The following is a 72089-nucleotide window of genomic DNA, read 5'->3' as shown; positions in this document are numbered from 1 at the left end:
GTCTTAATCGACCAACACCCTTTGTGGGTTCTAGGTTAGCGTGCAGTTGGGCACCGTAACCTGTTTTCTAGTTCATCCCGCATCGCCAGTTCTACTTACCAAAAATGGCCCACTTGGAGCTATCGATTCCTTGGCATGACTCAACAAAGCAGTCATGCCGTCCTACCTATTTAAAGTTTGAGAATAGGTCGAGGGCGTTGCGCCTCCAATGCCTCTAATCATTGGCTTTACCCGATAGAACCCGTGGGCTCTAGCTATCTTGAGGGAAACTTCGGAGGGAATTAGCTACTTGGCGGTTCGATTAGTATTTCGCCCCTATACCCAAGTCAGATGAACGATTTGCACGTCAGTATCGCTGCAGGCCTCCACCAGAGTTTCCTCTGGCTTCGCCCCGCTCAAGCATAGTTCACCATCTTTCGGGTCCTGATAGGTATGCTCTCACTCGAACCCTTCTTAGAAGATCAAGGTCGGTCGGCAGTGCAACCCTCAGGGGGATCCCACCAATCAGCTTCCTTGCGCCTTATGGGTTTACTAGCCCTTTGACTCCCACACATGTCAGACTCCTTGGTCTGTGTTTCAAGACGGGTCGAATGGGGTGTCCACAGGCCGATGCCTGACCGGTGCAAAACTGCAAGTGCACAGTATCGTAGTTTTATAGTAAAGTAATAAGAAGAGTATCGTCCTCAGGGATTGGTACCTTACTCTTGCCAAATACCAAAATTATGCTAATCTCAATTCTATCTAGAGGAATCGCTAAGGTTTTTGTAGTAGCAAATAAAACTAGATCAACTCAAGAGAAATAAGCAAAGAAAGTAAAACTGATGTTTGAAGATCAAATTCAATAGGGAAGAAAACTTCTAGGAAATCGATTTCACCATAATTCTTCACTATACTTTTCTCATCCAGCTAATTTAACTTAAACCTCTTTTGTCTATTAGCAAATCTCTAATTCATCCAAAAGCCTCTTTCGATAGTCAATTGGAAGTGATTCTAGTTTATCAATTCACACAAGAGTATGCAAATTAAATAATCAAGAACGCAATAAGACCAATGATTTAATTACTACACAGGTTCATACAAGTCTTTCGATCTCTATACTTACCTATGCTGAAATATCCAAGATCTACCCTATGATTCCCTCTTTCGATAGCAAATCACAAGATTAATAATCATCTAATCAATGGCCAGTTAATTAGAAGCATTAAACTCAGAATAAATCAGATAAACAAAGAGAGAATTGCATTAAATTAGCATGGACGAACAAGCATAGTTCGGAATTAGGTTACATCGTTTTCCTAGAAAGAAGAAAATTTAGCTCATACTAGAATTGGAATTCAACATAAACGAATTCACCATAATTGTTCTGAGAAGATGGGAAGAAGAAAATAAACACTGAAAAATCCTTCTTGCAGCCTCAACTGGTCGTCAAAAGCTCAAGAGAACGATTCAACGCCTTTCTCCCGTCCGTGCTCGTGTATGAATCCAACGTACGTGCAATAAATTGGAATTCCGTCTCCAAAACAAATGATTTGAATCCCTCTAGCTATGTTTTTCTCTCCCAAAGAGTGTTCTCCAGTCAAAAACCGCGGCTCTAGAGTGAAGAATGGCCTTTTATATGGTCCCACGGCGGAAAACCTAAAATCTGTCAAAATACGATGTTCGCTCGAGCGGGGTGTCGAGAGCGCGTCGAGCGTTCGACTCTGCCTGATTTCGCTCGAGCGTCCTATCGAGCGCACATCGAGCGTTCGACTCTGCCTGATTTCGCTCGAGCGGCCAATGTCTCTGCTCGAGCGATCTTCGTTTTTCAGCAACCTGCTCGAGCTCCCTGTCGAGCGGCAGTCGAGCGTTAGAATCTGCCTGAATTCGCTCGAGCGGCCAAGAGCCTCCGCTCGAGCGAACTTGTAAAATCTGCAATATGAAATTTTGCAAGCCATCAAATACCCCCAAACTTACAACTTTGTTTGTCCTCAAACAAAAAAGAAAAACAAATGATAGTTTAGGCAATATCAACTCGACCCCAAAGAGAAGTATCATCATTCACCAAACTTTTATGAATTTAGATTTCATCTCTAGTATCTTACTCTTTTAACATCAAAGATAGCAAGAAAATCAATCAAAAATTTTGCAATTTGTCAAGCAAGAGTTAGGCGTTTATTTCAACCTAAAGCTAAGACCTTGAGTGGGTGTGTGATATAGTCAATTTAACCTCAAACCACCTGCAAACTCAGATAAAAGTAGAACAACCAAAATCAGAAGAATTCTCTTAAAACTTAACCCCATAAGTCCAATTTTCAGAAATCCTCTCCACTAATGTAGTCAACACCAAAATCAAAGATCAAAAGGTCTTTATTAAGGTTGTAATGATAGGCCACAGGGTGAGGGTTAAGAAAGAACTGGATATGGGAAATTAAATCAAACTGGGAAAATACTTAGTGAAAAGAACATTAAAAGAGAAACTCACATGATTCAAATCATAGCTCTTTCTTGGCAATATGCTCATACTTGTGGCATTAAAATTGCTGTAATCACTGATGTAATACCAACACTTCCCTTAACAAAATTTGAGGTAATTCACATTCCGCTTGGCGACTTCTTTTTCTTTTCTTTTCTTTTTCTTTTTCCTCTTCTTCTCTCTTTTTTTTTTTTTTTTCAATCACTTCCTTTCTTCTTCTTCTTTTTCTTTGATCAAATAGAGCAAACATAATACGTTTCATCATGAAACCAATTTTCTCTTTTAAATGTAACTCTCCACCAAAGTATTTTCTCAAACTATCAACGGTAGATTCATTGTTTTTCAGGCTTAGAGCGGGCATGGTTTATGTAGTTTAAAGAATCAATAAAGGCTCATGAAGGCTCAAGGGGGTTGACTATGGAAACACACCATGTAATGATGGCATGACATTTAGGACGGCTGGGAAAGCTTTTTGGTTATGCCAAAGAAATGCCTAGATCATTTCTCTAATATTTGGTCTCGACTAGGATTTCGCCTCAAGGACCCATCAACGGATTCTAGAGCAAAGCAAAATCGAACCTCCCTCTTTCAATTAATTCAACTTCTTCTCTTCATAAGCAAAATGGAATAAGAGAAAAAAGACTATGTGCTCAATTGTGTTCAAGGTCAAAGATTTAAACCAAAGTACCCACAAAACTTCACTTGACATAAAAGAAATTTTTGAAAATTTTTCTCAAAACCATCTTCAATCACAAATTTCAGAGTCATAGAGAATTCAATCTTACTCCAATGCATGCTTGGTAAAAGAATCAAACAACCCATCAACAACCCAAAACTTAGAAAACAAGAGGATCAAATAATTATAGGAGTTTACACCCCCAAACTTAAACTAAACAATGTCCTCATTGTGATGCAGAAGTAAAAAGGATTGAAGAAATAAAGGAACTTCCCTGGTTTCATGGTGAACCTTCCGAGGTTTTAAAATTTTCCAGCTCTTTATTCTTGCTAAATAAACCTGCATCAAAAACCAATTTATTAAAACTTAAATAAATAAAGATAATAAAATAAATGAAAGAAAGAAAGATAGATCTATGGGTTGCCTCCCATAAGCGCTTGTTTTAAAGTCTACAGCCAGACTTTTCAATCTTCATCAATCGGGATCTCCAAAAGGAATAAGAGTATAGTTCCTCTCCACTTCATTGCTAAGTGATGTATCCTGCTGCAAGGCTCGTTCTAGGTGATTGGCTGGTGCATCTTCTTTAAAGGGCTTTTCCACACCTTGCTTAATGACATCAACCCGGAAGCAAGTGCTTGGCTCTTCTGGAATTCTCATGGCTTGGTAAATTTTGAACAAAACCTCTTCCTTGTTCACTCTCAATGTTAACTCACCCTTTTGAACATCAATCAAAGCTCGTCCCGTGGCCAAGAATGGTCGGCCAAGAATTAGTGGGACTTCTTCATCTTCTTCCATGTCTAACACCACAAAATCAGCAGGGAAGATAAATTTATCCACTTTTACCAATACGTCTTCTATGATTCCACGTGGATACTTGATGGACCGATCCGCTAGTTGCAAAGAAATTGTTGTAGGCTTCATCTCTTCAAGTCCTAATTTCCTGCAAACAGAAAGTGGCATAAGATTAATGCTAGCACCAAGATCACATAAAACTTTATCAAAAAATGAATTTCCAATAGTGCAAGGCAAAGTGAAACTCCCCGGATCTTTCAATTTTTGAGGCAATTTCTTTTGAAGAATAGCACTGCATTCTTCAGAAAGCTTCACTGTTTCAAACTCTTCCAATCTTCTCTTCTTGGAAATGATGTCCTTCAGGAATTTGACATAATTTGGCATTTGTTCCAAGGCATCTGCAAAAGGAATATTAATGTGAATTTTCTTAAAAATATCCAAAAACTTAGAAAATTGCTTATCTAGTTTTTGCTTTTGAAAACGCTGAGGGTAAGGAAGTGGAGGAGCAAGAATAGGAGGATTGTCAGGAAATGAAATTGTAGGAGGCAAGTCGGTCTCCTCTAGTGTATCATTGACAATCTCCTCTTCTTCTACTTTATTCTTGCTTTGGCCAATGTTCACAGCTGTAGGGGTGGACTTGCTCTCCTTCAATGGTGACCTCTCTATTTCTTTTCCACTCCTAAGTGTGATGGCCTTGCATTGTTCCTTTGGATTCACTTCAGTGTTGCTGGGAAAAGCTCCTCTTTGTTGGGCATTGATGGTAGTGGCTAGTTGTCCAATTTGCACTTCAATATTCTTTATAGCAGCTCCCATATTGCTACAATGAGTCTCAATGTTGTCCAACCGTGAACCAGTCTTTTTAAACCTTGCATTGGTCTCCTGAACAAAGGAAACCATGGCATCCTCAAGTGACATCTTCCTCTCGCTTGGTTGGTTATCAAATCCGGGAGGATGTTGAGGTTGCAACACATTCTTGGTATTTCCATATGACAAATTCTCATGATTTCTAAGCCCTGGATGATAGTAATTTGGCATAGGATTACCACGATAGTTGTAGTTCCGATTGTTGACATATTGAACTTGTTCTTGACTCGCCTCATTGCTTGGAACTATCATACTTGTAGATGCTACATATTCTGTACTTTGTGGTATCCTTTGTGTTGTCAAGGCTGAAATCTGATGAGATAGGGTAGCTACTTGAGCGGAAAGCGCTGCTATCGGCTCCAAGTCATGAATTCCAGCAACCTTCTTAGCCAAAGTCCTCTCAGTTGGCCATTGATAGTTGTTTGAGGCCATTTCTTCCAAAAGTGCAGTAGCACCTTCAGCTGTCTTCGACATCAAAGTTCCACCAGAAGCAGCATCAACTATAGTTCGAGTTTGCCCATTTAACCCATTGTAGAACATCTGAACTTGCAACCAATCTGGCAATCCATGTTGTGGGCAACGTCGAACCAAGTCCTTATACCTTTCCCATGCTTCATAGAGTGACTCAAAATCATTTTGCTTGAACTGGCCAATCTCACTCCTGAGTTGGGCTGTTTTGGCAGGAGGAAAAAATTTAGCAAGAAACCTCTCAGCCATGTCCTGCCAACTAACAATGCTTCCCGGTTGTAGAGATTGTAGCCAACCTCTAGCCTTGTCCCTCAAAGAGAAGGGAAACAATCTCAGTCTAATGGTGTCTTCAGTAACACCATTGATCTTCACAGTATCACAAATCTCCAAGAACATAGCCAGGTGAATATTGGGATCATCAAGTGGTGATCCACTGAATTGAGCCTGCTGCACCATGCTAATCAAAGCTGGTTTGAGCTCAAAGTTGTTGGCATTGATTGGCTGGCGCATTATGCTCGAGTAATTTCCATTCACAACTGGCCGTACATAGTCCTTCAAGGTGCATGGTAGTACCTCACGATCTTCTTCAGCCATAGCTAGTATCTTATTTCTTCTTAGTGATCTAAGAGTTCTCTCAATCTCCGGATCAACAGGAATAATGTCACGAGATCTAGTACGGCGCATCCAATGTCAAAAACACACCTGTAGAACAAATTAAAACAAAATTCTAAATTAAAACCAAGATTACTTTGTATCCATATTGACGAAAAGAATAAGAATAAACCAATCCCCGGCAACGGCGCCAAAAACTTGACCGGTGTAAAACTGCAAGTGCACAGTATCGTAGTTTTATAGTAAAGTAATAAGAAGAGTATCGTCCTCAGGGATTGGTACCTTACTCTTGCCAAATACCAAAATTATGCTAATCTCAATTCTATCTAGAGGAATCGCTAAGGTTTTTGTAGTAGCAAATAAAACTAGATCAACTCAAGAGAAATAAGCAAAGAAAGTAAAACTGATGTTTGAAGATCAAATTCAATAGGGAAGAAAACTTCTAGGAAATCGATTTCACCATAATTCTTCACTATACTTTTCTCATCCAGCTAATTTAACTTAAACCTCTTTTGTCTATTAGCAAATCTCTAATTCATCCAAAAGCCTCTTTCGATAGTCAATTGGAAGTGATTCTAGTTTATCAATTCACACAAGAGTATGCAAATTAAATAATCAAGAACGCAATAAGACCAATGATTTAATTACTACACAGGTTCATACAAGTCTTTCGATCTCTATACTTACCTATGCTGAAATATCCAAGATCTACCCTATGATTCCCTCTTTCGATAGCAAATCACAAGATTAATAATCATCTAATCAATGGCCAGTTAATTAGAAGCATTAAACTCAGAATAAATCAGATAAACAAAGAGAGAATTGCATTAAATTAGCATGGACGAACAAGCATAGTTCGGAATTAGGTTACATCGTTTTCCTAGAAAGAAGAAAATTTAGCTCATACTAGAATTGGAATTCAACATAAACGAATTCACCATAATTGCTCTGAGAAGATGGGAAGAAGAAAATAAACACTGAAAAATCCTTCTTGCAGCCTCAACTGGTCGTCAAAAGCTCAAGAGAACGATTCAACGCCTTTCTCCCGTCCGTGCTCGTGTATGAATCCAACGTACGTGCAATAAATTGGAATTCCGTCTCCAAAACAAATGATTTGAATCCCTCTAGCTATGTTTTTCTCTCCCAAAGAGTGTTCTCCAGTCAAAAACCGCGGCTCTAGAGTGAAGAATGGCCTTTTATATGGTCCCACGGCGGAAAACCTAAAATCTGTCAAAATACGATGTTCGCTCGAGCGGGGTGTCGAGCGCGCGTCGAGCGTTCGACTCTGCCTGATTTCGCTCGAGCGTCCTATCGAGCGCACATCGAGCGTTCGACTCTGCCTGATTTCGCTCGAGCGGCCAATGTCTCCGCTCGAGCGATCTTCATTTTTCAGCAACCTGCTCGAGCTCCCTGTCGAGCGGCAGTCGAGCGTTTGAATCTGCCTGAATTCGCTCGAGTGGCCAAGAGCCTCCGCTCGAGCGAACTTGTAAAATCTGCAATATGAAATTTTGCAAGCCATCAATGCCAGGAGCACATAGATGCCGAAGCACGCCTTGCGGCCCATGCTGCCCACCACGATCGTGGCAACGATGTCTCCACGGGCATGACTACAACTTGGGCTTGGGCCACCGCCGCAATTCGCATCGGTCCACAACCAGAGTCGATCGGCAAGCCGGCATACATCGTTCCACATCCGACCGGGGCTCATCACCGGCCCCCATCCGCTTCCCTCCCGACAATTTCAAGTACTCTTTGACTCTTTTTTCAAAGTCCTTTTCATCTTTACCTTGTGGTACTTGTTTGCTATCGGTCTCTTGCCCATATTTAGCCTTGGACGGAATTTACTGCCCAATTGGGGCTGCATTCAATTGGTAGGAGCAACAGGTGGTGTGTACAAAGGGCAGGGACGTAGTCAACGCGAGCTGATGACTCGTGGTTCATAGGAATTCCTAGTTGAAGACCAACAATTGCAATGATCTATCCTTATCAAGATGAAATTTCAAAATTTGCCCAGACCTGTCGGCGAAGGTTATAAACTCGTTGAATACATTAGTGTAGCGCGCGTGCGGCCTAGAACATCTAAGGGCATCATAGACCTGTTATTGCCTCAAACTTCCTTGGCCTAAGCAGCCATAGTCCCTCTAAGAAGCTGGCCACGGAAAGTCACCTCATCATAGCTAGTTAGCAGGCTGAGGTCTCGTTCGTTAACATAATTAACCAGACAAATCGCTCCACTAACTAAGAACGACCATGCACCACCACCGATAGAATCAAGAAAGAGCTCTCGGTCTATCAATCTTTACTATGTCTGGACCTGGTAAGTTTCCCTGTGTTGAGTCAAATTAAAACCGCAGGCTCCACTCCTGGTGGTGTCCTTCCATCAATTCTTTTAAGTTTCAGCCTTGCGACCATACTCCCCCCAGAACCCAAAGACTTTGATTTCTCATAAGGTGCCGACGGAGTCCTTAAAGCAACATTCGTCGATCCCTGGTCAGCGTCGTTTATGGTTGAGACTGGAATGGTATCTGATCGTGTTCGAGCCCCCAGCTTTCTTTCTTGATTAATGAAAACATCATTGACAAATGCTTTCACAGTTGTTCATCTTTCATAAATTCAAGAATTTCACCTTTGACTATGAAATACAAATGCCCCTGACTGTTCCTGTTAATCTTTACTTCGATATCGAAGGCCAACACAATAGGACCGAAATCCTATGATGTTATCCCATGCTAATGTAGGGCCAAAACGATTAATCATTATTACTCTCAAGCTGCGGTAATGGTTCCAACAAACCAGTAGGGCTTTGATTCTCTACTTTATGTTGTTGGCACACAAGACAAGTTTTCACAAAGAGTTCCACTTCATCTCTCATCTGGGGCCAATAATACGAGACTTCCAACAAGGCTTGAGTGCGACGTTGGCCAGGATGTCCAGCCCATAAGGAATCATGGCATTCCTTAATAAGGTTCCTTCGTAGCTTTCCCCACTTCGAAACATATAATCGTTGTTTGGTGGTGTAGAGTAATCCATCCTTTATCCAAAATCTCTTGGTCTTTCCCTCCTTGACCAAATTCATCAAGTTCTTGGCTAGAGGGTCGTGCTTCAAGCCTTCACGAATCATCTCTAGTGTTTCTCCTTGTATGCTAGTGATGTGGGCAAGCTCGCCCTTCCTACTAAGGGCGTCAGCAACAATTTTGGCATTGTCAGGCTTGTATTCCAAGACATAGTCAAATTCCACCAAGTCTTGCCATCTAGCTTGCTTTGGGCTCAATTTCTTTTGACTTTGAAAGTAATTAGTGGCAATGTTGTCTATCTTAACCACAAAGTGGGAGTAGAGCAAAAAGTGTCGTCAAGCCCTAAGGCAATGAATGATGGTTGTTATATCTTTCTCTTGCACAGTGTATCGCCTTTCAGTCTCATTGAGTTTGCAACTCTCATATGTAATGTGGTGTCCTTCTTGCATGAGAACTCCCCTAATGGCAAAATTCGATACATCTGAGTGCACCTCAAAAGTCTTGGTGCAATCTGGTAGGGTCAAAACCGGTTCCTCCATGATGGTTGTATTCAAGTCATCAAAGGCTTCCTGACACCTTGATGTCCACTCTCATGTCCTATTTTTCTTGAGCAAGTTGGTGAGCGGGGGTGCTATTGTAGAGTATCTCTTTAGAAATCTTCTATAGTAGTTGACAAGTTCAAGGAAGGATCGAAGCTTGGTAACCTTGGTGGGAGGATCCCACTTCTTGATGGCCTTAACTTTCCCCTCCTTCATGCTGAGTTTTCCTCCTTAGATTTTGTGGCCAAGGAAATGGATTTCAGTTAGTGCAAATGAGCACTTCTCCTTCTTGACATAGAGTTGGTTTTCCCTTAAGACATGGAAAACAACCCTTAGATATTCCACATGTTCCTCAAGGGTAGAACTATAGATGATGATATGATCTAAATAGACCACTACAAATTGATCAAGGTAGGGGTGGAAGATCTTGTTCATGAGTGTGCAGAAGGTGGTTGGAGCATTTGTGAGGCCAAAGGGCATCACTAAGAACTCATATGCCCCATATCGAGTTACATAAGTCGTCTTTGGTTCATCTCCTTCCGCAATCCTCACTTGATAATATCCTGATCTTAGATCAAGCATAGAGAAGTACTTTGCATGGCTCAGTTGATCAAACAAGTTTGCAATAAAAGGAATTAGGTACTTGTTTTTTATGGTCACCTTATTTAGAGCCTGATAGTTGATGCACAGCCGGAAAGACCCATCATGCTTCTTTTGGAATAACACGGATACCCCATATGGTGCCTTGGAGGGTTGGATGAATCTGGCATTAAGTAGCTCCTTAAGTTGCCTCCTTAGTTCTTCAAGCTCTGGAGGTGACATGTGATAAGGCACCTTGGCGGGTGGTTTGGTGCCGGGTTCCAACTCAATCTGACGATCCACCTCTCTCCTAGGTGGTAGTTGCTTGGGTAACTTTAGTGGCATGACATCCTCATAGTCCTTGAGGACCTCTTGGATCTCCTTAGGTGGAGGGGAGGAAATCTTCACTTCACCTTCCTCCATAGAAGCTAAGTAAGACACCTCACCCTTCTTCTAACCTTTCTTGAATTGCATGGCTGATAGAAGTTGGGTGATGTTTGGTTTAGACACGATGAGTATCATGCATGGACCATCTTCTAAGATGCACACTGAGTTATAGTGGGGAAGAGACACTACATTGAACTGTCTCAAGAAATTCATTCCCAACACGATATTGAAATCATCTATTGGGGCGACAAAGAAGTCCACATTTCCCTTCCAAGTGGTGAGTTGTAGCTCCACCCCATGAGCTACACCGTCAAGGGGTTTGGCCTTGGAATTCACGGTCTTCAACCATCCTTGACCCTTCTTGAGAGGAATCCCTAGTCGTACGGCGTCTTCCTTCTTGATGAAGTTGTGAGAAGCTCGTGATCCATTTCTCATTTGCCAGGTACTTGAAATGCTTCTATTTCTTAATCATTGTTTGATGAGATTACATGGGAAAAAAAGTGGTATGTTGCTGCTTGCCATTGTTGGTGACAGAATGATGTTGTGTTTTGAGCAAGAACGTGAAAATCCAACATTGATAGAATGGGATCGCCTTGCACATAAAGAGTATATTAGACATTCGATGGAGGAAGATGTTGAAGATGCCTCCAATGGGAGTGCAGAAGTTTGGGATGAATCACTTGAGGCTCCTTTCTGAGTTAAGTTTGGAAGCCTACTCTAGTTTCTATGATTATAGTTCCTATTCTTTTTTTCTTCGTCCGCCATTTTCTTCTCTAATATATATCTTTTGATGTGCCCTATGCCTAGTTGGTTATTAGATGGGCTGTCAAGATGTCGAGATACGGAACACTGGGTTACACATCCATTGTAATAAATGCATGCATTCAACCTAGCATGTTACTAAGCAATATGAGTTTCACAGCAGATAGATACGTCTTTAGCCTTTTCTTGTACCAGAAAATTTAAGCACCATAACGTCAAGAGTGTCAAATGGATTGAATAGGTCCATTGTGAGGATTTCCTTTCATTATAAAGGCACCAATGTGTAGTATACACCTGGCTAGAATTAAGTCTAAATTACAACAATCAAAATCTATCTAAGTATGGAAACTAGGACCCTGTACAGATTCGAAATATATACAATTGTCTAAAGATAAATAAGGAAACAAAGAGCGTATCATGCTAACATCTCCCCTCAAATTGATGTGGGTCAGTCAAGAAGCATCAATTTGCCGACAAGAAACTGATAACTTTGTCGTGTCATGGCCTTTGTAAACACATCGGTGATCTGGAGGTCAGTAGAAACATGAGGAAATGTAATGATACGAGTGTCCAATATTTCTCGAATGAACTGACAATCCATCTCAATATGTTTGGTACGTTCATGAAAAATAGGATTGGCAGCAATCTTAATGGCACTTGTGTTGTCAACATGTAGAGGCGTAGGTGCGGACTAAACACAACCAATTTCAGCAAGGAGACCATGAAGCCAAAGAGTCTCAAAACAAGTAGTGGACATTGCACGGTATTCAGATTTAGTGGAAGATTTGGAGACACGATCCTGTTTCTTACTCTTCCAAGATATCAAGGAGTCACCAAGAAACATGCACTAACCCGTAATAGATCGGCACGTATCAGGACATCCTGCCCAATCAGCATATGCTAACACAATTACAATCATGCAATCAACCAAAACATGGCAATAATTAAAACACAAACATAAATAACCTCTTGAACTTCGAGCTGGTCAGGAGTCATCCTAGGTATTTTCTATCCTATCATCTTCTTCTTTTTTTCCTCAATAAATAAAAAGTCTACAGAATCTCTCGACTTGGGCTCTGATACCAATTGTAACACCCCATTCCCGTAGGATAGAGATGTTACTAATGTACATAACATAATGCCTGATAAAGAGATTCAAATCCTGAAATACTGCATTTATTGAAAACATGAATTAAATTGAACATAACTATTTATTTGAAAAACATAAAATTGAAAATGTAAAATAAAAGCATAAACTAACCCTAAGCATGATTTTTTATCCAAAAACATAAAAGAACTAAGTCTTTGCACTAGGTCTACTCCTGGTCCTCCAGCTTTACATCCTTACAACCATCATCTGTGACAGTTGAACATAAAGGAGAACAAAGAAAGAAAGAAACAAACAAAAATGTGTCAAATACTCAGTAAATAGTACATCATACCATAAAACATAACTTAACAAGACTTAATTTTTGAAAGACTCTTCAAACAATATATATCATTCCCAGATTCTCCTAGCATGTCTATTCATCATCAACATGAGTGGAAACATACATAATCATGACAAACATATAACATGAATGCATAAAATTACAAAGCTTGTCATATCTTGTTATTTTGTGGATAAAATACTTGTTTAACTTGTCTTTCACTTATTATATGGTAAACCACGCTTGAGTCTGTGGCACCTCATAGCTTGTCATAACATAGAGTGAAACACGCTTGAGTCTATATTTCACTTAACATAAGATGAACCACGCTTGAGTCCGTGGCACCGCATAACATAACTTGTGGTGAACATGTTTAGATCCGTGTCACCCCTAACATAACTTGTGATGAACACGCTTAAGTTCGTGTCATCCTTAACATATCTTGTGATGAACACGCTTAGGTTCGTCCCATCCTTAACATAACTTGTGATGAACACGCTTAAGTCCATGTCATCCTTAACATAACTTGAAGTGAAACACGCTTATATACGTGTTTCACTTAACATATGGTGAACCACGCTTAGGTCCGTGGCACAGTCTTAACATAGCTTGTGGTGAACATGCTTAGGTCCGTGTCACCCTTAAACATCTTATCCTTCTTAATGCATGATAACTTATTTAGTATCATGAACTTTTCTAGCATGGCATATACTTGTAAATGGCATAGTATAACATGGCATATTCTTGTACATGACATAATAGGATTTAAACATAAGCATTCCGTGACATACATGATTTTAGTTCTATATGAACTTTACATAACATACTTGATCTAAATACTTCATGGCATACATAACATATATGATTTAATCCCTACATGAACATGGCCTACATGATCTAGGTACTATATGAACATGGCATACATAATCTGGCTATTTTATTACATGGCATATTTGACTTAAGTTACTACATGAACATTTCATGGCTTCCATGTGATTTTAGAATCATTCATTCTATCAAACAACAAATTCATTCATACAAGCATAATGTCATAATTCATCAAAAATCATGAAAGCAATCTAACCTTGACTTAACTCGTAGTGTAGCATAGACAAACATCATATTTTCATACATCATTAGAAAATTACAGTACACATGCAATTATATGATCATACTAATTACCTCTTAGCGCTGCTTCCACAATCTCACGTCGTAGCTCGTAACCTATACAAGGCATTAATCATTACTAATTTTTCTAAAAGAACGTGTCGTAGCATTCTAAATACTTAAAATAATACCAAAGGTATAATTTAATAAATATTCACTTATACAAAGATTTCATAAAATAATAATATTTAAACTCATATCATATTACTTAATACTCTGTGTAAATGTATATCTTAATAATTTTTATAAAAATCTAGTTAAAGGTTAATTGGAAAATTAACTAAAATAATAAGCTAAAACAATATAAAAGAATACTTTAAAATATGCTTAAAAGCCCTTAAATATTTTCTATAAAAAAAAGGTCTATGACTAATATATTTATTTAAGTAGATAAAGCCCATGTAAAAGTGAAGTTTCTTCTAAAAATATAACCAGCCCAATAAAATCACTAAAACAATTGCTGAAATATAATAAAGTAAAGCCCAATTTAAAACACAAGTCCATCTCAATGATACATGTCTAACTAACCTCAAGCCTAGCCCACAAGGAAAATAACCCACGTATATGATTAGGTTTAAAACATAAAGTTTGCCTAGTTACTAGAAGGTAAAGAGGTAACTTCTCTAAAAGTTCTTTTATGAGGCAGTTTACGGAAAGGTTAAGTGTAGTGGGTTGAAGGGTATTTTGGGAAAAAGCATAGACCAAGAATTAGAAGTATTACGCTACCAACAGAAGAACAAAAGCTAAACGGCAAAGGGGAGATCAGACTCACTAAGAGAAGGAGAAACAAGGCGCTGGTGGGTCTGGGTGCTAGTCACAGAGGCACAAGCTGGCCAGTAGCTTTTGGCGACGCCAGTGGTGCGACGTGAGAGAGAGAGAGAGAGAGAGAGAGAGAGAGAGAGAGAGAGAGAGAGAGAGAGAGAGAGAGCTAGCCAAGAATATCTGAGGGAGGAGGGAGAAAGATTTCGTTGTGGGCTTACTGGAAGGAGTGGGTTCGACGGAGTTTGGGCTGGTCGGCGATTTCTGTGGTTGTTTTCGATGAGTTAAGTGCCTCGGTTAGCTGAGAGAGTGTTTTTCCTCGGTTGTAGGGGCTGTTACGCTGGGCTGGTGTGTAAGATGTTTTCTGTTTTTTTTTTTTTTTCCTTCTGAGGGTCTTATGGGTTTTATAGAGAGGAAAAAGACGAAGAACACGAGTGATCTGGAGATAGGATAAAATTTGAATTTGAAGTGTTGGTTCTAATCTAGGAATCAATTCAAACTGGAAATTAAAGATAACTAAAGTGATAAGGAGACTTCCAAATGAAATACAACTCCTCTAAATCTGATCCACTGCTAAAATATGGAAGTAATAAAACAATGAAATAAATCAAAATAATGAAAATATAAATAAATAACTCATACTTTTAGGATCGGATGTTACACGACAATACTTCGTGTTTACTTCCAGAGGAGTATCCACAGAAGAATTATCCTGGAGACTAGCCAAAGTAATCAGATCCTGAGTGTATTTATGTTGATTAAAAAAAATGCCCAAAAGATCAATATGGACTTCCAACCCCAAGAAGTATGTAAGAGGACCAAGATCCTTCATATGAAATGAGGCTTGAAGATGCTACTGCAATTGGGTGATCAGAGTAGAGTTCGTCCCAGTAAAAACAATATCATCAACATAAACCAGAAGAAGAACAATGCCAAGAGATGTCTTGTAGAAAAATAAAGAAGAATCATAGGCACTCTACTTAAAAGAACATTGTAGCAAAGTGGAACAAAATTTATCAAACTACGCTTGGGGAGCTTAGCCCATACAACGATCTTTTCAACTTACAGACATCCGAGGAAGAAGAAGAGGACATACCAGATGGAAGGGTAATATAGATATCTTCTTTGAGATCACCATGAAGAAAATCATTTTTTACATCCATCTGATGAAGAGGCCAACCTTGGAGGCAGCAACAAAGAGAATAGTTTGAACCGTAGTCATCTTGACAACCGGAGCAAAAGTCTCCTCATAGTCCACTCCATAATCTTGTCGATTGCCAAGTGCAACCAACCGGGTCTTATATCGATCCAAAGTCCCATTAGAACACAGCTTGATGGAATAGACCCATTTGCAACCAATGGCTTTCACCTGAGCAGGACAAGGGACAATATCCCATGTATGATTATCTTGAAGAGCCTAAAGTTCCTCGCCCATTGCCGCACGCCAACATTCATGTTTAGCGGCCTTAGAATAACCTGATGGGATGAGAATAGAGGACAGAGTAACATGAAGAGAGGTAGGAGAGAAACCATATCAGTCTAGTGGATGAGATACTCTAGTTGAACAGCGAGGAATTGTGGTAGTATCTAGATCACCTGTAGAGGATTCAATCTAAACAGGCTTAGATGGCGAACTAGTCTTAGGAAGGGGTAAAGTAGGTCGTCGTGTTCAATATACAAGTCCAAATTTGAATCGGTCAGGAAAAGGAACCGAATCATCAAAATTAGGTAACGCATGCATCTCAGGCAAAGACTCAATAGGAAAAGAAAAGAATGACTGATTTTCAATGAACACAACATGAAGAGAAATACAAAATCGGTTAGAGCATGGATCATAGCAAACATAGCCTTTGTGAGAAGCACTATAACCCATAAAAGCGCACCTAATAGATTGAGCAGATAACTTATGTCATTCATTGGAAGGCAAATGAAAAAAGCATACACAGCCAAAAGTATGCATATCAAGGTATGTAGGATGCTGATGAGGATAAAGACGAAAGTAAGGACTTCCAAAATTCAAGACACTGGATGGCAATCTATTAATTAAATAAACTGGTGTAGATAATGCTTTGACCCAGAATTTAGGTGTAACAGAGGATTGGAGTAGTAACATACAAACAACATCCAACAAATGTCTATTTTTACGTTCAGCAATACCATTTTGTTGAGGTGTATACGGACAAGAACGCTGAGAAACAATGCCTTTTTGGTGAAGAAAATCATGAAACTCACGAGACATGTATTCACCACCTGGAGTGTCACGCTGGATGGGGTAATATCCTAGTGAAACTCCTTTGTTCATACTGGAGTATTTAAATAGGTATGAAATTTCCCGAGTTGATGAAATACCATCAACGGGTAGCGAGCGGGGACCTAACTAGCTGGTCACTGAAGTGCACCAGGCACTAACGTTGTTGGAGCCACATTCAGTTTCGTGGGGTCCACAACAATTGTGGCACACGAAGTAAGGGTCACAGCAATTGTGATGCATACATTGCGTGAGACATAGCAATTGTTACACGTAGAATACATGGGGCCACAACAATTATGGAGTATGTATTAACGTACTCACAGCTGGTTCAGATACCTATATTGTGATACGGTAATCAGCAGGGATACATGGCTCTAGGGAACCCATGTAGCACCCAAGAAGTTGAGTTACATTTAGTTTCATGGGGTCCACAACAACTGTGGTTCACGAAGTATGGGGTCACAACAATTGTGACGCATACACTACATGAGACACAACAATTGTGACACGTAGAATATATGGGGCCACAATAACTATGGATTATGTATTTAAGCAATTGAAGCATAAGTTTCAAATCACGTTAATGTTAAGTCAAGTTTCAGATCAAATTTATGTTATGTTATGTTATGTTCATTTTCACATTAAGTTTCATGTTCATGTTCATATCATGCTATGTTCACACTTATGTTATATTCAAGTTCACGTTCATGTCATATTATGTTCACGTACATATTATGTTCATGTTCAAGTTCATGTTAAGTCAAGTTTCAGAGCAAGTTCATGTCAAGTCAAGTTTAATTTACATTTCAATTTAAGTTATGTCAGTTATGCTATGTTGTACGTCAAGTTATGCTTTAATTACTTATGAATTTGATTATGCATTCATACTTTTACTGTCATCCATGTATCATTAGCTTGTGTGGAGGTTTTTTGTTAACTTAATGAGATTTGTAATCAAATCTTACTGTTGTAGTCCCAACTACCATTTCTCCCGAATGGTAGATCTTGTTATAGGACCTGAAGGAGAATCAGGAGATAACCAACGAGACATAGTTGACTGAGCGACAGTGCAACATCAATGTTAATATAGTAGTTAACGTAAATTACTACTTGTACGATGGAGTTGCATCTCCAGTACTTTTTTTTGGATCATAACCATTTTGGACTAGTATTGTGATCTTAGTTGTTCAATGGGTATTTATATAGGAAGTATGTTTTAAGCATTTGGGATATTTTCAATTTGGTGCATAATATTGCTAAAGAAAAAAATTTATCCGCTGCAAATATTGCATAATGTTAGATGCATGTTGGGAACATTACATCTTATATGTCATGAACGGGGCTAGGTAACCTTGTGTTGCATGTCTCGACGCTTCAAATATTCATCCGATCCCAAACGAAATTTGGAGGCGTCACACAAGTGATTTTTATGACATATAATTCATTCTAACGACAATCCATATCAGCATAGCATACATAGTCTCTTTCACAAGCATATCATCGTAACTCATCGAGGTTCATGAAAATGAGCTAACCTTGAATTGGCTCGTAGCGTAGCATAGTTAAACATCATATCTTTTTCATGCAAAAACATAATATTTACAGTACGCATAAAGTTATGATCATGCTACTTACCTCGTAGCGCTATTTCTAAAATCCCACTTCATAGTTCGTGACCTATATGAAGCATTAAACGTCACTAATGTAACATGTGGATCCTAAATTAGGGTTTAGAATTATTATTTTTATTTTATTTAATTATTAGTATTTTTAGTAATATTTTATAAGATATGTTCTGAGATAGTGATTTTATATGATTGGGTTTCTTCCACTCTCTACACTCCATATATCTCTTGGTTTTGATTTCTGATTTCAAAACCTTCCTAATTTGTAACCCGTTACAAGTGTCCAATAACCCTCCCATAAATCCTCTCTTTTTCCCTCACAATAGTCCCTTCAGCAAAATCCCACAACATCCTTGACACCTTGGTGTTTTGAATGCACATATATATAAGGGATAGACAGAGTCCTGCATGGAACTTGAGTTTTTACTGTAGGTGCAGCAAGAAAACCTTTGAATCTTGGGAATTCAAATTGATGTTACATTGGTGTAGACGAAACTCTTGATGGGTATTCCACTCAATCTTTTGGCAATAGCTTCAAGAGAAGTACGGTTATAGATAACACAAAAGGGGTGGTTCCTCTTGTGTTTATGGCAATAAAGGCGTATGTATTAGTCTGGAACAGAGAAAAATTGTCGAGTTGTTCTGCCTTAAGGCTGGAGGCACAAATTTAGGAAATAGGGTTGGAGGTTCTTTTGTCAATCTCAATTTCTATATAAAATTTTGGAAATCCTAAGGTGTATATCCAAGTGGTTGCAGCAAGAGTTGGAGTAAGAGTTGTTCAATTTTAACTGGGGCTCTATTGTGATCTAACTGAGAATATCAATGCAAGCAGCTGTATGATCTATTTTTTGGTCCAGTGTGTGTAGTGGCCTTCCACATATATGGTTTGTAGGTTTTGTTTCAAATAAGTTGGTTGTAGTCCTATCTCTTGGATTCTATGTTATGTGTATTTTATTGTGGCTAGGGATTCGGCAACATTTTTCCTTGGAGGTTCTTGGATTTAATTGGTTGTGTTAGCAGCCAGCTCCTTGTGAGTTTTCGACTGTTTCTAGGTTTCCAACTATTGACTACCTATGTTGGCAACAACATAATGAGGTTATAGATCAACCTATGACACAGTTTCCAATGGTACAAAATGATATCCAAGTGTTGGCCAGGTACAATTCTAGGGTTTCTTGACTTTACCGACTAAAACTAGGAGTCGTAGTTCATCTAGGAATTGTCCTTAAGAGAAGTTTTCTTCTTAAATTATTATTTCTTACGCATTGAACCCGAAAACCTTTACCTCACATAATAAATATGCATAGACAGATGATGATTAAGTGAGAAACATTGTTTTGTGGGCTTAGCACATCAAATCTCTGCTTAACCCTAAAATTTTAGGGCTTGGGCTAATATTTGACCCTCGTAACAAGTTATGTTTTATCAAATTCGCATATCATAGGCAACCACTTCAAATCAGAAAATCGGTTGAATTGGATTGGACCGGATTGGACCGAACCTTTGGGTCCATTCCGGTTTGTAAGTGATCCGATGCAGTACCAGTTCTTAAGAATCAAAACTGATCCTAAATTGGTGTTGTACCGGTGTTCATATTTTGAAAATCGGTTTAAACCAAACTGAACTGATATATATTTTATAATTTTATTATTATATTATATATCATATGCTAAATTGTTAATTAATATAACATGAAGTTCTAATCTTATTATTTAAGTCTATTAATCTTATAATATAAAATTAATACAATACATTTTTGGCATAATAATTATAATATATATAAATATATGTATATATTCCTTTTGTAAATAATATTATCTATAAGTCACATCCACGCCATTATTAGAAATATTACAAACCATAACTTCTTCATCACCCAAATCATGTAACAAGAGAAAATTACAAATATTACCATCTTATTAGGGACAGCATCCCGAACTATTCCTCAGGTTGCACTGGCTCTTTCTCCTCATATTCCACCTCATTTTCTACATCTACATCAAAGCCTATGGCTTCGAGGAACAAAATTATATTGAGACTACCATGGGGAGATTGCAATAAAATGTTAATAAGTTATAACCCATAATAGCAACTATAAATCAAAGACATGGCGATAAATATGAAATGATGAAACGTAAAGTAAAAGAAAGAATCATACATATCAAGGTGCTAGCCTCCAAGAAGTTTAAAACAAACATAGTTCACTATAATAATTAATACCAAGCACCCAATGCCCAAAGCATCACAAAAATTACATTCCTTGGACTCGAGGTCCAAAACTCAGCGTGAAAAGCATCTTGCCAACCATTTTTGTTTATTAATGTGTGCGCTACTGTCTCCCCTTTGTCATGGTTGTATGCATACCCTGGCTTCTTCGTTGCATCGTGGGTAATGACTACTCATATGATTTCATAACAAGTGTCTACTAGCTTCTAATGTCGTCCTTGACCATAATGTTCTATAACCTCTGCAGTCGAAAGGCCATGACTTCAACCCGAGAGCATTACCATTTTGCCCGATTCCATTGTTGTCTGGTGACAATCTAAGGGACATCACTCAATTCTTAGATCCTCTCGAGTAACCAGAGAACCTCCACCAAGAAATTTCCCCATCTCGACTTGGGGTCGTGATCCATTCACATGCAAAACTCTTCTTAAAACAGAAAAATAAGAAGCTTTTTACCAAATAGTATCAACCATTTAACAAAACAACCAATATGCTATAGTAGAGCATTATGCATGTTAAAAACATCAAATTATGGAGACAAAATGCAGTAGATTATAACCTGATAGACTCATCGTCATTATCCAATATTTCTAGCATTTTCATGGGAAATAACTCCATCAGCAATATGTTTCACTTAAATATATGTTGATAATCTAGTTTCCCTTGGTTCGTTGTAGATTCTGACATTTGAAATGTGAGAGTACGAGCACTACTAATGGATTTAGAGCCTTCGACTTCCCTCGAGGATTAAAGCAGATGAGAGAGAGAGAGAGAGAGAGAGAGAGAGAGAGAGAGTTTCTCTTGAGTTTTTTGTAAATCCCAAAGCGTGAAGGAACAGTTTTGTGAGGTGAGGCCCTTTTACAGAGCATTTAGCCTATCACGAGTCTTACAGTTCTCGACGTGGGTTGGTTGGCAAATCTATGAATCCTCTATTGTCTAGGTGTATAGCAGATGGAGGGAAGACAACAACAAAAAGGACACGCTTTGAATGTCTCAAAATCTCATCAAAGGGTAAAGGGTTTTCATGGGGCTGAAACTTCTCGTGTCTAGCTGACATATGTGAGTCCGTGATTCTCCTTTGCCATGCGTGCTCTGGTGGAAATGTCTTCATTTAAGTATAATCTTGTGAGGTTACATCTTTGAGCACTCTTGGGCTATTTTCTTGGCACTCCAATTGTAGCACCATAATGCTTGTTGCTCACCTTGAAATGTGTTTGTGCTACAAGTTGATTGCCTACATTGTTACTCGCCTAAATACATTCGTTTGCTTTCGAATTTGCTAGCCTTGCACTTCTCCTATCTATCTTTTACTCACCCAATATAGTACTCGAATCCTTTTCCTCGCTTGTCTTTGCTTGCCCAAAATGGTGCTTACTCATTTGTTAGTTGTTTTTTTTCCTGATCCTTTGTTTGAGTATTGCCCGCCTGAGGCTTTAACTCGCCTTGTCAATTTGACAAGACTTTCCCTTACACTCAAGATGACGAACATCTTAAGCTTGTACGTGGAGTATTTGTTCCTTCAAAGTGCACAATTCTCACATAATGGACCTAAAAACTCATCTTAGCCAATCTTTGTATCCAGTTTGGATTAATATTACCTAATCTCAAGTGTTGAACACATGCATCATTAGCAGAAGGAGACTTTCTATTTAATGGTAAAACATGTGAACTTATATCAAGTTCAGAATTAAATAATGCATGTGAATCAAGGAGTAATAATATACAAATCAACAATTATAGTACCAAAACAAATAAAATATTTATCCTTCTTAATAATATTGTCTTTAAAAATAGTAATGTAACCATATTGACTCAAAAACCTTGCAAAAACTAAACTCTTGCAACTGTTTGGTACATAATGTAACACCTATCCTTGTGGTGGGTCCTTTAGAAAATGATTTTATGAAAAGAGACGGGAATTACCCCTCGTTTTGAAATTTCTTTTCCTTCCATGCCAGAATACAAAAGACTCCATATTTATAAATAAAATGTGTTTCTTAATTTTAAAGGTTATAGTGAAAGATATTAAATTTTATAATTAAAGTCTCTTGTACAAAACGTTGTGCCTAGGCTTTCGTGCTCTTCCTCTTGGGTTATGTCCGTCCTGATGCGTCATACTCATCTTGTCCCTAGGAGGGCACATATAAAAATTAAAATGAGTCGATGACTCATAAGCATTACTTCATATAATTAAAATATAAAATATAACAACATAAGTTTTCAGTCATGCATTCATCACTCCATACATATCAAATATAGACATTTAATTCATTTTAAATTGTTGCGAGGTGGGGTTTTGCTTTAAAAAGGGTTTTCTTCTCATAAACAGTTCTCCACACCTCGCTACCTTCATTTCTTAAAGAGTTTTATCATGCATTCATCTTTTCTTAACATGCATACATTCTTTCTTATTACTTTCATTGGCCATTGCACACTGTTACACCCTGTGTGTGAGGGCTAGCGGTCTTTTGGACCTTGATTCCGCCCATGGCCACAGGTTAGGAATCCATTCCGTTAGGGTGCAGTATTGGGTACACTACCTGTACTACTTACCCGGTATTACAATCTACCCAGTCCAGTCTTTTGGTACCTTTATCCTTTCATTCATGGCTGTTATGTCTTTTCATACATTCAATCATTCAATCCTTTCATTCATTTTAGTTCTTTCAGTCATTCAGTCTGTTCATTCTTAAAAGTCACTTAAAAGCATGGGCTTAAACATTATCTTTCATGTAATCATTTAAAATATCAGTTCGTGCATCCTTTAAAATATCATCTTTCATAGGGGCATTTTAAAACACTTTCTTCGCGTCATTTAAAGCATCGCTTAAAGCATGAGACCTAAGCCTTGCATTTCATTTAGTGAAAATATATACAATACTTACCACGTACACCATCCATTCACATGCATACACTTAATACTTTGGCTGCATAAAAAGGGGTTGCCAAAGAGGATCATTACATACTTATGCTTGAAAACTAATACCTAGCGTTCTGTTGTAAAACTTGTTTTGCATCGTTTCGTAAAACATCATAAAAGAAAAGCATTTCATTTTTATTTTCATTTATTTAGAAAATTCTAAAAGTGTATAAACATAATGCTTATTTGGACTCCATGCCATACTCATTTCATGCAGTCTATTCGTGTGCGTGTTAGATGGCAACATATATGCATACACATAACCTCATGTCAATCTCTATCTAATGCATAAGTAACTATACTAGAAATAGAACTACATTTCATTTGGAATACTCTCCATTCATCCATGTGTTCTTATGTGCCATTTACTATGCTAAAACCTTTGGGGTCTATTGACAGTCACTAACTCTATCTTCTATGTCTTTCTTACCATGTTTCCTCTTTTTGGGACCCACTTGGGTCACCTTTTCCAAATTCAATGTTTTACTTCGAGATCTTATCTTTAAAGTGAACCTCCATGATTTACCTTAGGGTTAAGACACTAAGACCTTTGTCTTACTCTCCTATTAACCATATTTTGATGCATGACTCAGATCAACTAAGTCACGCATCCCAATTCTAGACAACTTACCCATTACTACCTTCATGCATCCTAGCCCATACTAAATCCTTATTCCCATCCATACATGTCACATGACTTTAAGCCAATTCTGAGGCTTAAACATTGTGCAATCATGCTTAAGAAAGATTACCCATTGTATATGGTAAATTCGTCTGGTACACGTCTCACCAAATGCACATGTACCTTACCCTTTATCACTTAAGATTAACTTATAGTCCGTTGAATGCCTGCTTGTATAAACAAGCTCCATATTCTGATTCCAACTTCTATTCCAACCCAGTCAGCATGACCTTTCCTACTTCCTGGCCCTTTACAAGTTCATCCCAACACTTGACACGACAGGGCTCCATTCACAACACTCCTGTCGAGTCACGTAACTTGAGACTACTCTCAAACTACATCATGACAACCGTCACTATGGCAGGATCACATCACACACTGATCCACAGTTCCCGATGCCACACAACACTCTCTACGCTCCTTTACTATGCAACCATCCTTCTCTTTGTGACATGCCATATGGTGCTTCGCTACACAACATGGAGTACACACGATGTGTACTCCCTTCGCTACATCACCTATTACCACAACACACACCACATGGTGCGTCGCTACACAACGTGGAGCACATGCCATGTGTACTCCCTTCATGCACTACCCCGCATCACATACGACACACATCTCACACCCATACTTCATAGCACAGTCTACGATACTACTCACCACACTACATAGTTAAGCCCAACACTTCACTATACAACCTCACTTTACTTCACAACTTTGTAGTGAACTCCACCCTACTAATAGCACAGTTCACAACCTATCAACTAACATTTATCATAAATAATGAGGGATAAAGGGTTATACCATCGATGGGATAACTCGTGCGTTGCTCACTGGCTGTTAAAGGCGTCAGAAGAGTCATACGTGACGGTTAACATTGTGTACGGTGGTGATTAGCCATGTACAATGGCTGTTCATCGTGCATGGCAGCTGTTTGGGCATGTGGGTTGGTGGACTTGGAAATGGTGGCCATGGGGATGCTCATGGTGGCCTCGTGGTGGCAGTGTAAGGTAGAGCACGGTGGATCTAAGCCGTGTACAGCACATCTAAGAGAGTTGAAGGGACCTACATGAGGGGAGGCTAGATTGGGGACATGGGTAGTTGAAGGAGGAAGAGGGTGGCTAGGTGAAGCTACCAATGGTAGCTAGAGGTTGTGGTGGCTGTGTATGGTGGTGCATGGGGAGAAACCCATGCATGAACGCTCGTGTGATGGGGAGGGAGAGGGAGGCTATGGGGCTTTGGGTCAAGGGAAGAAGGAAGGGGTGGTCCATGGAGGGGGAGCTTGTGAGGTGGTGGTGCTAGTGGAGGTGTTTGGTGGCCCAGTTAGCCACGCACGATGGTGCAAAGAGAAGAAATGGGCTTTGAAACTCATTTCGGAAAGAGGGAGAAGGGGGGAGAGAGAGAGAGAGAGAGAGAGAGAGAGAGAGAGAGAGGGAGAGAGAAGGGGGGGCTGTCGTGCGACTCACCATCAATGAGGTTGGACTCGCCGGCATGAGGCGGAGCTGCTAGTGTTGGAGGTGAGGCTGGGCGGTCGGTAGTGGCTGGGATCGAGAGGAGAAGAGGCAAGGTGGAGAGGGAGAAAAGAGAAGGGCTTGTTGTGTACATTGAGAGAGAGAGAGAGAGAGAGAGAGAGAGAGAGAGAGAGAGAGAGAGAGAGAGAGAGAGAGAGAGAGAGAGAGAGAGAAGTAAAAAGTAAAGGAGAAAGCTAGGGGTTTGGGTATTTAATCTAGGCCCTTCATCATTGATTAAAATGATGAAGTCTTGTTAATCACTTGAAGAAAATAAAACCATTTAAATTAATTTAGAGTTTTCAACATATTTTAAATCTTTTAATATTTTTAAATGACTGAATTAAATAATTTTTCACAATTATAATATTTTTGGATCTCTTCAAAAATATTATAATTGTGTTATTTAAAAATTAAGCTTAGTTCGATAACACTGGAAATATCATATAATATTTTCAGGATATTTAAAATATTCGTAAGCTTTAAAATACTGGACTTGCTTTAAAAATTTCTTGATATATTTTAAAACACGCCATCGAGAGTCAGCACGTAGAATGAGGCTCGTAACTATAAAGGAAAGAAGGAGCGGGTTGTCACACATAAGGATAGCCTTCAATAATAAAACTCTAGATTCAAAATTCAAAGAAACAAGGCCTATGGCAAAAATGGCAACCCTAGTCCCATCTCCAAGTTACTTTTACATCTCCCCATTATTCAATTTTTTGGTCTCCTGGAACCCATATAACCCATTTAACATTATAATGTTATGATTAAGTATGAATTGCTAATAATAATGAAATGTTATGATGTTTTTGCCAGTGTAAGTGAAAAATATTCTTTCTTAAGAAAATGTGTCTCAAATTTTTTTTAAACGTTTAGGAATCTGGATAGGAGACATACACTAATTTTTTTTCTACATTTCATGCATTGCATGGTTATTATTCATCATGCATAATTTATCTTTGTGAATGCTGGTTGTTTAACTTACTGAGATTTCAAGAAAGTATCATCCCTTATAGACCCATTGTCATTCCACTTGGAATGATAGAAGTTGTGTCAGGACTTGACGAAGACGGATTGGATGGACTGGTTGATCCAACTGATTGAGAAGGAGCCAAACCTCAAGAAACAACTGGATCTCATCTTGATGTTTATAGCACTAATCCTTCGTGCTCTAGAGTGCATGATGCAGTTGATCTAGTTTTGGAGACTTTTAATGATGATTAGTTGTACTAAGATTATGCTACCATTTTCTTTGAACTCATGATGGTTATGAATGAATTGGAATGTTTCTAGTTATTTTGGCATAAGTCTTATTTAGTCACCCTTAATCCGTTATGAATATTGCATCTTTCTAGTTGCACTTATAAGATGCATTGCATATTAATTGTCTTGTACCGGTGTATGTAACCTTATGTTACATGTCCCGAAATTCTAAGTCTCTATTCCATCCCAAGCAGAGGTTTGGGCCGTTATGGGGGCCCACCAGGTCGACCCCCCGTTGTGCAAAGGGCCATGGCGACATGATTGACGTGCACTCATCAAGCAGCCAAAGAGGTATTGGGGAGAATTCTTGACATTTGTAACATTTCTGGACAAACTCCTTTCTATCTTTCACAACTAGTAGTACCCTACCCTCATCACCTTGCTGCCGCCTTCCGTCCATAGTGGTTACGACAAACTCGCACATGCATTATGCTAATACATATTGGGCTTCTTTGAAGGAGATGCATCTTTGGAGGGGCATGGAGTAACCCTGCCTATACAAAGTTTCATCGATCAGTGTGAAATGCGCTACTATTTTCTTGATTTTCTTTACTTCCCTGTTGTCGTTAGGTAGCTCATTGGCATCTAGATACTTGATTATGTCCACTGCCCTTTCTGGAGCTCTTGGTCTCACACTGCCCAATTCATTAGGCGCCCTAAGGTATCGGGTTGTTCCAAAATCTTCTTTAGGGGGGCTTTGCTCAAAACCTGTATTGGATGAGCTTGGAAATACGACGAAGCCACCGTGCAGTCATTACCAGGGTGATGGTGACCATGAGGAGATATCTAGCTTCTGCTCCCTAGAAGGTGCGCCAGGTGTAGTGTACAGGCTTTCGGAACCCTTGACCTCACGTACTAGGGCCGACGAGATCGCACGCGGGGATACTAATAAGTAGAGATTCAATGTTTCCTCACATTCAGGTTGGCTGAGAAGTGGTGGGTTGGGGAAATACCGCTTGAGGGTCTCGAATGCTTGGTGGATTTGGATACCCCAAGTCTTCATACCTCGTTAGCATTCCATGGTGAAGCCATATTGAGTATGGCTTCCACCTTCTCTGGGTTAAATTTTGTTTCCCACTTTGAGACCATGAAGTGCAAGAATTTCCCCCACCTAAAGCCAAAGGCACATTTTGCTGGGTTGAGCTATATCTGGTATTGTCGGGGCACTGTGAAGGCTTCGCGAAGTCAGTGAGGTGTTGTTCATGGGTTGTACTCTTAATGAGGAAATCATTCATGTAGACCTCCATGTTTCTCCCTATTTGATTCTTGAACATGAGGTTGACTAGATGCTTATAGGCGGCCCCCACATTTTTCAAGCCAAAAGGCATGGCCAAGTAGCAATATAATTCTCTGTTAGTGATGCACGACATCTTTTCTTCATTGGCGAGCTTCATGCAGATCTAGTTATATCTTGAGTAGGTGTCCATGAAGCTTAGCATGTGATGGCCCACGGTGGAGTCTGTTATCAGATCAATCCAAGGGAGTGGAAAATTGTCCTTCGGGCAGGCCTTGTTCAAATTCATGAAGTCGACATACATCCTCCACTTATTGTTGCCCTTTTTTACCAACACGACACTGCATAGCAAGCCTAGGTAGTGTGCCTCTCGTATGAAACCCACTGTTAATAGGCAATCAACTTCTACAGTGATGGCGATGCTCTTCTTAGCACTAAAGCTCCATTGTTTCTACCTGATTCCTTTTGCTTTTGGGTCCATGCTTAGGTGGTGTTGTATTATACTTGGGTCAATCTCGGGCATGTCCTCGTGATCCCAAGCAAAGACATCTTGGTGATCTGTGAGAAGCTGTTTCATGGCACACCTCATTTCATGCGTTTTGCTACCAATCTTGGCTGTAGCTTCAGGGCAACTCAAATCTAAGGGTACTAGCTCGATTAGTTTGTTTGGCTCAACCTACCTGAGGGCCTGCTCATCTAGGATTTCTCCCTTTGTCGTGGTGTATTTAGGTGTGTGTGTGTGTGGGGGGGGGGGGGGGAATGTGATTAGTGTCCGGCCCATCTACTACATGGATCCCCCCCCCCTCCTACCTCCAATTCTTGCTTGTAACACTTTGGTACCGAGACTTGCTCCCCTTGAACTTCGCCAACTCCCATGGGGGATGGGAATTTAATTTTGAATTGGTAGGTCGACGTTACTGCCTTTAAGCAGTTGAGGGTAGGTAGACCTAGTATGTCATTGTACGACGAGGGAGCCTTCACCACTATGAAGTCGGCCATGGTTTAGCCTATATAAGGGGTTTTGCCTGCCAAGACTGACAGGGTGAAGGTCCCTACTGGTTGAACCATGTCCCTAAAGAATCCTTTCAATGGCATGGGCGTCGGCTGCAAATGGGCATGATCAATCCCCATTTGGATAAAGGCATGCCAAAAGAGAATGTCGGCAAAGCTTCCTTATCAATGAGAATTCTCCTGGTGGTGAAGTTGGCGACCAACATGGCTGCTACCAGAGCGTCATCATGGGGGTAAAGGACCCCTTCCTCATAAGCTTTTCTAAAGGAGATAACTAGTGCAAGGTCACCCCTTCTTTGTTTGGCGGGGCAATGATCTACTGAATACACTTTTTGGTATCTCACCCTCCTGGCGTGTACTCTCCTCCCAGATGAGGCTGTGCCCATTCCGGCAAATTCTCCAACAATGGTCCTGATTTAACCCAGTGGGGGACCCTCTCGAGGTGGTGTCTGAGGGTGTGTGGTGGCCTCTGCTTTATTGGTATCATTCCTGGGCTTTCATCTCTTCTTGGCCTATTGAACCTCTTCACACTTCTTTCCCACTCTTTTATGTCGCTTTACTATACTCGTCTCCAGTTGGGGGGTACGGGGGTGTTGGACATTCCAGCTTTTCTTTTTTCTCCTTCAATGAAATACAATCTGCAGTGTTGTGGGTTATGGATTAGTGAGAGGTGTAATAGCTGCTACTACTACCCTGGTAGTTAGGTTCTGGGACAGCTAGCCGATCTTCCTTTTGGATGGCAAGTGTAACCCTGTAGAACCGGGGTTCTAGGCCCCTTGAGGGGGGCATTTTTTGCCTTCTGTTGTCATGTTGCTCCTTCCTTATCTTCTCAGGGACCTTAGCCCTGCTCGATGTCCTACCCTTCTCACCTGCCTATTCTAGCTCTATTTTTTAAGGCTCGATCAAGGCCTGGATTGTGTTCTCTATATTGATAAAGTTGTCGACTTGATCCATGAACTCTCATAGTGTGGTAGGAGTTTTTCTTACCAACTTTGCCATGAATTGGGTTTGGGGTGATTCTCCCCCCAAGAGTGCTGCTAGGGTGATCTTTTAATCCTAGTCATCTGTTGTCATATGCTACTTATTGAGCCTAGACAACTATGCCTTTAGGCTTTCATCCTCCGTTTGTTTGATGGTTAGGAGGGACGCTATAGCAACCAGTACCACACTCTCGCCGGTTCCTTCAAGGTCAATGGGAAGGCTTTGCAGGCGATCTTCCTGGGAAAACCATGTAAGGTATTGTGGGCTCTAAAAGTTTCTAGGTATTTGAGGGGGTCCCTAGTTCCATCATACATTTCCATGAAGGAAACTTTGAATTTAGGTGGTAACAGCACAACCATCACCTCTGTGCTGTAAGGTAGGCCGGTGCTGGTGAGGAGCTCGTCCACTGACAACGATGTGCCCATCCTTTTTCCATTTCCTGGTACTTTCCTTTAAGGCTACGTAGCTCGTTCTACATATTCCTCATTTCCTCATTAGTGTCACCTGCTTCTCCTGCATTATGAGACTTGACATGTTCATCGTGGCTTGGCCCAACATCATCCTTTACTCTGTTGGTGTATACCCTGTGGGTCTCATTCTCTTTCTAGAGTGTCGCCACTTTTGCAGTTAGCTTGCCTACAAGTTGCTCAATTACCATGAACCTTACTTCCATAAATGCCAATGTTGCTTCTTATTGTCCTTGAGTTGTCTAAGATCGGGTTGTCACACAAAAGACACATTAAGTCTATAAGAGATCCCATAGGCGAGGCCACTGTTAATGTCGTGTTTCATACGCTTGGACCCAGATTCTAGCAACTCGGGTCAAGGTCCTCTTGTCCACACACAAGAGAAAGTAAGGGAGGCTCGGTGGAGTTTGGGGAGCCTCCAATGCCAAAGTCAATCAATCAACTTAGTGAGTTGTGATGGAATCCAAGAGTCCAGAGAGAGAAATTTGTACCTGGAGGATGGCTTTTATAAGAGGTTCCTGGGAGACATCCCGTACTCTAGGTCAAGGGTTCACATCACCCCCTACAATAGCCTAGTTATGGCTCTTTAATGCGGTGTGGAGTTTGGGGTGGCGCCATTAATGTGGCATGACTTCTCTAGTGGCACCTCACTGGTAGATGATCGGCATCATCATTCTTCATACCCTTCATTAGAGAATTAAGGGCTGCTCGCATTCCCACCCTCTTGCCGATATAGATCCTTTATTGCTAGGTGTCATAGAGAGTGTCAAGGGCAGCAAGTCTCGTCTGCCCCTATTGATCTCTTTTCCTTCAGTGTCTTGCATAGGCCCAATTGATGGATTGGTAGAGAGATTCCCCTTCCACAACTCATAAAATTCGTCACATGGATAAGGATTTCATATTCATAACTGTCCTCACACATATGTTCATCACATAGATATAATGGTCATCACACAGATGTCTCACACAAAGATAACATGTTGCACTGGAGAAACATCTATTTGGCCAACCAGCTCAAGGACACCACATTTGATATATTCAGGGGATTCTCCTTCCCACCTATCAGGTGAGGCCAACATGATACCGCTTCACCCCAATAATCACAACAAATTCTTTTTCTCGTATGAAATTGGTGGCAACGTTTGGCAGGAATGGTTCAAGGAATTTCATGTTCCGTCCCCTGATGATCGACACACATTATAGACTTCTTACATAGAGACAATGATTTCTCACTCAGGGATAATGCTTTCTCACACAAAGATAATACTTTCTCACACAGAGATAATGATTTCTTACATAGAGATATGAATGAAAACTGTAAAAACATGTATGGTCTCGAGAATTTGCAAATAAATTTAAGAGTAAACAAAATGAAAAAAAATGGATTTATTCATGATTAGAAAAGGGAAAGGTTAAAAAATTACATATGCCTATTATATACAACATTTACCCAACATTTCGTAATGTTGTACTAGAAGCTAACCTACTTCTTAGTGTCAGGATCACTACGTTGCTGCTCATCTCCTTCATTGTTTCTTCTGAAGAATCTAGCTCCACAAGTATTTAGGTGTTTTAGAAATCAAAACTGAGATTTTGCCCCATTTCCAAATCTCTTCTATAGGGTGGGACTATCATATGTCATTTTGACAAATTTCTGACTCTAGGTATGATTGGATAGAGTCATTTAGCCTCAATTTTCATACTGTAGGATGATAGAAACACATGGCTAGGCCATGGTCCACATACCTGATCCTCAATCCTTCCTCGAATGAGGGTCTCATACATGGTGTTGGGTCATACCTCTGGATTCATGTGAAAAGATTTGCTAAGTCATAACTACTCCTGCAAACCCACCTCAGACGTGACCCTTCAAATGGAGTGTGGGTTTTTGCATATGACATTACCACTCATTTGAGCACTTCATGGATGTGGACAAGGACTTTATGCCAAACCACATAAATTTATGTGTCTATCTCTTCATTTAAATTTGTATATTTATTTATTGTTTATTCTCATGGATGAAGGTTTGAGCACCATATCGTTGCCCAAATCACCATCATCAACTGAACCATCTCCATGGGCCGGGGATGACTCTTTGCTCCTGTTTTGGACTGTTGTGTGAATTTATACTTTAACATCCTGTGTACATAAAATTAATTATTAATCTATTAATATTCTTTCACAATTATCACATTGATTATTAGTCAATTAATATTCTAAATTTAACAATATAAATTCTAGACTTTTTGTAACAATATATATGATTAATATAAAATGATATATATCTATCTATTTAATTATATAAAAGTGAAGTTTTAATTGCTTACTTGGCATTCAGTCCGCAATACTGTGAGGGCGCCGCCATGAGGAGCTACGGTCCATAATGCTTTGTTGTTGTGGTGCTCTGTTTTTGTGGGGCTAAAATAGGGGCATTTAGTTCTTCTTCATCCATGGTTGGTTCCCTCTACGTGCGGCTGTCTCAAGGGTGCAGTCTTCATGGACAGAGTCTGTGCAATTTCAGAATTCAAAAAGAGAATTGAACCGAGTCTGTGCAATTTGCAGATCTTATTGAAGAGATATATGTTCTACCATCTGATGCATACAAGGATTTGCAAATTATGAAGATAAAGCATACATTGAGAAATCCATAACGATGAGAAGAAGACGGTGCGGGAGAACCACTGATCTAAGTATGGAAGTCTAGAAGTCTGCCGCGAAGTATGTGGAAGCGAATCGAAGTGTGTGGAAGTGAAGTAGTTCATGGCCATGTAGAAGGAACTACTTATCTAACTAGTTCGTGGAAGTGAATCAAAGTGTTTTCTATTGATCTACGTGCATGTTCCTCTGGCCATTAATTGCTCATTATATATTTTGTTATTTTCTCTCTTCCTTTGGCCAAATAGTAAGATCTTTACTGCATCTCTTCTCACATAAAAGCCTGATACTGATTTTGTATGTAGTTTTATTTATGCTAGGTTGCTAGAAATTATAATTAATTTCTTTTCACTTTTATATTTAGTACTTGGCAAAAGATTCTTCCTTCACAATAATACAATACGTTTGTTGCATGTAGGGATATCATCGCCATGACAACATATTGTACTAATGTCATCAACCGCCTTTAGTGCTACAGTTGTTCCTCAAGCAATACTACTTCATGACTATGGGTAATAATATTTTACACGGCTTGTTAACTCAATACATACACGACACAATAATAGTAGGTTATAGTTTAATCTTAATGGGTTCGGGTGAAAACGGGTTGATCCGTTAAGATACGATTACTTAACGGGTTGATAACGGGTCAACCAATTTTGACCCATTATAACCCGTTATGACACGTTAAGAAAGTTAAAGTTACAATTATACCCTTATACCTAAAAGTAAAATTGTTAGAATTTCAATTTCGATATTTTTATTGTTTAGATTGTAATTTTGGACTTGTAGTTAGTTTTATAATTTTTATAAATATTGTGATTTTAACATTTATATAAAATTATGCTAAATTTAATTAGGTCAAGCGGGTTAATTTTGGGCCTATTCAACACATTTACATAAACAGTTTGAAATAGGTCGTATTGTATTTTGTTAACCTATTTCATAATATTTACTAATAGGTCAAAACGGGTTGACATGACCATTATGTTAATGGATTGTGTTAAGATTTGAGATTTTGATATGATAAGTTTAATGAGTTGGGTTAAGGTTGAGCTATATAGTATAATATACATACTTTGACACAACACGAACACAATCCGTTAACACGATTTGACAGCTCTCTTCATGACCAAAATAATAATGAGGAATGGAAGGTTCGGGTGAACATGTACTTGTTGACTCAAGATCTTTGGCAAGACATTCAAGAAATCGATGAACCCTTTTTGGGAAAAGGACAGGAGAATTTCATGGCTTTACATGTGATCTGGATTTCATGCGGCCCATAGCCATTTCGGATATTAAAAACGTTACAATTGCCAGAAAAGCTTGGAAGACTTTGAAAGATACGTATGGAGGGTGGCATGTAGCTATCGAGCAAGGTCTCTCTCTCTCTCTCTGGAAGTCTAGAAGAGTGCCAAAGTGTGTGGAAGTGAAAGTGACTTAAGTGTCTAAGAGAGACGATGTCATTCTCATTCAATCCGAGTACAAGATGTTTAACACGATACCATTTTCACATAGTCATGGACGTCAGTTTCGGATTAGGTAAATGCTTCCTCTATTTCCTTCTTATTTTTAATGATTTTCCTTTAGTATTGATTTCAGGTTCTTTTGATTTTATTCAGAGTTTTGTTTTTAGAAATTGGATCTTTAAATTTTTAGTTGGAATTTTTTCTTTTTAGGACTTCCTTCCAACTTTTCTTTAAAAACTAAAAAGTGTTAAGAAATTGGCAAGGTGAAGCATATGTTTTCTCTATATCATACTAATATAATCTATTTTACATTGTTTTAAATTGAACAATCATATTGGAGGGATCATCCCAACCGAAGGGCCCTGGAACGTATAAGAAGGCCCATGGTATAATAAAAACCAAGAAGCCCAGAGGTCATAGAGAGATAGTCAGGAAGAGTTTGAAGAGGGATGTGCATGGCACCACCTTTAACGGAAAGATAAAAATAGCAAGAAGTGATGCGATTATTCAAAATCCTAAGTGGTGATCCCTTTCGATAAATCTTGAATGAGATATATACAGCAAACGAGTCTATATATATAGGTAATCTTTGATAATTAAGGATGATTCGAATACAATGACCTCCTAATTGACTTAAGTATTGGAGTGTTTACAGGAGAAGCCCCCCTCAGGTTTCATCAGCGAATTACAGACTCACAGTGGAAGATTGGAAGTGAGACACGTCCCTCACATTTGGTGCCGTCTGTGGGATCGTGTGATTCAGCGTGATTCCCACATGCCAATTTTAACACGTTCAGTAGCAAGCCGGACGATGGACGCCTTACCTTCATCTGTGGAAGTGTGACTAGCAGTAGCAAAGGAAAAATTAAGATAGGCTCTCGAGGCCATGGGAATCTTACAAAAGGAGAACGAAGACTTAAGACAGAAGAACACCAATTCTCGTAACATCGATGTGCCCGCTCACAGTGAGCAAGGTGAGGGAGAGGCACATTGCATGGTCGAAAAGGATACTAAACGAACAAAGAAAGAAAGAATGCATGACGAGTTGAAGGAGCTGGCGAGAAAATATGAAGAGATGGCAAAAAGGATGGGCGGTTCTTCCTCAATGGAGAGTTTACTACACCAAACAGATCTGCCATACAGTGCACGTATTATGGTTGTACTGCTCCCGCCAAAATTTAAAGTTTCCCAAATAGATATGTATGATGGGTCCAAGGACCTGGTAGATCATCTGGAAAACTTTAAAGCTCATATCACGCTCCACAGTTTCCAAGAGGAGATTGCGTGCCGAGCTTTCCCTTTGACCCTAAAAGGGACCACTAAGGGGTGATTCGGGACCCTCAAACCAAATTCAATAGATAGTTTTGAAGAACTAGCAAAATAGTTCTTAACCCAGTTCATGCCTAGTAGGAGACGACGACATCCAGCCGCCTACCTATTAAAGGTTAAGCAAAAGGAGGATGAGAATTTAAAAGCCTACTTGGCCCGTTTCAATAGAGAATGCTTAACAACGAATGACCAAGATGAGAAGATCACCCTAGCCGCCCTTTTAGGATGGGTATGGCCGCACAGTCCTTTTATGGTAGAGTTAGCCCGGAGGACTCCTTCCACCCTTAGGGAGTTTATGGACAGGGCGGATGATTTTGTCAATGCAGAAGATACTTTGCAAGCTTTGGTGGACCCTTGTAAAGAAGATACCAAGATTGAGTGGAGAAATAGGCAGGCTGATAAGAAGGGTAAGCCAAGTAGGCAAGAAAGAGCGAGGGAAGGGCGATTAGATTGCGACCTCAGACTGATGCACAATAATCTAAGCATACGAGAAGCGGAGAGAGAAAAGGAAAGTCGTCCTATCAAAATGGGCAGTCGGTACTGTAAGTATCATCAGACGAGCTCACACTGAACTGAGGACTGCACGACCATGAAAAAGAGGTTTGCTGAGTTAGCAGGAACCGGCGAGTTGGAGCGAATGGTGGCAGAGCAGTCAAAACCTAGAAGGCGTCAGGAGACTAGGTAAGGAACAAGGCGGAGTTCCATTCCAAAAAGGAGGTGTCACGCTAATGACGGCCAAGACAAGGGGGTGAGATAGCCCCCAAGAGGCAACAGGAACAGGGCACCCATATGCACAGAAGGCAAGATACGAAGAATTTTTTGTAGGAGAAAGAGCGTACAAACAACCAAAGCTTAGCAATGAGCGAATGGTGATATCCTTTCAAAAGGCGGATAGGGAAGGAGTCCTATACCTGCATGACGATGCTCTAGTAATTACCCTGGTAATAGCCAATTATACAACCAGGCGAGTGCTAGTAGACAATGGGAGCTCGGCTGATTATATTGTACTGGGAAGCGTTTGTCAAAATGGGGATCAATGTTGACGAACTAAGGCTATCCCCTACACCGTTAAAGGGTTTCTCAAGGGATACCATCCAGCCTGTAGGGGCAATCACGCTTCTGGTAACTGCAGGAATGGGGATGCAGACAGCAACCACCATGACTGATTTTCTAGTAGTAAAAGCGCCTTCCTCTTACAATGCTATATTTGGAAGACCGACACTCAACCATTTGAGGGCGGTAACATCCACCTACCATCTCAAGATGAAGTTCCCAACCGATGGCGGTGTGGGAGAGGCTAGAGGCGAGCAGGCCCTGGCTCAAGAATGCTATGTGCAAGAACTAAGGAAAGTCAAGAAGGAAGTCTGCATTGTGGCAGGACAAGATGGGGCCTTGCTGCCCCTTCCACCACCTATAGCGGTAACTTACGAGAGAGACATAGAAGTCAGGGATGACTGGGGTCAGCGACATGTAGAAGTCAATGAATCTCTAGAGCTCGTGACATTATACACTGACCGCTCTGGGACTACAACCCGTATCGGGACACAAGTCCCACCAGCAGCTAGAGAAGCCATGATACAGTTGTTGGTAGAACACAGGGATATCTTCGAGTGGAGCCATGAAGAGATGCCCGGTATAGACAACAAGGTCATCGAGCACTGCTTAGGCATAGACCCAACGCGCAAGGCAATGCGACAGAAGAGGAGATCGTTTAGCGCAGAAAAGTACGCCGCTATTAATGAAGAAGTTGAAAGATTGCTCACAACAGGCTTCATCAGAGAAGCCCACTACCTGGAGTGGTTATCCAACGTTGTCATGGTGAAGAAGGCAAATGGGAAGTGGAGAATATGCATAGACTTCACAGATTTAAACAAAGCTTGTCCGAAAGATAGCTTCCCTTTACCGTGCATCGACGTCATAGTAGATGCTACAGCGGGGCATAATATGTTGAGCTTCATGGATGCGTATGCAAGATACAACCAGATACGGATGAATGCAGTAAACGAAGAAAAGACATCGTTCATAACAGATCGAGGGCTATATTGCTACCAGGTTATGCCCTTTGGCCTGAAGAATGAAGAGGCGACCTACCAAAGGCTGGTGAATCGAATGTTTAAGGAACAAATTGGGAGATCTATGGAGGTATACGTGGATGACCTGCTAGTAAAAAGCAAAGAGCCCGCCCAGCACCTCGTGGATTTGTGAACGGCGTTTGGAGTCTTACGTTGTTATAAAATGAGGCTAAACCCAACGAAGTGTGCTTTTAGGGTCCAGTCAAGAACATTCTTGGGCTTCATCGTATCTGAAAGAGGAATTGAAGTTTCTCCAGATAAGATAGAGGTCATAATCAATATGAAACCACCAAAAAATTTGAACGAGACTCAACAATTGGCGGGGAGAGTGGCAGCCCTGGGTAGGTTCATAGCCAAGTCAACAGATAAGTGCCACCCTTTTTTCCAAATACTGCGGAATGTACATCCTTGGAATGAGCAGTGCGACGAAGCATTCGAAAGGTTAAAATAGTATCTGGCCAATTCGTCCCTTTTAAGGCGACCAAAGAAGGGTGACGTACTTTACGCATATTTAGCAGTCTCCCCGCACGCTGTATTCGCCGTTCTCGTAAAGGAGGAAGGAACCATCCAACATCCGGTGTATTACGTGAGTAGAGCACTCAGAGGAGCGGAAGCAAGGTATCCTTGAATTGAATTAGTAGCATTTGCCTTGGAAGTGGCGGCTAGGAAACTTCATCCTTATTTTCAAGCCCACACAGTAAGGGTACTGACAGAGGCTCCATTGGCAAAAATTCTGAGGAAGCTGGATTGCACAGGAAGGCTGATAGGTTGGCCAATCGAGCTGAGTGAGTTTGATGTAGAGTATGAGCCAAGGAAAGTAATTAAAGGACAAACGATGGCAGATTTTGTAGCAGAATTCTCAGACTTTCCCCAGGAGGAAGCAATAACACCATCAAGGAAGCAGTGGGTGTTATTTATAGACGGATCATCTTGCCGGATAGGCGGAGGCCTAGGGATACATTTATTGAGCCCTAACGGCCAAGAGAGGTATTACATGGCCACACTGGCATTCAAAGTAACAAACAACGAAGCTGAATATGAAGTGCTTATAGCGGGATTGTCTGTGGCCGCCCAAATAGGGGCAACCTAAGTAGATGCCAGGTTAGATTCACAAGTGGTGGTAAATCAAGTTTTGGGCCTATACGCTACGAAGGGCGACAAATTAAAGAAATACTTGGCAAGAGTTTGGGAAATACGCAATCTTTTCTCATATGTCGCTATAACCCAGATATCAAGAGTAGACAACGAGGTCGCAGACAGGCTGGCCCAAGCGGCATCAGGAGGGGAGGAAGAACCCCTACCATGGCAAGTAGAGAGGAGGGTCATTGAGGTCCCAGCAATTGGCACAGAGGTAGGAGTCCTAAGGTCAAGCATCCCAGATTGGGCGAACAGGGTAGTAGAGTACTTGGATGGAGGAAAATTGCCAGAAGCAAGAGAAGAGGCAAGAAAGATAAATAAAAAGGCAGCTCGATTCCTACTCATCAATGGAATCCTTTATAAAAGAGGCTTCTCCGTCCCTTTGCTGCGATGCACCTCCGTACAAGAAGCATAATATGTCCTAACCGATACACAAGGGAATATGTGGAAATCACTTTGGGGGAAGAACCTTGGCTAGAAAAGCAATCCGAGCAGGATATTACTGGCCTAATGCTCTAAGAGACGCACAGGAGTTCACCAAGAAATGTGCAAAATGCCAAACTTACGCACCCGTACCACATGCCCCTCCAGAGGAATTAATATCGGTGATAGCACCATGGCCTTTTGCCCAGCAGAGGGTAGATTTGGTGGGACCCTTCCCGCCAGGAAAAGGTGTGTTAAGTTCATGATAGTCACCGTCGATTATTTCACAAAGTGGGCAGAAGCAGAGCTATTAGCAACAATCACAGGCAAAGCTGTGACAAAATTCTTGTGGAAAAATGTTGTCTGTAGGTTCAGAATTCCCCAGGGTATTATAACCGACAATGGGCGCCAGTTCGACTTAGACCGCCACAGGGAATGGTGTACTGAGTTAAGGATCAAGGCGAAGTACTCCTCCCCAGGCCACCCCCAAGGAAATGGTCAAGCTGAGGCGACAAACAAGGCGTTACTCTCAATCCTTAAGAAAAAGGTCACGGAGAAGAAAGGGGATTGAGCAGACGAACTTCTAGGGGTACTCTGGGCATACAGAACTACAGCAAAAACTCCGACAGGGGAATCCTCGTTTACACTAGCATATGGATGCGAGGGGGTTACACTAGTGGAAGTAGGGTTACCAACCTACAGAACGAGCCAATTCTCGATTGCCCAGAATGACAAAAAGATAGAAGAATACCTCGACTTACTCGAAGAAGAAAGAGAGATGGCAGAAGCTCGGATGCTGCACGAAAAGAAGAAAGTCGAGCAGTACTTCAATAAAAGAGTAAGGCCCAGGACTTTTAAAGTAGGCAACCTGGTCTTGAAGAAAAGCGGGGTGACTACCCAAAGTGAGGGGAAGATGGGACCCCGATGGGAGGGTCCTTATCTAGTAGTAGCCAACAACCGGCCTGGATCGTACCGGTTGAAAGATAGCGAGGCCAAGGAACTACAACACCCATGGAACACAGAGCACTTAAAATTTTTTATCAATAACTTTCATAGTATTTGTTGGTTTAAGCATTCATTTTCTTTATTTTTTGTCTGATGTTTGTGTTATCACTATTTATGAATATACTTCATTTTGTTCATTGAGAATTCTGTACAGAGGAAAAGGTTCCCAGGGGTGAATATAGGTTCTATGAAAAGATAGGCGAGAAAGGTCAGGGACCACTCGACCCTAAACACCAAAAGCAAGCCCTAGCAGCTTGTGGTGCCATGAAAAAAGGGCGCTTAGGTCCTCAGACCACACCGACCCTAAACACCAAAAGTAAGCCTTAGCAGCCATTGGTGCCATGAAAAAAGGGCGTACGTCCTCAGACCACGCCAACCGTAAACACTAAAAGCAAGCCTTAGCAGCTTGTGGTGCCATGAAAAAAGGGCGTGTAGGTCCTCAGACCACGCTGACCTAAACACCAAAAGCAAGCCTTAGCAGCTTGTGGTGTCATATAAAAAGGGCGCGTAGGTCCTCAGATCACGCTGACCCTAAACACCAAAAGCAAGCCTTAACAGCTTGTAGTGCCATAAAAAATGGCGTATATGTCCTCAGACCACGCCGACCCTAAACACCAAAAGCAAGCCTTAACAACTTGTGGTGCCATGAAAAAGACAATAACTAAAAGGACGCAGTAGCCTGAGCATTCAACAAAGCAAATCAAAATCCATTGTTATAAATGTACAAGATACAAAAACACAAGAAAACTATCCATAAGTAAAGACATAAGGGGCAAAACGGTTAAGGGGCATTGTCAAGTGGGAACGCTAGGGGTACGTGTATAAAAGCGTCAGGCATCTCCTTTTGACCAAACTCATCAACCTTGCGGCGGGCAATTTCCTCAGGATAAAATAACCCTCAGAGTTTCCCTCTCGAAGACTCTCCTCCAAGGACCTGCAACTGTCTTGAGAACGGGCCAGGTCTCCATGAAGAGAGGACAGTGCCTCATCACGGGCAGCAAGCTCAGAGTTCAAGCGAGAGCTCTCAGCCTTAAGGTTCTCTTGAGCCTCGAAAAGTTGCAGCCTGGCTGAATCCATCTCAAAATGGAGAATGGACAAGGAGAAGTCATCTTTAGCCTTGACCGCACTTGCTAGACGGGCAGCCTCGCGTAGCTCCAAGAGTTCAGCCTTGCGCAGCTCCAAGAGTTCAGCCTCGCGCATCTCAAGGTTGCCTTGCAAAGAATGGGAATAGCCCTTAGATTGCTCTAACAGGATCTTCAACTCCTCCCTCTCCTCGGCCAAAGCTGCCAATTCAGCTCTGTCAACTCGCCATCTCTCGGAAGCACGTTTGGCTATGTAGCATAACTGTCTACGCTCTTTAACCTCCTCCTCAATACGGGAACGATCAGCTACTATCCACGCGGCCAAGTCATTAATGCCTTGCAAGAAGAAAAGTAACCAATATGAAGAGAGACTAAGATATGAAAGGAGCATATGCAAAAAGGAACAGAAGGCATGGTACCTCAAAGAGCCAACTTCTCAAATGAGTAGCCATCTGGGCAATAGCCTCAACCTGGGATTTAATAGCTGTCAAAGAATCACCACCGCTGGCATCCCCCCTCACAATCTCGCTAGGCTCTGGGAGGGGTGCCTCTGCAGGCCTCACGGATGAAGCCATCGTCCTCCCTGATAGATCAACCAAGCGCAAAGGGGGTAGAGGAGGTGGCGGGTAGGCCAGGTCAGCTTCACGAAGATGGGCGTCTTCCCTCAAGAAATTCACCCACTCCTCCTCAAGGAAGGAGTCAATATCCCCGCCAAAAGAGGAGGCGTGGAGAGAAGGGAGAGAGATTCTGACCCTGCTACCAATTGGCAACAGGGTATTTCCCCCAGAAATTGTGTCCGGCAAACTTTTTGAGCAAGTTGGGTGTGAACCAACCTTGCTGCCCACTTCGACCTGGCGTGAAGGGACATTCTTTGTGGCACCTTCCGCCCCATTGGAAGGTGAGGCTTCTAGTGTTTCCATGCGGCCACTTATGGGCAGAATAGTGGCCGCCTCAACATGGGCAATGGTGGCAGGAGGGGGTTAGCAAGCTCCTGCCGCGGTAACCAAGTCAAGATTATGGGCAGCGACCACTTTTGCACCCAGCTTGATTGGACTAACCCGCCCCTCCAGCACAGGAAACTCAAACACAGGGGCAGAAGCCAGGACATGCTCTTGCGTCCTAGGCACAACCTAGAGGGAGGCAGCTAGGTTAAAAAGGGCCAGGTCAGCTAAACCTTTTGCATCCCTCAGGCTACAAGAACATGGCAGGGACGGGGACGAAAAAGGCGAGGAAGGTTTAGTTGTATCAAGTGGAGTAGAACTCTGGCTGTGGCCTCCCTTGAGGATGCGGCAAGGACCTCCGGTTGGGGCGACGGAGGCTTGAGGGTCGCCAACTGCGCAAACACCTGAGGAGGGGTGTCCTCCTACGACACATGGGCCTGGACGCCCCCTGAGGACACCAGGGTTTCCTTTTGAAGAGAAGAAGGGGGAGAAGGATCTCCAGTGCAAGCTTTCTTTTGGCAACCGCCTGCCTCATTCTTTTTCTTGCTCCTCTTTTCCCACTTCTTGGTGGCCTCCTCCTTCTCCCCCTCATTCTTTTTCTTGCTCCCTTTTTCCCTCTTTTCGGCGGCCTCCTCTTTCTCTCCCTCCTACGAATGTATCTTCCTCTTAGATGGCTCAGACTTTGAAGTTTTCTTAGTAAACTTCTCCATGGGAGGAGGAACGGTGGCCGAGATCATGAAGTCACACCTTTGAAAATAAGACCGGTTGGGAGACTTTAAGAGCCGATCAATATGGTCAGAGGTCAGCAAGAGGTCAGTTCAAAGTGCATCAGGATTAGCTTTGGCCCAAGAACGAACTGTCTTGATTCGAGCGAGTTCACGACGTGACAGAGGCTCCATTCTAAGCCACAGTTTCTTTTCGTCAGGAAGAGGGCGCCAGATTGATTTGACTGGAAATTCATGGAAAACGTCTTCCATGCCAGGGTGTTCCCAACCTTGGCCAGAGATAAAAAAGAAGTTGGAGGTCCACGCCTTAGCATTGCAGTGGCAAGTCACAAATCGGGCCAATGCTTGCCCATCATCTTTCTTGCGGAAGCTAAGAACATTGCCCTTGGTAGCTTCCCTCAAGTTATAGAACGCCAAAAATTTCCGACTAGTTAGGTCAGGATAAGGGTCCCCAAGAGGCTCCAAAACCATGCTGAATACAATACAGGCTCAGAGGTCGCCCTCAGTGCAAAAGGGTGTAATTGAGCGGGAGCTATGTTAAGAAGGTCCAAAATGTTGCAGAGAGAGCGACAGAAGGGGAGCCTTCACCCATTTCGCAGAAGGGAAATAGAAATAGCCACAATCCTTGTCGTCACAACATCCGAATTCAGGAACTCCCAAAATAACGGTTTCAGGAATACGAAAGTCTTCCCGAATCTTGGTGAAATGTTTCTCTCAGATAGATGAATGCCATCGATATCCGGCGAAGACTGTGCCCTCAGGGACCTCGAAGGGATTTTCAGAAACCTCGCCTTCAATATAGGGAGCCATTAAAATCGGTGGAAAGAGGATAGCAAGAAAGATCAAGATAAGCGAAGAAAAAAGATAGGAATGGAAGGGCAGAAAGTCTAATAGGGGAAGGAATGAAAGACAACGGAAAAGGGAAGAGGATAGCAACAAAGATTAAGATAAGCGAAGAACAAAGATGAGAATGGAAGGCAGAAAGTGTAACAAGGGAAGGAATGAAAGACAACGGAAAAGGGAAGTATTTGAAGGATAGCAAAATGCAAAGCCCCAACGGACAAAAAAAAAAAAGGTAACTCTACACTGAAGAAGAAGACTAGGCGATGCAAAAAAGCTGTCAATCTTCTCTGCCACAATAGTGGGAAATGATAGGGAGTCCTCGATTCTTTAAAATAATAATAATAAAATCTTTTTGAAAATGAAACAGTATAAAGTGGCAAGAAAAGCCACAGGCCTGAAGACACCAAACCGTGGATGATTTGGGCCTGTGTCCGTGTCAACTTATTTTCCAAGCACCCAGGCCCATGCGATCACACCTAGCATTTTCGCAACGACAAGTTTGATCAAAAGTGAATTTTGTCCACCAGAAGGTGAATGGAATTGACGGGGTAACTGGAGGGACCATCCCACCCGAAGGGCCCTGAACGTATAATAAGGCCCATGGTATAATAAAAACCAAGAAGCCCAAAGGATGGGCCCAGAGGTCATAGAGAGATAGTCAGGAAGAGTTTGAAGAGGGATGTGCATGGCACCACCTTTAATGGAATGATAAAAGCAACAGGAAGTGACGCGATTATTCAAAATCCTAAGTGGTAATCCATTCCGATAAATTCTGAATGAGATATATACAACAAACGAGCCTATATATACAGGTAATCTTTGATAATTAAGGATGATTCAAATACAATGACCTCTTAACTGACTTAAGCATCGGAGTATTTGCAGGAGAAGCCCCCCTCAGGTTTCATCAGTGAATTATGGACGCACAGTAGAAGATTGGAAGTGAGACACATCCCTAACACACAAACGCGCGCGCACACACACACACACACACACACACATATATATATTACATTTTTAATATTATAAATTGACTATGAAATATTTATTATTAAAGTGAACATTTTTATATATTCATGCTCTATTATATATATATATATTTGTTATACATTTTTTTAGTAGTTATGAAAGTGATTACGTATAATAAACTATTTAGAGTTATAAAATTTAACATAAATAACAATTTGTGCATTATGCGGGTTATAGGCTCATTTTTATTGAAGTCAAAGTCAGAGGTCAGAGTTGAATTTGGAGTTGAAGATAGTATCAAAGTCAGTCAAGCAACAAATTTGACTTCGACTTTAAATGCAAAAAAAAAACTCTAACTCTATTTTATCGGAGCTCGGTGTGAAGTCGAAACAAAGTATGAGTTGGAATCAAATTTTTGGAGTATTGTATAGCCCTACCAGTTGATAAGAGAGATACTAAAATTTATATCTCATGTCACCCAACGTAATTAACAATAGGAAAAGTCTACTTCCATAGAAATTTATTTTGTGGAAATCTTCTATCGAAATTTATTTTTTTAATTTTTTTACTTAATGGTTAAGTAAGTGTTTTTAAATGAATATGTGATTTTTTTTTTTTAAATGTCTAAGGATAGGTCTGGGGCATGGGATGAGATACAAAATCCGCATCTAATATCATTTTATCTCATCCTATCTTATTTTCAAACATAATTCAAATACAAAATTTTTAAATTAATTATTACAACCTTTTCAAACTGATCATTACAACTTTTTCAAATTATTAAATAAAAAATAAAAAATAATTCTAACTTTTTCAAATTTCAAACAAAAATAATATTATAAAACTATATTTTTATAATATTTTAATTTTTTTTCTCTCATTTCTCAAAACCAAAAAAATACTCAACTCAAACTATCTCACTATTATATACACAATTTTCATTTTATCTCACTTCCCAAACCCACCTTAAGTAGTTTAAAAAAATATATGAAAAAAAGGAAAAAGATACCCTTCCAACCAATTAACAACCGGTTTACAACTAAGACAATAAGATTATTTTGCTATTGATAAAGCTATAAGTTTACACTTGATAAAATTTTTTATTATTTTATTTTAAATATATTTTTAACATTCTGAACTATTAAGAAAATTTTTTAAAAGTATATATAAATTTACTAATATTCACTTTCTTAATCACTAAGTAAAAAAATAAATAAAAATACTCAAATGGCAATTTTAAATAGTATTAATAAAAAGATTAAGTAGCATTTTGTTTTAAAAATTATAAAACATTTTTTACACATTTGTTTTATTAATATTTTTAAATTTTTTTAATAACTAAATTGTGAACTAGTTGTCAACTAGTGGTAAAGCTATCGTTATTCTAAGGTAATAAGATGTAGGGCTATACACTAATGGGTTTGGCGTCAGTTTCAGTTCCAAACTGAGACATCATTGACCTCTGCCATGACTCTATTAAACCGACCGAAATCGAGGGTTTGGAGAGAGAAAATCGATCATATCGGTTTCGATGTGCGTTGGTGCAGTTGTCGGTTTACCATCAGTGTGAAGGAGGAGGAACTGAGAAAGAATAAAGAAGATTCATGCCATCGTCTGCCATGGAAGAAGTAGGAGGTTGCAGAGAGGAAGAATTGAAGAAGATAACGCAGGGAAGAAGAAGAGGGGTGGGAGGTTATTAACTCATTTTGAAACGGAACTTTTTAAAATTTATGCCCTAAACGATGCCATTTTATATACATATATTTCAAAAAAATATAAATAAATCGAATCGGTCGGTTCAGCAGTTTCCAAGGGGTTGAAATCGGCGCCAAACCACCGATGTCGATTTTCCTTCAATTCCTCTCACTCGCCAATAGATTCTTTGTCGGTTTTAGCCGATTCTGTACTCCAGTCGTCGGTCTGATCAGTTCATGGCCGGTTTGGTCGGTTCCTGTACACACCTAATAAGATGTAAGATTGTGTTGGTTGGCAATTATGGAGGGAGCGGTCACAAACGTTGTCGTTTCACATGGGATGAGGGGGCAGAAAAACCTTGTTAAACCCTCGATTTTCAGAGATAGAGCAGGGCTCTGAGAGATGTTCCGCACGCTAGCATTTCTGAAGAGGATCAAACGACCGAATGGGACATACAATCTCAGGAAAGCAGCTCCGTCTACGGATTTCCCCGAGCCGGTCAATGGATTCCTAGCTTCGCAAATCGCTAGGAAATGCTTCAAGTCTTTACCGAAGGTCCCGTTCCTTTCTTTACATATAAAGTTGAAATCAGAAGCTTCGATTTTTTTAATTCCCGGATATGGGTCCCTGATAGATTTGCTCCCGCGGGGGGGGGGGGGGGCGGTGGTGGGTGGTTGGTTTGAGGGATGGCTGTGGAGATTGTGCTATGCTACTGATGCACAACTCAAAACAAGCTGAAAATGCATACACACATGCTTATGATATTTGTTTGGCCTAGTAGATGCATTCCCGATCTCGTTTTCTGGCCAAAAGAAATAAAAGCCTTCTTTTGCCGCCCGGGAGAAAAAAGGGGGGGAGGAGGATGGTGGGGTGGGGAGATCACCAGCCTTTTGCACGAAATTGAGAGATTCTAGTGCCTTTGTGGAAGTCCATGGGAAGCCATCGTTTTCTTTTAGGGTCAAGTCCTGGGTACAGTACATTTTTAAAAGTTCTGCAGTAGTGAATTTGTTGGAATAACTGGTTTATGCTGAGACGTTAGGAATGGCTATTTCCGTTTCACTTTTCTTAACTAGTAAAGAAATTCGACAGTAAGACTTATGTTCGCAAAAATACATCATAAATATTCATGTGTTACTTGTGCCTCAGTTATAATTGAAAAGAAAATGAAAAAAACCGGATAGATTGAATGAAGGCTGACTCCTTGTTCGCTTGGTTCATTTGGCAGCACTCTTAATATCAACCTTGGTGTAATCTCAAGGCAGCTTCCAACTAGAAAAATCTTAAGCTGATCTATTGTAGATCAAGTGGCTACATGTCACCCCCAAGAATTGGATTCAAAGTTTTGGCTAACTTTCAACTATGGCCCATTGGCCAGATTTATCTTCTTTGATTAAATTTTTTTATAATGCTATTATTAGGGGAACTAGCATCCCAACATGACTGTGGATCTGTCTTTGGAATTCATGTATAAATGTGCATAGACATTACAGAAATCTCAATCATGCAATTTGATTTCCATCTGATGTCTTTGTTATGGAGCTTCTGTGCTGTAGGATCTTCTCTGAATAGAAAGAAATTATATGTGCCATTTTTCAGGGTTATTGTGTACCGTCAATCAGAAATATGTCCACTGTTGCATCTTCTGGCACAGTACATAAGGAGGGAGCAAAGCTGTTAGTTACTGCTGGCTCCCATGCTCAGAAAATGGTTGGGATTTGGCTTTTCGGCTCTGCTGCGTGGGTGTTTAGTATGGTGGTACTTGGTGGTGTCACAAGACTAACACGATCTGGTCTTTCCATGACTGATTGGAAATTTACTGGTAGCCTCCCTCCTCTGGCGGATGAGGACTGGTATCATGAGTTTGAGAAATATAAGCAGTCCCCTGAGTATAAGCGGTAAGTACAAGCAACATTACATGTATAAAGTGCAATGCTACTTGCATTTGTGGCATTAAACTTGTTTGGCACCACTTAGAAGTTTTACTTACATGCTTCAACATAAATATATTTATTTATTGATAAATAAACAACATAAATTTATGCTGAAAGTATTCCCTAAAGTTTCATAGTGCTTGGTTATAGATATCCAGTAGATTATTAACTGGTTATGAACAAGACCAAAATTGATATACTCTGCAATTTTATCTAATTTTATCTTTATCAGTTACATGCGGTTTATTGGATTTGCTGCATTGATAATTGAAGTTACAGCATCATCTCAGATTGAGGAGGTCTTGCTGATTTAATGATATTTACTTAAATTTTGATCTCTTGTAGTGTCAACCGAGGAATGAGTATTGAAGAGTTCAAATTCATATATTGGATGGAGTATGCACATCGTATGTGGGGAAGGGCTCTAGGCATTATGTTTGCTTTGCCTTTTTCATATTTCCTTCGTAAAGGATATGTTACCTTACAACTTGGACTGAGGCTCTCTGCTCTTTTTGCCCTTGGTGCTGGCCAGGGTTTAATTGGCTGGTGGATGGTTAAAAGTGGTTTGGAGGTTAGAAAGTATGATCTTCTGTCAATTTGTTTATAATTTTTTTATTTTTTTTTTGGAATTGTTAAGTTCCTAAGATATTCTGTCTCCACAGGAACCAGCATCTGAATATGTCCAGCCAAGAGTGAGCCCCTACCGTCTTGCAGCTCATCTTACTTCAGCATTTGCTATTTACTGTGGTCTTTTTTGGACTGGTCTTTCTGTTGTTATGCCTGAACCACCTGCGGAATCAGTTAGTTGGGTTCGTGGAGCAGCAAAAGTAAAGAGAATTGCCCTTCCTGTCAGTTTACTTGTTGCCATTACTGCTGTCTCTGGAGCATTTGTTGCAGGAAACGATGCTGTATGTTTTCGGTATCTTATTTTTTTCTTGCTTCTCATCTGTCACAATGAACTTCTAGATGTTCTGCAGTGTTTACAAATTATGACCACAGAACATGCTAAATATGCCAGGGGCATGCTTATAATACTTTTCCAAAGATGGGTGATACATGGATACCACCAGACGTTTTTGACTTGAAGCCAGTAATTCGAAACTTCTTTGAGAATACATCAACTGTTCAGGTATTTACCCTCAGCTAATTTGAAACATCTGGATGATCATGTCAATCGCTATTTGCTAATGATGTGAGGTTGCTTCACTAGAATTGGGAAATTTGAAAATTACTACAAAGAAAAGGGAATAATTGAGAATAGAAGTCCTGATATTTTTATTTGGAATTTCTATTTTTGAATGATAATATTTTATGTGCTATACACTTTAGTTTTTCTGTGAGTACCATCTTTAGTGGGACATTTTAGCTTTGATCAAGGGAGTTTCTCATCTAAATCTTTTGAGAAAAAGCATTAATCCCTTCATCCCTTGTGTATTTTTTTCCCTGAACAGTAACTGGGTCTCTAAATCATGGCCCCATTTAGCGCATTGCCGATGGGCTTGATATTATCGCAGCTGTTGCACAGTTAACAATTAAACACAAATGCGAATAACTATGCTTTTTAATTGGTAGAATTTCTAACTTTTGTATCATATGAACGCCTTCAAAGCCTGATGAAATGTATTATTTCTTTTAATTCAAAGCTTCACATTGATATTAACATCTTCTTAATTATTAATATCTAGTACTTCAAAGAAAAGTTAAGTCCAGTATTTTATCATGTTTGCAGCTTGACCACCGAATCCTAGCTACTGCTACCTTACTTTCAATTGGTACTTTATGGTGGTCAACGAGGAAGTTGGACATACATCCTGCTGTTAGGTCTTTGATTGGAAGTATTGTCGGCATGGCTTCTCTGCAGGTAATTGTTTGTCTATAACCCTTTCTTAATTTTCCTGCTCTCTATCCAGTCATAGTTCTTCCGTCTACCAAAATGAAGTTGAAGATAGTTTCTGAGTGCCATTATTTCATTTTCGCATGGGTGCTGCTACTCCCCCATGTATTTGCCCTCTCAAAGTTACCACCAGTGCAACTAATAATTTTTTTAAAACATTTTCTTTCAAACATTTTTTAAGCATCCTTAACTATTAAAAAATAAAATAAAAAATCACAACTTTACTAGTATTTACTTAACCATTAAGAAAATAAAATAAAAAATTAAAATATCCAAGCAGTAATTTTGAGGGTGCAAAAGCATGGGGCTAAATATCATTTTCCTATCACATATAGGAAAATGGTAGTTTAAGGTCATAGTTGTAACAACCTATTTTTGGAAGAATGGCCGCCGAGACTCGCTCAATTGTGTACCAAACAGTGAAACCTTTTTTTTTTTTTTTCTTCGAACATTTTTTATACGTCTTTAAACATTTTAAAAAATAAATTTACAAACTCATTAAAGAATGATTTGTTAACCATTAGGTTAAAAAAAATAAAAAATAAAAATCATTTGGTATCACTCGGGGAGTGTCATTTCCCTTTTTAGAATGAAAAATGATAGAATACCAACTATTTGACAATTTATTTACAACTTTAGATTAAAATAATATATTTTTTAAATTTTAATTTGATTTTTGTTTTCATTTGATGGATTTAAATATTAAAGAAATATTATATTATTAATAGTGATAAATAAATGATAAATGGGTTGTAAGTGTATCACTTCTGTTTTAGAATTCGGTACCTGTTCTCATTCTAAAATAATCAATCGCAGGTCACCTTGGGAATATCAACGCTTTTATCATATGTACCTGTTTCACTCGGCACTGCACATCAGGCTGGGGCCTTAACTCTTTTGACGCTTGTGATCCTGCTCAATCACACTGTGAGGAGGCCGTCAGTGTCCCTTCTCAAATCTTTGCCTCAAGTCGCAAAGACAACCTAGATACTCTTCCGCTGCACTTTTTACGACCTCGGTTTGTGGATGGACGGAGCAATTCCTTTTACATTTTAATTTCTTTTGTTAAACACGAATCTCCTGTTTTCTTGTTCGCAAGTCCATCTTAACTGAATGGGGAACGCATATGGGCTCTGTAAACTTTTATGCCTAGACAATAATGAGGAATTGTCATTTGTAATTGAGTGGTCAACAACGTTGCTGTCCTGATTATACGCTATTTTCTGCTAGCGTCTTTTGGAACTTCAAGAGGATCTTCAGCTCTAAGACTTTTATAAATATAACATACTTACCAAAAATATATATATAAGTAACTTGTAGTTCTTCCAGTTAATATGATTTATGAAATTGGAAAAACGGAATTTTGAGTCCGTGTATGACCCAATTAAAGCTCCTACCCGTAAATCCGGTACCCTACTCACTTGAACCTAACTCCACGATAACCTAGTTTAGAACCATTCACCCGGATCCCAGGCTGGATACCTGGGTACACCGGCCCGAAATTGGGTTCAAACCTGTTTCAGGTTGCAGCTTGGGTTAATACGGGTTATGACTTGGGCTGGTATATAGGTAAATCCGGATTTTAAAAATCTGAAAATTTGAGTATCGGGTTGTATCCGAATTTTTTTTAGTTCATATTTCAGCATAATTTTTTTTTTATTTTTAATTTTTTTATAAAAGCCTATATTTTATGAAATTTTTTTCAAGAAAAAATAATGTTGAAAAACATAATTCTTTTTATGTAAAAGCTTATATTGATTAAAATTGTTTTTTAAAAAAATGATGTTGAAAAGCATAATTTTTTATTTATTTTTATATAAAAGCTTATATCTTATTAAAATACAAGTTTTGCTACGTACAAACATATAAGTAAACTTACGTACCAATCTATATATCAATATTAATGACTTTATATTTAAAATTTAAATTGACACTATTTTTAATAAAGTTTATTTTCTGACCAATTACATTAGATGAATGAACATATTAGTGTGCATAATTGCTTACAACTAGATTTTTCCTTTTAACTTAAATAATTTTACGATTTTCTTTAGTAACTGTTAATAATTTGTTAAAAGCAGCATGTCAGCACCAATGACAAGATGCCAAGTGCAAAACACTACAAAACTATTTTTTTTTTTAAATATTACAAAAAATAAAAGTAGAAAACAGCTTGGTTTCAAATAGGCCGCACGCGTGGGTGACTCCAGGCACTGCTTGAGGCAACTCATGCTCTTCCTATTTTTTTTCCCTCTAAATTTTTGTTTTTAAATTCGTTTTTGCTTTCATTATTTTGTACGTGCCATGTGAAAGGACACATCGCACACAGCCAAGAAGTTCAAAATTAAAGTATGGAGATCAATCTGTCAACAAAACTATTAGCTTGGCAAAAATGACCAAAGGCAAAGAGATATGGCAGTGTTGTACTTGATTAATCTTTATCCTTTTTCTTGGCTAACAATTCTACCAGATGTCGTCCGGTTTGGCTGATAAACAGAAATTGGAACCAGTAACATGACCTGAATGCTAAAATAAGTTGCTGAGGAAGATTATTGATACAAAAGAAAGTAAATTTCTAATCCGGATTTTCTATCTTGGACCCAAGAAATTGAAAGCTGCCCACAACCATCCATAGCAGGACAGCCAACGGATATATCTGAGGAACAGCCATAGCCATATACTGAAAAGTTCAAGGGGGCTAAAGCTAATATAACATATGAGTGAAATAGAAAAATCTAATTACAAGCATAATTGTACACTAATCTGCGCACCAATTTAATATGATTGGTTAAAAAGTAGATTTTATTGAAAATAATGTTAATTTAAATTTTAAGTATGAAGGAATTAGTATTGGTACACATATTAGTACGTGACTTTGCTTGTATGTAGCACAACTCGAGTGAAATATCCTTATTGTTTTATGTGGTTCTTTCAATGCAATAAAGGTTCTTTCGTGCCAAATTTTTCGCTGTACCCTCAACATCAAGGATCTTGTGCTTGTAGTGAAGATCGAAAGATTTTTTTATCTTAGCTATGGCCTTTGATGCATATGAAAGAGGCAATAACAATTTTCTTCTGCCTCATGAATGCCCATCAATGCAGAATCACATATGCCCCATACATATTAACCTTAGATACGATTTAATAAAATCACATTATTCTGATATGTTGACAAACGAAACAACAGCAACAACTGAAATAACAGATTATAATAAGAATCCAACAGAAACAAGGTAAGTGACCATATTGGAAGATCAAACAATTGTAAGGTTAAAGGGTTTCCAACAAGATAACAGGACAAGAACAATCAACACACGAGAACGTATATTCTGTATAACTTCATGCGCAAAAATGGTTGTCTAGGTCTCAAGTGTTGAATAAGGTCATGCTTTTGCAGTTCTAATCCGGTGTGGTCGCTTCTTTTAAAACGTTCCATTCTATTAACTTTCGATGCAACTTGTTAGCCTCTTTGGTCATACCAGCAGCAGCCACACCTTTAATAATCATAGAATAAATTGCCACATCTGGCCTGCATCGACTTGAGATCATCATTTCTAGAACTTGAATTGCCAGATCCACCTTCTTATTTTTACATAGTCCTTGAATCACAAATCTATAGGCCTTAATTCCAGCCTTGTGGTCTCTCTTACCCATATCCTTCAAAATATCAACAGCTTTCTCAATTAGATCCACCCGAGAAAAGCCCCAAACAAGACACCGATGGGTAATAGCATCAGGAATGATCCCATTTTCTATCATTTGACCATACAGTCCCATTGCTTTCTCCATCATACCCTTCTTAGCCAACCCATCAATTACTGTATTATAAGAGATCAAACAAGGATAACAATTGGTACCACTTAAAATGTGAAGCACTTGGAGGGCCTCATCAACCATTCCCTCTTTACATAAAGCACCTAGAAGAGTGTTGTAAGTTACAATGTCAGGTGAACAGTTTCGAAAAACCATATCATTGTAAAAGTTGATGGCACGATCCACAAGCCCAACTTTACACAAACCATTTATCAAGATATTGTAAGTAACCACAGTAGGAGTATGGGAAGTTTCTTTCATGATCATCACAATCTCATCTACTTCATCCCAGCACCCACGGTTACAAAGAGAATGCAGAAGAGTATTGTAGGTTATTGCATTGGGTTCCATACCATGAGATAAAAGATTACGTACAACCAAAGCTGCATCCTCATACAGGCCCTGCTTACAGGTAAAATTAACCAAAGAATTATAGGTAATAATATCAGGATAGCAGCCCTCAATTGCAATATCTTCCAACACTTCAATAGCCCTCAAAGTTCCACAGTGCTTGCAGACTAGTTCAATGAGAACTGTGTAGGTAATCAGATAAGGGGGGCAACCCTTTCTCAGTTGGTCCTTCCAAAATCCAACAGCCTTATCGAAATTTCCTTTATCACACATTGACCGGATTATCGTATTATAAGTAATCACATCAGGAGGGCAACCACTCAAGCTCATCTCATCTAAGAAGTCAATGGCAGATCTTAACAGTCCTCTCTTGCAGAGACCACCAACCATCATGTTGTACGTGATGATATCTGGAACCCCACCAGACATGACCATGACTTGCAAGACTTTGGCAGCTTTATCTATTCGATCCATTCTGATAAGGCCTCGGATTAAGTTTGTGCAAGAAGGGAAATGTGGAATTTGGTTTCGACGTGCCATAATATCAATCAACCTTGATGCATCTAACAATCTTCCTTGGCTGCAGAAGTTTTGAAGAATACCATTGTTGGTTTCCTCATTATTTTCAACAAAGGGTCCATCAAGATACAATGAAGAAGAACTTGAAGGCTTCTTTGAATTTATATGCTGTCTAAAATTTCTATCAACAACCATTCTATAATCTTCAGAGCTCCACTCATCTTGGTCAATCTCATTGTCTCTTTCAATGCAAAAACTTCTTTGCAACCCTCTACACAGTGAGAAGTGCACATTTCTTCGAGCACCATGACCACCCCTCCAATGTAAACGAGATTGAGTTTGGTGATCACACTTGCTTATGCAATTTAATCGCAAACCAGGTGATTTTATTATTACGCAATGGCATGTGCCAGAATGGCAACCCTCTGGTTTGGAACACCCATTTAGACCATGCAAACCACTAAATACCACCATATGATTCTGTTGAGAAATGCAATACCCCATCTCTCTCCTGCTTAATGAAATGTAAAAAGATCTATATGACCTGCATTCTTTTTACCAGGGGTTTTATTTCCAATTTGATCCAATGAAGCAAACCTCCAATAAATTTCTCCAGAAAGATAAATCCTACTTTTATCAGTGTTTTACCAACTCAAAGTACACAGAAAGACATTCCCCCGGCTTTTCTACTATTATGATGGAGAATAAGAGCCACAACTGCAACTGCCAAAGTCCAAAATATTATTATCAAAACCAGGAAATCATTTAAAGGACAATGCAGATAATTATGAAAGTGACACAGAACAAAGCAGTAGTGGCTTTCTCAATTTCAAAGTAACAGAAATCCATTCCTTCAAATTCAATATATTTAAGCTTACAGGAAACAATATTAAGAGTGGAGAAAGAGTCGAACGAGAAACGAATATAATATATATCAGCATTAAAATTACTTGAATCTCAACAAACAAACAAAAATTCAATCTTACAGCTCCAAAACTCAAACGGCACCTGAAATCCAGTTCTGAAAAATGAAATGATAAGCATTATCACCACAAACACAACGCGGTGACAAAAACAAAAAACAAACCAAGAACCCCATCAAAACGAAAAATACAATTTATCTGTGTGTGGAGTGACAAATGACAATCCCGCAGCCTTCAACTACCAAATATAGAATTCAAATATAAAATTCCAGCATAAGAAACTCATAACAACCGCATTCCCAACTTCACAAGCGAAACAATAAGACACATGACATGAGAATGAAACACATAATAGGGAGCGACCCAAATGAAGTTAAGAATTTGAAGTGTTAAGGAAACATACTGTCGGACTGGAATGAACTGTGCTTTTTGCAGTTTTCCCGATTGGATTTCCAACGATAACAATAGATGGGTGCTGAAAATAAGTCGTCAATCCGGATCCAGGGTCCAAAGCCGTAATATAATACCAAGAGCAATATTCAGTGAAGATGTTGTCGACAACGGAATAAATTGCTAGGGCTGCTTTTGTTACCTTAACTGCCCCTCTTACTCTCTCTATTTTTTTTTTTTTTAAATTTTATTATCCTTTTTTATAAATCTTTTCAGTTTGTGAAACAATTTTTCATTTTTAATTTAAATATGCATCCTTTTTAAAAAGGAAAATACTAATTGAATAGAGAAAATTGATCGATTTTTATTTTATTATTTTATTTTAATTAATAATTAAGATAGTAAATATTAATAAATTGATATTTTTTATTATTTTTTTAAAAATATTTAAAATTATGTTAAAAATAATTTTCAAAAATAAGAAAAAAAAAATTACATTTACACCACTTCGGTTCACTTTATTGGTTAACAATCGTTATTACTAGTATTGTCCTTTTCCTTTTCCTCAATAACCTCATGCTCAGAGCAATAGTAAGATTAATAACTGTGCTATGCAATTGTTTTATCTCTCTGTAATGGATATTTTGCTGTAATTCCCAGAACTATGAAACTACTACAAGACAAACGTACACAAAACAAGGAATGGATGGAGAAACCCAAGAATCACTTTCTTGATTCTTGTAAGAGGCTTTCGAGGAACCTCCAAAACTATCTTTCATATTAAACTTTCTGAACAAGAAGCATTACATTGGCCTCAATCTCTTATACTAGTTACAGAGGCAAAACGTCAATGTTTTACAATAGAAACTCCTGGCCCCATTGATTCCCTTACAGTTAAAATCATTATTCCTTTTCTACACAAAAGGCACCGTATTACTTATCCAATACACACCGTTTGAATCTGATAGGGTCCTCGGTCGAGATCCTAGACACCAAGCTGCCGCGCCCCTTCTTGCTCCTCAATGACTGATGTGGGTTGCCACTTGCTTGACTGTGATGGTTATGGGTGGTGTTGGCTGAGTTCGTATGGTTGATCAGTGGCTGATGGTGGGCGAGATTCTAGTGACTGGGCGTGCATGCATGCATGTACAGTAACTGAATCGTAAAAAACGGTTATGAGTGGGATCAGTGGTTAAGTGGCTGGCTGACCAAGTCAAGCACACGTGGCTCCTGCTGGTGGGCTGACCAAGTCAGGCACCAGGTGTCTCTTGATGGTGGCTGACCAAGTCAAGCACAGGTGTCACTCGCTTGGGGGGCTGACCAAGTCTCACAGAGGTGTCTTCTGATGATGAAGGACACGTGGCTAAGGGTGGTTTAAGTGGGTTGGCCGAGTGGTTGATGGCTAAGCGGTTCAAGGGATGGTTGGTTACTCCCTACAAAGTAGGGGAGCGGTTGTGGCTAGACAGGTGGCAAGGGCTGGGCGTGTGGCTTGGTTGGTGGGTGGTAACTGTCAGCTTGTCCCTGACCTTGCTCCAGATTCGACCAGGGTGGCCTGGTGCAGACCAGATGCCCTTCAATGGCAACTCGTGATTGCCTTAAGTCATGCCCCACTCGAACGGTTCAAAATAATCAGCAAGCAAATGCGAATGTGATGCAATAGACACAATCCAAAATGCTGAAATACCTCAACAATGCATTAATCAAAGGAAAACAATGAAATCAACATGTTACCCTGATTCACGAATTGCACATCAGCCTTCTCCTTTGGGATTCATGGATTGCACCCAGTGGAGCCTAAGTGACAAAGCACCAATGTGTCTATGGGGGCTTACAAGCCAAATTCGTCCAAATGTTCAAAGATAAAACTAAGTGATAGCCTATTGCCTCACTTATACTATAAAGCAATTAAAACGATTACAAAGGGAAAATGGTTCTGGGCCCACGCCTCCTGGTTAAGGCCTCATGCTGTCAGTGGCCCATGGGTGGCCAGGATGACTCACAGCATAGGCTTCATGCTAGCACGCGTGGGTCTTCAGGTTGGCTTGCTGGGCTAGCCTTGGCTGGTCCCTGGTCCTTGCATGTGTGGCCCAGGTTGTGTGGGCTGGGCGCCATTGGTGAGTCGCTGGGTTGGACCGTGGTTGGCTTAAGCATGGCAGGCTGTTGCATGGCCTAGGCTAGTGGGGCCTGGGCGTTGATCTGCATGGCCCAGGCTGTGGTGCCTGGGCGTTGGTCAGCAATACCTTGGCTAAAGCCAGGGTGTTGATCAGCATGGTCCTGGTCAAGACCAAGGCGTTGAGCAGCAAGGCCCTGGCCAAGGCCAGGGCGTTGAGCGGCATGCCAGCATGCGTGGGCCTGCTGGGCAGCCGCATCGTCAATTCCAAGGTGGGTGTCAAAGCGTGCGTTGCGCGGGTGCCTAGGCCATGCATGGGCCTTATGCCTACGCACGGCCCATGCATGCATGCGGTGTGTGCGCATAGCCCATGCGTGCCCGCTGCGCACGCGCACTAGGCGTGCGTGCAGTCTAGCCGTGTGCTGAGTGTGGTGTGACAACCTCGCTTGCGTGTGCGCGCCGACTGTTCACTGCCTGGTGGAGGGTTTCCGTGGTCTAGCATTCACCAAGGGCTCGGTCTGTGGGCAATCAAGCGACGCCAACAGTGCTGCTGGCGTGCTGTCCTAGCATGGGCTGGTGCTGGTCAAGGCATGGCCCGTGGCCTCCTACCTTGGGGTTTTGACATTCCCCCTCCCTTTTAGCATAACCTTGCCCTCAAGGATCAACTGGGGATACTTCTTCTCCAACCCATCATAGTCCTCACAAGTTGCCTCGTCCCTTGATAATCCTTCCCACAGGATCAATGCTTGCCACACCCTTGGTCTCCCTCGGCCCCTTCGATGTAGCCTAAATCCGAGCACTTCCTTTGGCTTCATAAGGATCCTTCCCTCTTGATCCACTGTGGGTAACTCCTCCCCAATGAGACTCGAATCTCCAACCTTCTTCCTGAGTAAGGAAACATGGAATACCGGGTGCAATTGTGAAGTTGGTGGAAGCTGAAGCTTGTATGCAACACTGCCCAGTTTCTCCAACACTCTATAAGGCCTATAGAACTTCTGGTTCAGCTTTGCACTCGCAGTTTTCCTCATGGTCTTCTGCCCGAACTGCCTAAGCTTCAAATAGACATAGTCGCCTACTTTGAAGGATACAACACGTCGTCCCTGATCATGATACTTCTTCATTCGAGTTTGGGCCTTCTTGAGCTCTCTTTTAACTTTGGCCAGTACCTCGTCCCTATCAATTAGCTCCTGCTCTACTTCATTATTACTGGCTGAGCCCTTTTCATAGCTGACCAAGAGTGGTGGTGGTCTGCCATATACGACTTCAAAATGGCTTTTCTCAATAGAAGAGTGATAAGAGGTGTTATACCAAAATTCTGCCCATGGAAGGTAATCTGCCCATCTCCTTTGCTCTTCATGACAGAAGCACCTCAAATATTGTTCCAAAGTCCTATTGACCACCTCAGATTGGCCATCCGTTTGTGGGTGATAGGAGGAACTCATCTTAAGCTTGCTGCCTTGTAATTCAAATAGCTGCCTCCAAAATGAACTCATAAAGACCCTGTCCCGATCTGATACTATGGTCCTTGGAAACCCATGCAGCTTAGTAATGTTGTTGACAAAGGCTTTAGCCACTGACTTGGCTGTATAAGAGTAATATAGAGGGATAAAGTGGGCATACTTGCTTAGCCGGTCTACTACCACCAGAATCACTTCATGCCCTGCACTAATGGGTAGTCCCTCTATGAAATCCATAGCCAAGTCCTCCCAAATTCTGTTTGGAATTGGCAATGGTTGGAGAAGTCCCGCTTCTGGCCTAGTGTCATACTTGGCCTTTTGACAGATGTCACACCTGGCCACAAGTCTCTTGACATCACCATTGATTCCTTCCCAATGGAAGAAATGCTTTAATCGGATATATGTTCTCAACCATCCAGAATGACCACCTTCCTTGCTGTTATGGAAATGGTCTAGGATCTCCTTCCTGAGATTGGGAACGTTCGACACATAAACATAGTTCTTGTAGAAGATCAGACCGTCTCTCACTTTGTAGTTTACAACCCCTTGCCCTTGAGCATCCAAGAGCTCAATGATCTCAAGTGCCCTTGCATCCAATCTGGTAGCCTCTCTGATCTTGTCCCATACTCACCATTCTGCCCCGCTTAGTGCCAAGTTTGATGACTCCTCGTCATCTCCCACTACCTCAAGTGGTTGGCTGCCTTCCCTGCGGCTTAAGGCATCAGCCACCTTATTTTCCTTACCCGGTTGATAGACTATGTCATACTCAAAGCCTAGCAACTTGACAAAGAACTTCTGTTGTTCCGGGGTGACAATTTTTTGCTGCAATAGATGCCTTAAGGCCTGCTGGTCTGTGATGATGGTAAACTTGCGCCCCAAGAGGTATGGGCGCCACACCTTGACAGCATGCACCACTGCCAATAGCTCTCGGGCATAGGTACTCCATGCTTTCTTCATAGGCCCGAGTGCCTTGGAAATGAAGGCCAAAGGCCTTCGGTCTTGGACCAACACAGCCCCGATGCCTTCGCCTCTTGCATCTGTATAAACTTCAAATGGTCTCTCAAAATTGGGAAGTGCCAACACAGGTGTCTTGGTCATGGCTCGCTTTAGTTTTTCAAAGGCTTCCCTAGCCTCTATTGTCCACTCGAAACTGTCCTTCTTGAGCATTGCTGTGAGTGGCTTGGCTATGAGCCCATAGCCTTTGACAAACCTCCTGTAATAACCTGTAAGTCCCAGAAATCCTCTTAAGGCTGAGATGTCCTTGGGTAGAGGCCAATCCACCATGGCCTCTATCTTTCATTGATCAACTTTGACACCATCTCTTGAGAAAAAGTGGCCTAAGTACTCCAACTCCTTCTCCATGAAGGCACACTTGGTGGCTTTGATAAAGAAATGATGCTCCTCCAGAATTGTTAGCACCTTCTCCAAGTGTTACTTATGCTCTTCGATGGTCTTAGAATCGACCAAAATGTCATCGAAGAAGACAAGCACAAACTTTCGAAGTAGTGGCTTGAAGATGCTATTCATTGCAGCCTGAAACGTTGATGGAGCATTGCACAAACCGAAAGGCATCACCAGCTATTCATAATGGCTTGAGTGAGTCCTAAAGGCTGTCTTATGGATGTCTTCCTCATTCATTCGAATTTGATGGTAGCCGGCCATTAGATCTAACTTTGAGAACACCGTAGCCCTATGCAGCTCATCTAACATCTCATCAACAGTGGGGATTGGAAATCTGTCCTTGACCGTGGCTTCATTCAAGGCCCTATAGTCCGTATAGAACCTCCATGTGCCATCCTTCTTCCTCACCAACAGCACCGGTGAAGAAAAGGGACTGGTACTAGAGCGGATTAGGCCACTCTTCAGCATCTCATCCACCTGCCGTTCAATCTCTCCCTTCTGAAAGTGGGCGTATCTATAGGGTGGCACGTTGATCTGCTTGGTTTCAGCCACTAGTCGAATTCTGTGATCAAACTCTCTAGGAGGTGGAAGTGTAGTGGGCACCTCGAGTACCCCCCTGTGGGCTGCTAAGACAGGCTTGACTTCCTCAGGCAGTAGCTCTAAATCATCATGGGTGCCCTCCTGACCCTTGTTCTCGACTTGTCTCATTACATCCTCTTTGGCCACCACGATGGCGAAGCAATGTGCCCCGCCTTTGCAAAGCTTCTCAAACATAATGGCTTTGCATGACTTGATCTCCTTACTGGCAATGGCTATCCACAGTCGCTTCTTGGAGCCAAGTTTAAACTCCATGGTCATGTTGTGATAGTCATGGACGACCCTGCCAAGGCTCTTCAGCCAAGCATTCCCTAAGACTAAGTCAAGGCCGACCAAGGGCAGCACATGCAAGTCTGCCATAATACGGACCCCCTGAACATTCATCTTCACTTCACGGATGAGGGCCTCACATTGCAGCTTTTCTCCACTTGCCACCTTTACTTCAAATGGGGGAATAGGGCTCGGCTTAAGTCCAACCTTGCCCACAATGCTTTAATTAATGAAGTTGTGTGTGGAGCCGCTATCCACTAGCAAAGTCACTTCATGCTTGCCCACCCATGCCATCAACCTCATGGACGTGGGTTTAGAAATGCCAGCCATGTCATTCAATGATAGCTCAGCCTCCTCTGGTGTGCCACCAGATTCGGTTTCCTCGGTTTCCTCCTCTTGGCTGGGTTCCTCTTGGCTGCTTTTAGACTCATCATCACTTGACTCGTCCTCAAACATAAACAAGGCCTGAGCTGCCTTGCACTTGTGACTGGGGCCCCATTTGTCTCCGCACTTAAAACACAGCCCCTTCTTGATGCGCTCTTGCACCTCTTCACTGGATAGCTTCTTGATCTCCGGTCTCGGTTTGGAGGTGGTGGCTGATGTGTCCCTTCCCTTCCAAGAGACCTTGGTTTGCACAGTCTTGAAAGACTTGCTCCCCATGTCTTTGGTTCGGCGCCGCTCACTAGAATGGCTCTCCTCAAGAATTTCAGCCATCTTCATCATCTCGGGTAGCCTTGTGGGCTGTCTAAGTTTGATTTCCTTGGCAAGCCAAGGTCTCAAACCATCAATGAATGTGCCTATCAAGGCTTCCTCCGACCAGCCCCTAACCATGATCTGTAGCTGCCTGAACTCCTCTATATAGTGTTGGACCTTGCCCTCTTGCCTTAGCTTGGCCAGCTGCCCATGGTGATTGACAACTGGTGATGGCCCGAACTGACTGAGGAGCTCCTTCTCAAAGGCTGTCCAACCCAGCCTTATATGATCCTTGTCGTACTGGTCCCTTATCCAACGCCACCATTTTCCAGTCTTGCCTTCAAGGTAAAAGCAGGCTATGGACACCCTCTCATGGCGTGGGATGTCATATGTCAGAAAGTAGTGATGGACCTTGTCCAACCACTCATAGGGGTCACCATCGCTATACTTTGGGAAGTCGACCTTAGGGCGCCTAGGTCCCCAATCCTGATGCCGGTTTCCTCTTCTATCTTCATAGTCGTCCCTCTCAAATTGTGGCCCATGGTAGCCATGACCATGCTATCTTCTCCATGGCCCGGGTTGTTCATGTTGGTAAGGCTCCTCATAGCCTTGCTTGTGCTCAAATTCCTGGTGCTCATGGTGAACACTAGGGCTCCTAGCCCGATAGCCAGCCAACGGCTCCTCTCTCTCAAAGGCAGCATTCGGAATCCACCTCTCATGGTAACCTTGATGGTTCTCTACACAGCTACCATGCCTCAAACCTTGCCTTGGCGACGCATGCATGGACTCGGTTACACTAGCTTCCAGTCCATCAGCATAGGCCTCACCCCCATGAGGTGGTGTCCCAGGACGGTTCTCTTCTAGTCTCCTCTCTAGCCGCTCTAATGTGGTGTTCGTCTCTCTCCTTATGTTCTCCATGGCCCTCTGGTTATCCTTGTTAGAGGTCTCCATGGCCACACGCAGCTCGGCTAAGTTGTTGGTGACACCATCATGAATTGAAGTAATCTTGTTGGTGTGATCCTTTAGAACTTCTAGCCGGGCTCTATTAGAAATGCCCATGGGCTCCTCTACAGACTACTTCTCTTGCATGTTGATTCACAATTCTACTATATCACGGCTGAGTGGCTTGCAAACTGACCCTCACAGATGGTTTAGGCTTGCAAACTGTTGGTAAAAAGGGGTGAAAAACGAGCTGATGGTGGAGACTCGTGGTTCCAACTGTGGGTCCTTCACCTTCGAGGGTGACCGACCCCAACCACAAACTGAGTCCGACCTTGGGTTGCTCACGTTCTAGCGTGGCAACCGCTCCAAACCTATCTACTTCTTCCTCTACCACAACCCCCAAACTTCACAATGCAACAATAACAATAGAAAGAAAAATTGCAGCAACGTCGGGATCCTCCGTGGATCCCCCAACCAAACTCACAAAAACAAGTGATGGGTTGCCTACCTCAATAGAGAAGGGAGAACCTCTCTTGAACCTTCAAGCACGTGGCTGCTCTCAATGAAAGCACCAAATTGGTGATAAGGTCCTCGGTCGAGATCCTAGACACCAAGCTGTCGTGCCCCTTCTTGCTCCTCAATGACCGATGTGGGCTGCCACTTGCTTGACCGTGATGGTTATGGGTGGTGTTGGCTGAGTTCGTATGGTTGATCAGTGGCTGATGGTGGGCGAGATTCTAGTGATTGGGCGTGCATGCATGCATGTGCAGTAGCTGAATCATCAAAAACGGTTGTGAGTGGGATTAGGTGGTTAAGTGGCTGGCTGACCAAGTCAGGCACACGTGGCTCCTGTTGGTGGGCTGACCAAGTCAGGCACCAGGTGTCTCCTGATGGTGGCTAACCAAGTCAAGCACAAGTGTCACTTGCTTGGGGGGGCTAACCAAGTCAAGCACAGGTGTCACTTGCTTGGGGGGCTGACCAAGTCTCACAGAGGTGTCTTCTGATGATGAAGCACACGTGGCTAAGCGTGGTTTAAGTGGGTTGGCCGAGTGGGTGATGGCTGAGCGGTTTAAGGGATGGTTGGTTACTCCCTACAAAGTAGGGGAGCGGTTGTGGCTAGACAAGTGGCAAGGGCTGGGCGTGTGGCTTGGCTGGTGGGTGGTAACTGTCAGCTTGTCCCTGACCTTGCTCCAGATTCAACCAGGGTGGCCTGGTGCAGACCAGATGCCCTTCAATGGCAACTCGTGGCTGCCTTAAGCGATGCCCCACTCAAACGGTTCAAAATAATCAGCAAGCAAATGCGAATGTGATGCAATAGACACAATCCAAAATGCTGAAATACCTCAACAATGCATTAATCAAAGGAAAACAATGAAATCAACAGGTTACCCTGATTCACAAATTGCACAGGGTCAGCCTTCTCCTTTGGGATTCACGGATTGCATCCAATGGAGCCTAAGTGACAAAGCACCAATGTGTCTATGGGGGCTTACAAGCCAAATTCGTCCAAATGTTCAAAGATAAAACTAAGTGATAGCCTATTGCCTCACTTATACTAGAAAGCAATTAAAACGATTACAAAGGGAAAATGGTTCTGGCCCACGCCTTCTGGTTAAGGCCTCATGCTGTCAGTGGCCCATGGGTGGCCAGGATGACTCACAGCATAGGCTTCATGCTAGCATGCGTGGGTCTTCAGGTTGGCCTGCTGGGCTAGCCTTGGCTGGTCCCTGGTCCTTGCATGTGTGGCCCAGGTTGTGTGGGCTGGGCGCCATTGGTGAGTTGCTGGATTGGACCGTGGTTGGCTTAAGCATGGCAGGCTGTTGCATGGCCCAGGCTAGTGGGGCCTGGGCGTTGGTCTGCATGGCCCAGGCTGTGGTGCCTGGGCATTGGTCAGCAAGACCCTGGCTAAAGCCAGGGTGTTGATCAGCATGGCCCTGGTCAAGACCAAGGCGTTGAGCAGCAAGGCCCTGGCCAAGGCCAGGGCGTTGATCAGCATGGCCCTAGTCAAGACCAAGGCGTTGAGTGGCATGCCAGCATGCGTGGGCCTACTGGGCAGCCGCACCGTCAATTCCAATGTGGGTGTGAAATCGTGCGCTGCGCAGGTGCCTAGGCCATGCATGGGCCTTGTGCCTACGCACGGCCCATGCATGCATGCGGTGTGTGCGCATAGCCCATGCGTGCCCGCTGCGCACGCGCACTAGGCATGCGTGCAGTCTAGCTGTGCGCTGAGTGTCATGTGACAACCTCGCTTGCGTGCGCACGTCGACTGTTCGCTGCCTGATGGAGGGTGACCGTGGTCTAGCATTCACCAAGGGCTCGGTCTGTGGGCAATCAAGCGACGCCAATAGTGCTACTGGCATGCTGTCCTGGCATGGGCTGGTGCTGGTCAAGGCATGGCCCGTGGCCTCCTGCCTTGGGGTTTTGACAGAATCCCCACACGACACTCCTTTCATCTATAAAAATGCATAGTTCTACTTAATACAGAAACACACCATTTAATCCTTTCAATTCAACAACTTCCTTCCCTTTATGAACTAACTTCCCTTTCAGGCCATAACATTCCCTTCCCTTTAACAATGTCGTTGACCTCAAGGACTTGACACCCCTTTCCCTCAAAGGACCTTGCCCACAAGGTGTGGGTATTCGTCACATATTGTCCAGATATGCTCCCAAGTGCTACCCTCAACAGCAGCTCCTAACCACTTCATCAAAACTTCAGTTACTGCTTGGTTTTTGAGTTTCTTGATTCTTCTTTGTAAAATTTTCTCAGGTTCAAGTTGAACATGTCCTTGAGAATCTACCGGAGGTAATGTATGAAGTGATATGACATTTTGACCCAACTTTTTCTTTAAGCAAGAGACATGTATCATAGAATGTATTTTTGTAGAAGTAGACAATTCCAGCCGATAGGCCACTGTCCCAATCCTTTCCGAGATCTTAAAAGGTCCAAAAAACCTTGGAGCCAATTTAAGATTGTGGCGTAGGGCAACAATCTTTTGTCTTTATGGTTGTAATATGAGAAACACCTAATTCCCCCACTTGGAATTTCCTCTTAGTTCTTCTTTTATCTACAAACACCTTCATTCTATTCTGATACTTCAATATATTTTCTTTCAACAACAACCAAAGTTGCTCTCTAGATCTGAGTTGCTGATCTACTGTTGGATTAACAGAAGTTCCTACTACATAAGAAAGTAATCTAGGAGGCAAATACACCCATGCAATGCTTCAAAAGGATAGATTTTAATTGAAGAGTGACAAGTGGTGTTATAACACCATTCAGCCAAAGGAAGCCACAAACTCACTCCTTATGTTTGTCACTAGTATAACACCTCAAATAACCTTCAACAACCTTATTCAAAGCTTTAGTTTGCCCATTGGATTGTCAATGACAAGCAGAACTGAAATTGAGTTAAGTACCTTGCAATCTAAACAACTCCTTCCAGAAATTACTAGTGAAGATAGCATCTCTGTTAGATACAATGGATTTAGGTAATCCATGTAACTTAAAGACACCAGAGAAGAAAACCTATGCCACTTTACTTGTTGAATAAGGGTGTGCCAAAAGAAAGAAATGGCCAAACTTGGTGAATTTGTCCACCACAGTAAAAATTACATTATAACTTCTTGAAGAAGATAAACCTTCAATAAAGTCTATGGAAATATCTGCCCATGGTGAAGAAGGTACATGTAATGGCTGCAACAGTCTAGTTGGATGGACATTTTCATGCTTGCATGCTTGACAAATTTCACATTCTCTGATTAATGCCTTAACATCCTTGCGCATCCCCTTCCAATAAAAATCTTGTTTGGCTCTATGTAACGTATTGTGATAACCCATGTGACTAGCTTGTGGGCTATTATGGGTGTGATACAAGACCTTAGTCTTGAATGCTGAATCTGAGACCACCACAATTTTCCCTTTTCTTAACAACAACCCTTGCTGTAGAGTAAAGTGTTTAGGACCATCAGATCCTTGATGCAACTTCTCATAAATTCCTTGAGTAAATGGACAAAGTTGATAGCTTTGTTTTAACTCTTCTATCCAAAGAGAAGTTGGAAAGGTAATAAGTGCTAAAGTTGTTGATTGTTCTTTAGACTTCCTAGAAAGAGCATCAGCTACTTTGTTTTTCTTCCCTCTCTTGTAATCAATGGTAAAATCATAGCCTATTAGCTTAGATAGCCATTTTTGTTGAGTTTCTGTGCCCACCCTTTGCTCTAATAAGAACTTGAGAGCCTATTGATCAATTTTCACTTGAAAGACTCCCCCTAACAGTTAAGGTCTCGATTTGGCTACAACAGAAACAAGCAATTCCTTCTCATAGGTAGATAAAAGCAATGCCTTGCAATAAAAAGCAATAGGTTGACCCTCCTGCATGAGTACAACCTCCAATCCAATACCAGAAGCATCACATTCAATGTTGAATCTTTTGAAAAAATCAGGTAACCGAAGCACTAGTGAACTGGTAACAGCCCCTTTCAATTTCTGAAAAGCTTTAGATGCCTCCTTAGACCAGTGAAAACAATTCTTTTTTAACAAAACTGTTAAAGGAGCAGCAATAGATTCATAATCTTTGATAAATTTTCTGTAATAGCTAGTGAGACCTAAGAATCCCCTCAAGGCTTTCAAGGATTTTGGAATGGGCCATTCAAACATGGACTCAAGCTTAGAAGGATCAGCTTTGGTACCAGAACCAGAAATGATATGGCCCAAGTAATCAACTTCATGTATGGCAAATCTACACTTAGACTTCTTCGCATATAAGCTATACTACCTCAATACTTCTAAAACAACCCTCAAATGTGAAATGTGATCCACCAAATTTCTGTTATAAGCTAGAATGTCATCAAAAAATACCAAGACAAACTATAATAACCCGCTAGAAATTCAATAGTAGAATTTCTATAGACTTTAGGAACCTTGTGAAAACTTCGTAAGTTTTCATGAATCAACTAATCGCAAAGGTTTTAGTTTGTCAACATAGTCAGTGTTATCACTCACTATGGTGCCAGAAATGCAATTTTAATTGTTTGAGATAGTTAGAAGTATCAGAATATGTTATGGTCTGCGTCACTAGAATCAGTTGAATATTTAGGATTTAATGGCGCAATAACCCATTTTCATGATTTCAGACGAAACGCCTATTCGAAACTGTGAAATTATTTTTAGGGGCATTTTGGGATTGAGTTTTGGTAAACGATTTTCACTATAGGTTAATATGAATATTTAGGATTTTTCAGTACTAAGTTTATCATACATTTTTTTGGAATGAATAGTAACCTTGATAAGCGTACTAAGTGCAGTGTTTTCAAAATCACAGTATAAAATATCCAAATTAGGTTAGAGAAGTTTTATTTGGATACTTGGCAAGATCTTAGCCACACATAATGAATAGTATTAGACACTTGGCATGAAGGGGAACCATTAGATGGATTTGTAAAAAAAATCAAGGTGTGAGATCATGCCACCTAAACAAAACTTTTTTTCATCTGATCAACCAAATTGAGTCAGATCAAAGAGGATTTCAACCCTAGTGAAATCCTAAATGGTTGGAATCCAATTGAAACCCCAAAAGCTTGGTTGAAATCGAAACTCTAAACAGTTTCCCCAAACCCTAAAGTTGGCACTCAAACCCTTTTTTATTTAATTTCTAGCAATATGTTAAATCACTTGATTAAATCACTTCCACATACTATTAATTTCTCAAATTCTTTTTATGACATATTTATCCAACCTTTTAAAGCTTGAAAATTTGATTGGGTCAATAAAAATTGAATTTGGGTTTGATAGCATCTCAAACCCTAACCAAACCCCCTTTAAACCTCAAATTGAAGCCCACTTGGTTAAGGCCCACTAAGGCCCAGGAATTTGGCCACCTTGGCAAAAATTCTTGAAGAAGTTTCCTCCCCCACATGGCAGATCATCCACTACCCTTGGCTTCACCTAATAGTGCCTTGAGGTGATGGAGAAACCTACCTCATCAACCTCCATACCTCACAGCTTCTGTGGGCAGTCTTTTCCCCTCACTATTCTCCATTTTTTTTCACGTAACCACCTCCACTCAAGCGTCATTCAAGCCCATATCTTCCCCCCCCCCAAGAAGTCTAGAGTCGTGCAAGACACACTTCTTTCCCTTTAAGCACTTCTTCACCCCGTTTTTAGAGAGAAACCCAAAAGAGCTCTCTTAGGCAGATTTCTGAATCTTTTTGCATGGAGATTTCAACCCTTTTTAAGTATTTTCATACAATGCGTATTAAATGAGGGGAGATAGTTTCGCGATGGAACTGTCTTGAGCCGGCGGGGTGGCACAGCATGGGATGTGCCTTAGTTGAGTCTCTCGGACGGAAAAAGGAATCAAAGGATTCCATTCCATTTCCTTTGTTAAGGACAAGAGGCCGTAGCCCGATCTCAACAGGTTACCAGACGCGTGACTGAGTTCTCAGTTTTGGCAGTTCCACTTTTGGGCATTGGTTCACGATAGCGCTTTCAAAGGTTGTTATGAAGGGCTTCTTTGGTGGCTTTCCCCCTTCGCTACTTCTTAAGATTGAAATTGAAGTCAAGAAACCTATAGACAAAATGCAGGTTTGTCTCATCTAGATAAAAATCTTCCAGTGGCAGCCAACAACATAGATTTCAGAGCCTAAAAGTAGCCCAGCAAAGCGAGCAAGTTTGGAAAGGAGGGACTCATTCCACCCGCCGCTTGGATTGCTGAAATCGCTCAATTGAAGCCAAACCGGGTTCCTCGATAGAGTCTATTGAGATGCCAGTCAATGGTTGGCAAAAATTTGTTTCAATTTGAGTATAGTTTCCGTAAATATATTATTCGTATCATTTCATGGTCATTTGGTTGGTAAAAAGTATTTTCTACCATGGAAAGGTCATTCTAGGCGTAAAACTTGGGAGTATGTTATGTTTTGGAGTTTTTGACCAAGCTAATGGACATATCTTGGTCCGAAAATTTTATGGAGTGTTATTAACATGTGTTTCCATTGAGGTTTTGTTGCATGAATAAAGTTTTTGATGATAAATTTTCTTAGATCTAGAAACTTGAAAACTGGAAGTAGAAAAACAGTTTTTGTTTGGAGAAAGTTTGAATATTTCGTGGTTTGATCTTACTCTAAAGGCTTTGATATTTTTATATGATGACCCCAAGTCTCTTATTTTCATGTTAGGATGTTATTTTGAATATATTTAGTATTAATTTTAAAGATATGATTTTTCTATGCAAGAGGATTTCGGTTAGGCCTAAGATTTGATGTTTGTGGGTTAGATCCATGTTTTATTGATTTTTAGCTATGTGATTTTAAGTTTGATGGTTGGATCTTCTTTAGGACACATTTTTAAACTGTGTAATGTTTTAGTTTGAAGATCTCAACTTTTTAAGCCATGGATGAAGAGATTGATCAAAGCTAGTTAAGAAGAAAGTTTCTGTTTTTGGACTAAGTGTAAAACCAAAAACTCCAAGTGTTATTTTGTATTTTGGTTACTTTAGTTTGATGATTTAAAGCATGGTTGATCTTAGAATGATGTTATGAATACACTAGAAGTAAGATTTGATTTTTTAGAATTCTTAGAGACTTTTTGATTTAGGGTCAAAGCTTGTGATTCAAGGGTTTAGATCTTTATACAAAAGTTTGGTGTTGATTATTAGCTTTTTCTAAATGGATGTTTTAAGTATGATTTTAAACTTAGGATAGGGGGATCTTTATTGCAAAATTTTGGTTTAAGCATGAGTTTTGAAGTTGGAAGGAATTGTAACAAAAGCCAAGAGAAA

The 72089-nt window shown here is 40.9% G+C and overlaps 3 protein-coding genes and 1 non-coding gene across 4 annotated transcripts; 2 read left to right on the top strand and 2 right to left on the bottom strand.

Moving 5' to 3' along the window:
• The first annotated feature begins 5346 nt into the window (after positions 1 to 5346).
• On the top strand, positions 5347 to 5453 carry LOC122297974. Its single transcript, XR_006239035.1, has one exon. It is a non-coding gene; the product is annotated as a small nucleolar RNA R71 (small nucleolar RNA).
• Positions 5454 to 47343: 41890 nt separating this feature from the next.
• LOC122297673 (cytochrome c oxidase assembly protein COX15) lies at positions 47344 to 52096 on the top strand. Its single transcript, XM_043107816.1, has 7 exons — positions 47344 to 47578; positions 48620 to 48918; positions 49300 to 49525; positions 49617 to 49862; positions 49973 to 50083; positions 50684 to 50815; positions 51665 to 52096. The coding sequence occupies exons 1-7, from the start codon at positions 47426 to 47428 to the stop codon at positions 51833 to 51835; spliced, it is 1338 nt and encodes a 445-aa protein (XP_042963750.1). The 5' UTR covers positions 47344 to 47425; the 3' UTR covers positions 51836 to 52096.
• A 1863-nt stretch (positions 52097 to 53959) lies between these two features.
• Positions 53960 to 57034, bottom strand: LOC122297324 (pentatricopeptide repeat-containing protein At1g08610). Its single transcript, XM_043107358.1, has 2 exons — positions 56858 to 57034; positions 53960 to 56254 (listed from the first exon to the last, which is right to left on the bottom strand). The coding sequence occupies exon 2, from the start codon at positions 56033 to 56035 to the stop codon at positions 54248 to 54250; it is 1788 nt and encodes a 595-aa protein (XP_042963292.1). The 5' UTR covers positions 56036 to 56254; positions 56858 to 57034; the 3' UTR covers positions 53960 to 54247.
• Positions 57035 to 61989: 4955 nt separating this feature from the next.
• LOC122296761 lies at positions 61990 to 64431 on the bottom strand. The gene is made up of 3 exons (XM_043106555.1): positions 63981 to 64431; positions 62965 to 63881; positions 61990 to 62844 (listed from the first exon to the last, which is right to left on the bottom strand). The coding sequence occupies exons 1-3, from the start codon at positions 64429 to 64431 to the stop codon at positions 61990 to 61992; spliced, it is 2223 nt and encodes a 740-aa protein (XP_042962489.1).
• Positions 64432 to 72089: the final 7658 nt, after the last annotated feature.

This window comes from Carya illinoinensis, chromosome 15, assembly GCF_018687715.1.
Source record: "Carya illinoinensis cultivar Pawnee chromosome 15, C.illinoinensisPawnee_v1, whole genome shotgun sequence".
Taxonomy (NCBI): domain Eukaryota; kingdom Viridiplantae; phylum Streptophyta; class Magnoliopsida; order Fagales; family Juglandaceae; genus Carya; species Carya illinoinensis.
This window is presented reverse-complemented; position numbering and strand designations above follow the sequence as displayed.

Bases quoted from the DNA above. Each gene is read 5' to 3' on its own strand.
- LOC122297324 (XM_043107358.1), bottom strand. From the start codon at position 56,035: ATGGGGTATTGCATTTCTCAACAGAATCATATGGTGGTATTTAGTGGT.
- LOC122297673 (XM_043107816.1), top strand. From the start codon at position 47,426: ATGTTCCGCACGCTAGCATTTCTGAAGAGGATCAAACGACCGAATGGG. The intron at 47,579-48,619 runs GTCCCGTTCCTT...GCCATTTTTCAG, and splicing joins GCTTCAAGTCTTTACCGAAG to GGTTATTGTGTACCGTCAAT. The intron at 49,863-49,972 runs GTATGTTTTCGG...TAAATATGCCAG, and splicing joins TTGTTGCAGGAAACGATGCT to GGGCATGCTTATAATACTTT.
- LOC122296761 (XM_043106555.1), bottom strand. From the start codon at position 64,431: ATGGGCATTTCTAATAGAGCCCGGCTAGAAGTTCTAAAGGATCACACC. The intron at 63,882-63,980 runs GCTATGAGGAGC...ACGACTATGAAG, and splicing joins GGAATTTGAGCACAAGCAAG to ATAGAAGAGGAAACCGGCAT. The intron at 62,845-62,964 runs GTGGGCAAGCAT...TTTGAAGTAAAG, and splicing joins CCATGAGGTTGATGGCATGG to GTGGCAAGTGGAGAAAAGCT.